This window comes from Aquarana catesbeiana, linkage group LG03 (assembly GCF_042186555.1).
Source record: "Aquarana catesbeiana isolate 2022-GZ linkage group LG03, ASM4218655v1, whole genome shotgun sequence".
In the NCBI taxonomy this organism is placed as follows: Eukaryota; Metazoa; Chordata; class Amphibia; order Anura; family Ranidae; genus Aquarana; species Aquarana catesbeiana.
Window position 1 is genome coordinate 181,880,857 of NC_133326.1, and position 72,089 is coordinate 181,952,945.

A 72,089-nucleotide genomic window follows, 5' to 3' on the forward strand; every position below is an offset into this window, starting at 1 on the left:
AGGCCCTTTTTCTCCCATCCATAGAAAATGTCCCTCATCAGGGAATGACTTGAGAGTAGTAGTGTACATACGCGGCCCTGGGCCTGGAGAGCATGTCTCAATTGGAGGGATTTGTAGAATTGTTGCCTGGGTGGATTAGATTCTATTTGAAGGTCCATGAATGATTTTAATACATTTTGGTTATATAGTTGGGAGACATTACAAATACCAGCTAATCTCCATATTTGGAAACTTTCCAGTTTGTATATTTCCACAAGATTAGGGTTGTACCATAGCAGGGTTTCTTCAAGAAATCCTGACACCCTCAAACTGTTCTTGACAGTAGTCCAAAGATTTTTTTAGGAGAGTAATAGTAGGTGCTGTTTGTGGTAGATGAGGTAAGCCCTCCTTCAAACATGCTAAAACGGAGTAGGTTTGCGTTCTAGTCCGCAGTAGGCCATCAATCGGGTCAGACTCACCAGTTGATCAAAGACCACTCAGGTGTTGTAGTTGAGAGGCATAGAAATAGAGCCTAGGATTAGGCACTGCTGCTCTTCCTTGATCTTTGCCATACTGCAGTGTGGAAAGACTGATCCTAGCTACCAGTTTTTTCCATATCAAAGATCTGAACAGGGTATCAACACGCATGAACCATCTGCGGGGTATCCACTGAGGGGAATTGTGCATAATGTATAACAGTTGGGGGCCCCAGACCATTTAAATTAGGTTTGTGACCAAGATTTGTATATGGCCTGCCTTACTATCTTTGTTAATCGATTGTTTACACCACTGCATTTAAATCAGAAAAAGTTTTATTGTGTCATTTGTAGTAAATTACATGTAACATAAAAAAAAATAAGAAAGGGTAAACAGTTAGTGGTAATTTACACCAAGTGTTACAGGTAATTTGGAATCTTTTGAATAGGGGTAGCAAGTTTTCCTCTAGATAGGTCAGCGGGTTTGCAGAAACCTGCACTCCCAGGTATTTAAACGAGGAGACAATTTTGAGGGACTCTGTATCAATCAGCAGCAAAATCAGTGGATCATCTAGAGGCAAAAGAACTGATTTGTTCCAATTGTTGGAGAATCCCGACAAGGAAGTGCCGAATCACCGCCATTGCGTTGGTGAGGGATATGCCCGCATCCCCCAAATAGAGAAGGGTGTCATCCGCATAGAGGGAGATCTTTTCAATGCCCGATACTCTGTTAAAGCCTACAATAGCCGGGGATGAGTGTATGGTACCTGCCAATGGATCCGGGGCTAATGCAAATAACAGGGGTGACAATGGGCGCCCCTGTCTCGTGCCCCTAAAAAGGGGAAAAGGGTCTGAGAGATCTTCATTTACGCGTATTCTAGCTGTAGGGGCCGCATACAACAACCTCACCCAGGCAATAAAGTTATCTCCCAGTCCATAGCGCTTCTCCCACAGGTAAGGCCACTCGACACTGTCGAAGGCCTCAGCTGCGTCTAATGATAGAATCGCTCTCTGGCCTGGGTTGTTGACAGGTAGCTGGAGGTTGAGAAATAATCATCTGATGTTAAGGGCTGTGGACCTAGAGGGAATGAACCCCGATTGATCTTTATGGATAACTTTGGCCAGTCTATTAGCCAGAACCCTGGCTAGTAAATTTCACATCCATTATTAGCAACGAGATGGCCCTATAGGAATCTGGGGAGTGGGCCTCCTTACCTGGTTTTAGCATTAGAATAATTATTGCTTCATTCATAGATTGGGACAAGCATCCGTTTTCTAAGGCATCTAGGAATACCTCTCTCAATTGGGGCATCAGCGTCTCAGAGTAGCGTTTGTATAACTCCGCTGGCAAGCCATCCGCTCCTGGAGACTTGCCAGGAGAGGAAAGTGCTAGTGCCTCAAGCATCTCATTAATCGTAAGATTCAGTTGCTCTGCATCCGCAGCTGAGAGCTGCGGGACATAGCTCTTGTCAGGAAAGGACCTTATTTCACCCAGAGTTGGCGAGACTTTAGAGGAGTACAGATCAGCATAGAAATCTCAAAACATGGACAGAATGTCTGCATGAGAGGAGACCAGGTGTCCTGATGGACTGGTGATCGTCTCTATATGTGAGGATCTCCTTTGAGATCTTATCATCAGAGCCAGCATATAGCCTGTACTTTCCCCTTCTTTGAAATATTTCTGTTGAAGAAAGAACCTTTTGTTTTCAGCTTTCGTTAGAACCATGTCCTTAGCTATATGTTGAGCCTTCTTCCAAGCCCTTTCGGTCTGTTCAGTGGGGGAATCGTCAAACGTCGATTCTGCCTTCTCAACTTCCCGAAGCACGGATTGTTCCCAGGACCCGGTCTTGGTCTTATTGGCAGCAATTGTTTTGATAAATTGGTCTCTTAAAAAAGGCCTTCAGTGCGTCCCAGAAAATACCAGGACTGGCCGTTGTTTTGTTAAGGTGTATAAATGTGGACAAGTTATGATGTATGGGATCAGGGCTAGGGAATATCGACAACCAAAACTGATTAATTTTCCAACAAACCCATTTGGCTACCCCTGAGGTAAGAATTTTAATACATAGCGGAGAATGGTCAGAGATAGTTCTAGCTTCGTATTGTGAGGATGATACCAATGGGAGCATTGCATCGTTGCCTAGACCAAGGTCGATTCTAGAAAGTTCCCCATAGGTGGTCAAGTGACATGAGTAGCACTTAACCTGCGGGTGTTTAAGCCTCCAGATAACCCTCAAGCCTAGCTCCGACAGAAGCTGAGCAAAGGAAGTCTGGACTCTTCTCGGGTTGTGTGGTGGAGCCGTCTAGAGTATTTATCCAGTTCTGCATCTAGGTAATTATTAAAATCACCTACAATGATTGCAGGTATGTTGGGGTGATGTGCCAGAAAGTTAGCTAAAAGTTTGACAACCTCTACTGAAAAAAGGAGGAGGAATATACACGTTCATGATAATTCAATGCAAACCATCTAGACTACATAATAAGAATATAAATCGACCATATGGGTCAATAAGTGAGGTTGAGCATGCAAAGGGCACATTCGTACCAACCAACACGCTGACTCAGGAGTAGGAGGAGAAGACAGAGTGAAACTGGGTGCCAAACACCTGTACAGAAAATGGGGATATCTGACTGGGGGACAGATGGGTCTCCTGAAGACACACTACGGAGGAACCCAGGCGTTTGAGCATGTGGGACACCACCAACCACTTCACTCTGTCTCCAAGACCCCGTACATTCCAGCTTGTTATCACATTACATTTAGCCATGGGGTGCTAACACAGAATCATACAGGGCATGGAGCAGTGGGCAAGACATATAGAGGCTCGAGTAATACCCAGGCAGCAACCCATGTGGACAATAAAACATTTGCTTAGATTTGTTCCAAAATCCATAAGACAGTCCTTGATCATGAGGGTAGCACCTGTAAATAAAGAGATTAGGCAGGTAGAGAGCGTAGGGACCAACAGGGTCCAACTTATCAAAAAGAAGAACTGTAATGTCCACGAGGGATTTGCAACTTGGGGGCTAAGTTCAGTAGCCGGCATTGAGGAGCCAACAGGCACCAGGCCGCGCGTTGTTTTCAGCGGCACTGTTAGTTCTGACGTGACTTGTGTAGATAGTCCTCTGCCCTTACCGGATCACTATACGCAAATTGAACAGAATCTCTTTAGAGGGAGTGTGGCTTAGTATATGGGGTGTAGGTAACAACAATCAGGTTGCTCTCCAGTGTCTGCTTAGCTCATCTCGTAGGGAGCGCTCCTCTCCATCCAACCACTGCATCACCAGTGTGGGTTTTTCAAAGAAATGCACTTCAGCTCTGGATACCACACGCAGGCGGACAGGATAAAGCATGGCATACTGCAGCTCAAGGGAGCGAAGTCTCTTCTTGACCTCGTTGAACTGGGCCCATTGCTTTTGCACCTCGGCCAAAAAATCAAGAAAATCTCTACAATCAGATCAACAATCTTGGAGTTATCCATTACTAGAGCATCGCACAATGATTTTGCTTTGGAAAGAATAGCATATCGGTCTTTATAATTGAGCAGTTTAAACAGGAAACCTTGAGGAGGATTACCTGGAGGCAGGGGTATGGTGGGGACGCGGTGTGCACGCTCTACTGCAAACATTGATGAAAATGACTCCTTCCCAAACTTGCTCAGCAGCCATTGCTCTATAAAATGTACTGGGTTTTTCCCCTCTATCTTTTCCAGAATACCGATAGCCCTGGTATTGTTCCTGCAAAAAATTTTCTAAATCGTTGAGTCTCGCAGCATGTTTGGCCACCAGCAGTTGCTGAGCGTGTGATTCTCTCTGCATGGGGGCTCATTAGTCTTCTATGATACTAATGCACCCTTCAATGGCTGAGGTGCGGTCTCTTTAATTTTTGCATTTTTTAAATTTTTGCATGTCCTGGCATAAGATGGACATTTCTGCTTTCACCCCCTTTACATGACGTAACCACAAAGAAGATATCTCTCAGTGTGGGTTCGGGTCCACCCGAGCCTTGGGACGTAGCCACATGTGGGGTCTGACTCACAGGGGTTGTACTCACAGTGACCCATGGCAGTAATGGCGCTGTTGGATCTTCAAGTGTCGTCGGCGTCAGTCTGTGAGCCGCTGTGGTCCTCAGGCACGTCTCCAGGCAGGTCTGATGTGTCCCGTGTGCCGGGCGGTGAGAACAGCTTCTGTGTTGCCTCCCTGTACTTCTCCTTGGCAGACTTTTGTGCTGGGTCGCCATCTTGGGCCGCATGGTTCGGTGCAAGGCAAGAGGCAGGGCCACATCTGGACATCTTCCTAGCGGGTGTAAGACACCACAGCTGCCGGGTGAGTGGTGTAGTAATCGCCGGAGGGCTAGACAGCTCCGAGATCGGTTGTTTTAAGGAGGTTAGCAGGAAAAATGCACGGAGTCTCGGCGGAGCTCGCAAGTCATGCGTCCGGCTATGCTGCCAAGCCTCGCCCCCACACCACTGCATTTAGGATGTCTGTATTCCCAAAAGCTATTTCTTCATGAGAGGCTCCCAAACAAAATTGCCTGATTATGTGTGCTCTTAGTTTTCTGTGAAATTGTTACATTAGATAAAAAATACCTAATGATCCTGCCAGTTGCTCTTCCTTATTCCTGGTGGCAGCGCTATGCATGCCAAGGTTTTCTTTGCAAGATTACAAACTTAGCAGCAAATCTGTCACATTTTTATATTTCAGTCTGTTAAAAAGGAAGTCAATGTTAAAGTGGAGTTCCACCCACTTTTACAACTCTTCAGCATCCCTCACTAAACTGTGCACTGTAAACAAATTGGATATTTTTAAATTTTTTTTCTCAGCACCTACTGTATATCTGCTGTATTCATTTTTCACTTCCTCCTCCCTGGCCGCGGCCCATCGCATCATTTCCTGTTTGCAATGCCTTCTGGGAAGGGGTGGCAACTTCCTCTGAAACTGCCGTTGCTATGGAAACCTGACCTGAGAACTATTACACTGCTTGTGCTGCACTGAGCATGTGTGAGATCTGCAAGGATGAGATCCAGGAAGAAATACAGTCTGGCTTCAAATGCCCACACTTAAGATGGCCACGGCCTGCTGTAAGTTTATAAAATAACAAACTACTGCTATAAACTAACAAAACAGACCTTAGTTTACAGACTAACTTTACTAGAATACATTAAGCTTGTGTATTATAGGGGTATTTTTATTTAAAAAGTATCATTTTGGCCGGAACACCACTTTAAGCTTGCAGTTGTAGTACATTTTCTATCTCCCTCAGAAATTGCAGCCTATTCCAATGAAGGCCCCACTCACAGACCAGAGCCGTGCAGTGAAGTGAAGAAGGAAACTATCAAACAGCTTGGATAAATAATCTAATATAAAGTTCTTTTTGCTGTTATAATTACTGCGATTTAAACTCTTGGTTACTGAGTCTTCCCAACCTATATGCCTAGAGGGACGAATTATGGTTTACATACTCTTTAATGCACTATTTAGCTCAGGAATATTTGTATTTAAGTGTAGTAATGAACCTTGAAGAAGCTGCTGGATTGTAATGGTCTTCTAGTCTTCCTACTGGTGATTTGCCTTATGCTGTACCCAGGCACTCACCAATGGCCTCAAACTTCACCTATCTTTGTTTTGCTATTTTATTGGCTCAGTTGTCCAGGGAAGAGCATGTCCAAGGCAAATCAGGTTACCTTGTATCTTGGGCTCCTCTCACAGGCCAGTTGTAGACTTTTAAGCCCAGAAGGGCAATTGAATAAGCAGAACACTTCTTCAACTTCAGCTTCCTTCCCAAGGGGCCTATATAGTATAAAGCTTGACTTCGCAGCAGCTATACCCTTCAGAGGCAGCAAGCCTAGGAGGCAGAGAGCCTTCCACCACTACACCCTGTTCAAGTGAAAGCCTGGGGAGGAAAAGGACTGGACCCTTCTAATAAGTAACCTCTCCAGGCAAAGACAGGGAGGGAGGGGCACACCATCACCTGTCTGGGCCTGGGAGACAAAGACTAGATGTTCTCTCTAAATATTTATGCTCTTTCTTGGCTCACATCATTGGCATAAATCCCTTTAGTGATTTGCCAGAGAAGAATAAATATTCATAAACCAATACATTATATCTTCTCACTCTGTCTAATAGAGAACACTCTGCAGAAGCAGACAGACAATGTCCTTGGGCTTACGAGAAACCTAACAAACATAGATAGCAATAACAAAACTGAGGTGATCTGGCCAGTAACACACTTACTGTTGCAATTTGCCCATAGATGGATTGAAATTCAGTTGGTTCAGCATGGCCATTCCTGCTCAACAGAAGTCTATATAATTAAAATGCAGTTCCAGGTATCTGCCTCAAAACAATTCTCTCATTAACCACTTAAGGACCGGAAGGAGTTGCCTCCTACCTGACCAGGCCATTTTTTGCAATACGGCACTGCGTCGCTTTAACTAATAATTGCTCAGTAATGCGAAGCTGTACCGAACAAAATTTATGCCCTTTTTTTCCCACAAATAGAGCTTTCTTTTGGTGGTATTTGATCACTTCTGCAGTTTTTATTTTTTGCGCTATAAACAAAAAAAGACTGACAATTTTGAAAAAAAAAATATTTTTTTACTTTTTGCTATAATAAATATTCCAAATTGAAAAAAAAAATTCTTCATCAGTTTAGGCCAATATGTATTCTTCTACATATTCTGGGTAAAAAAATCACAATAAGCGTACATTGATTGGTTTGCGCAAAAGTTATAGTGTCTACAAAATAGGGGATAGATTTATGGTATTTTTTTACTAGTAATGGCTGTGATCAGTGATTTTTAGCAGGATTGCGACATTGCGGCGGACAGATCTTTTGACACTTTTTTGGGACCACTGACATTTATACAGCGATCAGTGCTAAAAATAGCCACTAATTACTGTATAAATGTCACTGGTAGGGAAGGGGTTAACGCTAGGGGGCAATCAAGGAGTTGAGTATTCCCTAGTATTCCCTAGGGAGGTGTTTATAGCTGTGGGAGGGATGGGACTGCATGGAGGAGGAAAGAGATCGCTGTTCCTGATCACTAGGGATGAGCTTTGAGTTTGAGTCGAACTCATGTTTGGCGCGAACATCGGCTGTTTGCCAGTTCGCCGAACAGCGAACAATTTGGGGTGTTCGTGGCAAATTCGAAAGCCGCGGAACACCCTTTAAAAGTCTATGGGAGAAATCAAAAGTGCTAATTTTAAAGGCTTATATGCATGGTATTGTCATAAAAAGTGTTTGGGGACCTGGGTCCTGCCCCAGGGGACAAGGATCAATGTAAAAAAAAGTTTTAAAAACGGCCATTTTTTCAGGAGCAGTGATTTTAATAATGCTTAAAGTGAAACAATAAAAGTGTAATATTTCTTTAAATTTCGTACATGGGGGGTGTCTATAGTATGCCTGTAAAGGGGCGCATGTTTCCTGTGTTTAAAACAGTCTGAGAGCAAAATGACATTTTAAAGGAAAAAAAGTCATTTAAAACTACTCACGGCTATTAATGAATTGCCGGTCCGACAATACACATAAAAGTTCATTGATAAAAACGGCATGGGAATTCCCCACAGGAGAACCCCGAACCAAAATTTAAAAAAAAATGACGTGGGGGTCCCCCTAAATTCCATACCAGGCCCTTCAGGTCTGGTATGGATATTAAGGGGAACCCCAGCCAAAATGTTTTTAAAAAATGGCGTGGGGTCCCCCTCAAAATCTATACCAGACCCTTCAGGTCTGGTATGGATATTAAGGGGAACCCCGTGCCAAAATTAAAAAAAAATGGCGTGGGCCCCCCAAAAATCCATACCAGACCCTTATCCGAGCATGCAACCTGGCAGGCCGCAGGAAAAGAGGGGGGGATGGGAGAGTGCCCCCCCTGAACCGTACCAGGCCACATGCCCTCAACATTGGGAGGGTGCTTTGGAGTAGCCCCCCAAAACACATTGTCCCCATGTTGATGGGGACAAGGGCCTCATCCCCACAACCCTTGCCTGGTGGTTGTGGGGGTCTGCGGGCGGGGGGCTTACCGGAATCTGGAAGCCCCCTTTAACAAGGGGACCCCCAGATCCCGGCCCTCCCCCCTGTGTGAAATGGTAAGGGGGTACAAAAAAACTGTCAAAAATGTTAAAAATGACAAGAGACAGTTTTTGACAATTCTTTTATTTAAATGCTTCTTCTTTCTTCTATCTTCTTTCTTCTATTTTCTTTCTTCTATCTTCTATCTTCCTTCGGTTTCTTCCTCCATCTTCTTCTTCTGGTTCTTCTAGTTCTTCCTCCGGTGTTCTTGTCCGGCATCTTCCTCCGCGGCGTTGGCGTCTTCTTCCCTTCGGGCCGCTCCGCATCCATGATGGCATGGAGGGAGGCTCCCGCTGTGTGTGACGCTTCTCCTCTTGTGACGGTTCTTAAATAACAGGGGGCGGGGCCACCTGGTGACCCCGCCCCCTCTGACGCACGGGGACTTGACTGGGACTTCCCTGTGGCATTCCCTGTGACATCAAAGGGGGTGGGGTAACCTATTACCTAACCCTGCCCCCTTCTGACGTCACAGGGAATGCCACAGGGAAGTCCCGTCAAGTCCCTGTGCATCAGAGGGGGGCGGGGTCACCGGTGGCCCCGCCCCCGTTATTTAAAAACCATCAGAAGAGGAGAAGCGTCACACGGGAGCCTCCCTCCATGCCATCATGGATGCGGAGTGGCCCGAGGAGAAGAAGATAAGAAGACGCCGCGTAGGAAGATGCCGGATGAGAACACCGGAGGAAGAACCAGAAGAACCAGAAGAAGAAGAAGATGGAGGAAGAAACCGATAGAAGATAGAAGAAAGAAGATAGAAGATAGAAGATAGAAAAAAGAAGAAGCATTTAAATAAAGGAATTGTCAAAAACTGTCTTTTCTCATTTTTAACATTTTTGAAACTTTTTTTCTGAAATGGTAGGGATACTTTTGTACCCCCTTACCATTTCACACAGGGGGGAGGGCCGGGATCTGGGGTCCCTTTGTTAAAGGGGGCTTCCAGATTCCGATAAGCCCCTTGCCCACAGACCCCCACAACCACCAGGCAAGGGTTGTGGGGATGAGGCCCTTGTCCCCATCAACATGGGGACAAGGTGTTTTGGGGGGCTACCCCAAAGCACCCTCCCAATGTTGAGGGCATGTGGCCTGGTATGGTTCAGGAGGGGGGGTGCTCTCGTCCCCCCCTCTTTTCCTGCGGCCTGCCAGGTTGCGTGCTAGGATAAGGGTCTGGTATGGATTTTTGGGGGGACCCCACGCCATTTTTTTTAAATTTTGGCACGGGGTTCCCCTTAAAATCCATACCAGACCTGAAGGGTCTGGTATAGATTTTGAGAGGGACCCCACGCCATTTTTTTTTTTTTTAATTTTGGCCGGGGTTCCCCTTAATATCCATACCAGACCTGAAGGGCCTGGTATGGAATTTAGGGGGACCCCCACGTCATTTTTTTAAAAATTTTGGTTCGGGGTTCCCCTGTGGGGAATTCCCATGCCGTTTTTATCAATGAACTTTTATGTGTATTGTCGGACCGGCAATTCATTAATAGCCGCGAGTAGTTTTAAATGACTTTTTTTCCTTTGAAATGTCATTTTGCTGTCAGACTGTTCTAAACACGGGAAACATGCGCCCCTTTACAGGCATACTATAGACACCCCCCATGTACGAAATTTAAAGGGATATTACACTTTTATTGTTTCACTTTAAGCATTATTAAAATCACTGCTCCCGAAAAAACGGCCTTTTTTAAAACTTTTTTTTACATTGATCCATGTCCCCTGGGGCAGGACCTGGGTCCCCAAACACTTTTTATGACAATAACTTGCATATAAGCCTTTAAAATTAGCACTTTTGATTATTCATGTTCGTGTCCCATAGACTTTAACGGTATTCGCATGTTCGAACAAATGTTTTGCCTGTTCGCAAGTTCTGATGCGAACCGAACAGGGGGTGTTCGGCTCATCCCTACTGATCACTAGGAACAGCAGATCTCTCTGTACTTCCCTGACAGAACGGGGATCTCTCTGTTTACATTGACAGATCTCCGCTCTGTCTCTCTGTGGAGCAATCGCGGGTGTCCGGCAGACATCGCGACTGCCGGCCACGCGCATCGGCTCCAGCATCGCACCCCCTATTCCTCTTAAAGAGGCCAACGTACAATGACGGTGTTTCACGCAGGGGAGCCAACCTGCCGCAGTACAACTGCATCAGCTGGTCCGGAAGTAGTTAATAAGGATGTAATTCTTTGCAGCAAATCTTAACAATACATATATATATATATATATATATATATATATATATATATGTCTACACAAATATTACACTTAATTTTATATTTTTTGACAAAATATGCCTGCTTTTTCTTTTAGATATATTGCTCTATTCAAAAAAGGCTTAAGCTGGCCATACACCATACAATTTTCTTATTCAATTTTCTTTAGATTTACCTTCAACTATGTAATATAAGGGCCTGTCTGATTGGATACAAATTGAAAGTGTTTAGGTTTGACCTCGTATTATATGGTTTTGGTAAATCTAAAGGAAAGTTGTACAAGAAAACTGTATAATGTATGGCCAGCCTTAGTAGGTATACTTGAAATCACTTACATTTTTCAGTTTTAAATTTCAAATAAAAATAGAATCATTTTCCTTTCAATCTTCTTGCCCTCTACCTCAGCACTATCAGCTTGTCCAAGGTGTATAAAAGTTGTACTGAATTTATATTGTTTCTCTCTTCTGTATGGGAAAAAAAGCACTACTTGATCTATCTCAGAAAAAGTGTCCAGGCCAAAAAGGATTAAAAGCTTAGCAGCAAAACTGTCAAATTTTTCTATTTCAGTCTGTCAAAAAGAAAGTCAATTTTATGCTGGCAGTTGCAGTATTTCTAATATCAGCATCAGAAATTGCAGACTATTGCAATGAAGGCTTGACAATAGTAGTGCAATACTCTAACATTTTCCCATCTCCAGTCTCCAAAACAAGACACTCATTTTATACTTCCAGATGCAATGAGCTTGCTCCTAGCCACAGCAATTGTGGCTCATACAATAAAGGGTTCAAAGGTATGGTGCAAACTGTTTCATGTTTTCTTTTTATTTTCAATTGAATACAAAAAAGACACACTGTTTTAAATTTCCAGATGAAATATACTTAATCAGTTGCTCAGAAATTGGAGATTGATCATTTTAGGGGAGGGAGGAAGTCGCATGGTTGTGTGCTCAAAAGTAATCACTGAACACCAATGAAAGGGGAGTTATAATTACTGCCACTAATTACAATGGATGGGGAATATTTATTGGTGCCACTGACAACAGTAAAGGGGTGGGGGTTATTATTGATGCCACTGTCACTGACACCAACGAAGAGGGGTTACTATTTCTGTCACCGACACCAATAATAGCAAGGTTTTCTACTGCTACCACTGACACGATTGCTAAAAATTTTTATTGCTGCATTGATGCATATTGCGTTTTATGACCTGGCACATGGCAGGTCCACCATTTGAGGTGAGCGCATAAGTGAACGATGGTGGGAATCACTATATTGGAATTTCAATATAACACAAGAGGTGTAATAAAAAAGAAAAACTTTGGATGTGAAGAAAGAAGGCACTTTTTAAATTTAAGCTTATTATAAAGTGATTGTGAGTCATTTAAAGAAACATTCATTTGTTGTGTTTTTATATATTGTTTTTTATATTGATTTATATATACTTTCTCTTACTCTGGAACAATAATATAAATTTTTGTTTGTTTCACTTGATGGGTATCTTTATTTGAATATTGATCTGCACTGGAGCACAGATTGCTAGCAGGCGTTTTTGTGTGGAGGTAGGGAGTTGGTATGAGGTTTTCATTTTTATGTATTTTCTCATAATAGTTTGTGTGTAAAGAATTCACTGTTTGCAGCCACTATTAGGATTTACCAACACACATTTATTATTGTTGAAGTTTATTATTTTTGTTGGTTTTGGATTTTAGTTTTATAAGTTAGCTTGGGATTGACACTTTATTATTATATTTCCTAACATGAAAGATATGTACATTTATATGTATTCTGTAGCCTGGTTTTGACGACTATTGCTCTGTTTACAATTTTAAACACTTTTAGGCTAGAAGTGCTAATACACCCTTCTGAGTTGTAAGAAAATAGAGTCAGTGTGAATTATTTTTAACAGAGGACACAGAAACAGGATACCTCAAACAATATTCATTATCAATTGCCTATTGTGTCAACCATTTGGCTACACAGCTTATTTCTGTACCTGATCACAGTTTAGAGAGCCATTCTCTTTGGTACAAATAAAAACAGGGAACAGGAAGCTGATCAAAAGCAAGTTTCCTGGAAATGACTTAATAGGAAATACATTATAACATTTCTAAAGCAACAGACTCCATACAAACTTTGAAAATCAGTCCAGAGGCCTACTGAGACAATGCAGGATGTAAACCAGCTGTGTTTATTAACTTGTGCAAGAAAGGAAATGTTTACCTCATGGCACAGTTCAGTGCTAAATGTGCTGTGCTGTGTATTTATCCAAGAAACAACTGCTGAAGGAGAACTTTCGCTAACATAAGGTGTGACTGAAAATTAGGGAAACTACTCGTACAAGCTAACACTTACTGCTCCTAGGCAGATATAGCTTTGATTTAACATTCTTGTTTTCATTCAACAACTGCAACTTTATATACAGAGCGTTTACAGTATCTGTCTTTTTGGTTACTTCCTGCTATATAATTTCTAAAAACTGTAAACCTCCTCAAAAACCCATTCTTTTTTCGCTTAAGGCCTTTTTCACATAGGCTTTATGATCAGGTCCGCATGTCAGTTTTTCAGGCAGACCTGAGCTCCATGCAGCTCCATGGGCAGGTGGATAAAGTGTCTGTTTGCATCCACCTATCTCAGAGTACCTTCAGGTCTGGAAGAAAATGTAAAAGGAATGCATCCTTTTACATCTTTCTTGACCTAAACATGACGGATCAGACGTATCCTGATGTAAACAGATATAAATTTGTTTACATCCAGCTGCCCATATAACTATCACTCCACTGTCAAAATACAGACACAAACGGAATGAGTACTGATGTCACAAACTGACATTCATGCCAGTCAGCTCTGATTCAGCAGGGGTTTTGTTAATGGATTCCCTGCTGAACGGAGTGGATCAGCAGCAGGTGAAAGGACTCTAAAAGGTTGTCTACGGCTATGTTCACACCGATCTGACATGGAAGTCGCATGACTTCTGATCTGACTTTGCCCTGTGAATTCAGGTCTGGCTTCCATGTGACTTCAATGAACAGGATCCGATTTTGATCTGACTTTGAGATGATTGCGACTTGTACTTTGACTCAAAACAAATCCTTTGATTCTGGTATAGATAAAACCTCATGCCAAACTTATAGAATAAACGGCGTGGCCCCCCCAATCCATACCAGGCCCTTTGAGGGTCTTAAGCTTGAGGGGTAACCCCACACCAATTTCTTTTTTTAAAACAGTGTGGGATCCCCCCAAGACCATACCAGACCCTTCAGTCTGATATGGATTTTGAGGGTAAACCCCACGCAAAAGGAAAAAAAGTTCAGAGTCCATACCAGACCTTTATCTGAGCATGCAGCCTGGCAAGTCTGGAAAGGGGGGGCGATTGAGCACCCCCCCCCTTCTGATCCATACCAGGCCACATGCCTTCAACATGGGAGGGTGATGGGGGGAGTGTTGATGGGGACAAGGGCCTCTTCCTCACAAACCTGGCCGGTGGTTGTGGGGTCTACGGGCAGGATACCCCTTGTACCCCTACCCATTCACCAGAAAAAAGCAGTGTAGTTTTACAAAAAACAAGAGATGGTTTTTCACAAGTCCTTTATTAAAACCGTCAAAAACCGTCTCTTGTTTTTTGTAACGCTACACTGATTTTTTTTTGTGAATGGGTAGGGGTACAATGTATCCTAAACTCATTCACATGGGAGGGGGGAAAGCCCACAACCCCTGGTATTGAGGGCATGTCGCCTGGTATTGTTCAGGGGGGGTGCTTGTTTGCCCCCCCCTTTCCTGACCTGCCACGCTGCATGCCCGGATAAGGTTCTGGCATGGATTTGGGGGGACCCCATGCCATTTTTTTGGGCATGGGGTTTACAGACTATAATTTCCAACGATAATACCACTCTCATAATTATGCGTTTCTCTAATCAACACAAACAAATTGAGTGATTATTCAACGTCATTGGTCAATCTTAACAGATGACTTAAAAATCCAGAAATTTGTTCCAATTATTCCTTCTATTATCTTCAGAAGGGTCATGTCAATTAAAGAAAGACTAGTTACAAGTGAATTTAAAGGGGAATTGGTTAAAGAGCATTGTCCCACACAAGGGTCTTTTCCGTGCGGCCATTGCTCCCACTGTCCCCATCAGAACAGAAAAGACTTTTGTTTTGCTGAATGGAGAGGTGTTCTTACCTCTTCATTTCGCCAATTGTCAGACACGTGGCCTAGTATATATGATGCTCTGCCTTCTATATAGGCAAAACCAGACAGGGGTTTTGTTGCCGTATCACCTCTTTGATCACCGCTGGGGTTTTTCAGTTTTTGCGCTATAAACAAAAAAGACCAACATTTTTTACTTTCTGCTATAAAACAATTCCAATAAAAAAATGTAAAATATCTAATTTCTTCATCAGTTTAGGCCAATATATATTCTGCTACATATTTTTGGTAAAAAAAATCCCAGTAAGCATATGTTGATTGGTTTGTGCAAAAGTGATAGCCTCCACAAACTATAGGATATATTTATGGAATTTTTATTTATTTTTTACTAGTAATGGTGGTGATCAGTGACTTATACTGGGACTGCAATATTGCGGCGGCCAAATCGGACACTAACTGACACTTTTGAATATTACTGACTAACTGACACTTTTGACTATATCAGAAAATTACTGTACAAAAGTCTTATAACAATAGCAGCTAACACTACAATCCAACAGAAAATTGTGCAAAACCTAGCAAGTGACAAAAGTGCAGCGCTAAAAATATATAATAAATCCCACTTCACAGGGAAACCCTGTGAAGTGGGAATAAGTCCAGTGAGAAAATCTGCTTTCAGAGACTTGCAAGTGAATACCCTGTGTAGTAGCAAAGCACAGTTTGAAGCTGAACCTGCAGCAAGCTTGAGGGCTGTATTATGCTATAGTCAGTTTCTCCCTTCTTTGAGCATTCCCCGGAGTACAGTCCATTATATCTTCGATCCAGTGGGACGCCTAGGGGGTTGTTACCATCAGACCTATGACTAGGGGCAGTCCCGTGTCAGTCCAGCAGCTGTCCTTGGAATATAAAGGCCGTGGCTGGGTTACAGTCGATTGCTTCTTGCCTCCTGCCGTTCGGTAAGCAGGCAGTTCGTAAGGTGGTCGGGCACTTTTTATTGTTGTGAAGTCACTGTGGTGGTTACTTGATCAATTTATGGACTATTGATTTAGCATTTACGGACTGATTCACTGTTTATTTTTCACTCTTATTTTTAACAATTTGTATTATATTTTTTATTATTTCTTATTATATTCACTTGTGTTTTGAGCGCAGCTCCTTTTTATCCATTCACTTATTGCACTTTACACTTTATTATCTGTATATGGTATCACTACCATTTATACATATGTTTATTACTTCTTATATATTTTTAGTGCTGCACTTTTGTCACTTCCTAACTGACACTTTTAACACTCTTTGGGGACCAGTGACACTAATGCTGCGTACACTCGAGCAGACTTTCCGGCAGACTTGGTCCGGCGGACCGGACTCTGTCGTGCAGTTCGATCGTGTGTGGGCTCCAGCGGACTTTTTTTCCCCAAAAGTCCGACGGGCCTAGAAATAAAACATGTTTCAAATCTGTCCGACAGACTCGGCTTTCTAGCGTGCAAACCGTTCGTCTGTGTGCTAATCCGACGAACCAAAAATGACGCATGTTCTGAAGCAAGTACAAGACGGAAGCGTTCGGTCTCGTAAAACTAGCCTTCGTATTGAAGCTAGCACATTCCTCACGCTGCTAATTCAGTGATCTTTTAATACAGCGCATTATTTTTTTCTTTATAATGCTAGAAGAATGAAGTTGTTTTGCTGCTTATATTCACACAGAGTTCTCACAAACTTCTTTCTTCATTATTTATCTTCATGTCATGACTAATATTCTAGTTTTTAAAAGCCAGATCTGCATAAATAATGTTTACAATTCTTTTTTAGACTCATCTTTTAGAATTTTATATTTCAACAATATATATTTTCCAATTTCTTAAAAATTTTTTAAAAATCTTGTGATTTCCATTTTATATTTGTTTTGTATTTTCAAGTTACCACAATAATATTATTATCTTGTATTTTTTATGAACCTTAATGAGGTTGGTGTCCCTTGTTAATTTGTCAAAAGGCAAATTCATTTAGCACTACAAGTACAAAAGTGCACCTGAAATTGCACTCAAAGAGCACTTGGAAGTGCAGTCGCTGTGGATCCGAGGGGCACATGCAAGGAAACTAAAAAAAACAGTATTTTAGCTTGCACATGATTGGATGATAAAATCAGCAGAGCTTCTCCTCATTTTCGATCTTCCCCTCAGATTTACAGTGACTGCACTTCCAACAAGTGCACTTGCAGTGCAATTTCAAGTGCACTTTGCACTTGTAGTTTGCACTTGTATTGCGAAATGAATTTGCCTTTTGTAAATAACCCCCATAGTCTTTTAGACATGTACCTGCCTACTCACAAACAAACTGTCCTTTCGGAATAAAAACACATATAACATTTTTTTGTGTAAAGAAAATAGCCATTTATTCTGGTTAACAAAATAAAGAGGAAGGCAACACTGGAGACACTTTTGGAATTTGTGAATCCTTTTGTCCATCAGGGCACACATCAAGTCATTGGAAAACAAAATTGGGATCTTGCGGAGTCCATATAATAGGGAGCACAATCTGCGTCTTCTGTCAGACCAAACTCAAGTCGGGCAATCACTTTCGACTCTTCCGTAGAGCCTTCACTCCACGCTGCCCTGCAGCCTTCCCTCCACCCTTCTCTGTAGCCTTCCTTGGAGGCTGTGCCTCTGGTGGTGTACTTGTGGCAGAAGGAGGAGGAGTAGGGGCTTCATTATAAATATGACTTGTTTTAGTAAGCTGGCCCCACAACCCCTTCTGAAGGGCCTCAGAAAAAAGCCCCTCACAGAGGAAGCGTTGGTCCTTCTCCAGTTCCATCAACCTGGTGGCCAAATATGTACCATAGGCCCCTTCAGCATTGGGGGGTCACTGAAGATTTTGGTTGCTTCCTGAATGAGGGCAAGTGATTGCTCCTCTATTCTGGTCATCTTCCTAGGCCTATTGGTGGGAAGGCGGAGGGGAGGCACCTGGCATTCTGTGAGGCTCCTACTGGGCCCAGCCACCTCCTGCCTGCCACTGGGCACAGCCTCCCCCTTTCTACCACTGAGCACGGCCTCCTCCTGGCTGAACTCATCCTGTGTATAAAAAAAGGGACATAGTTGTATTTTTGGCTTCATCAATCACACAATTTTCAGCTCATGACTTGCAAATTTAATTTTAAACCAGTAGAAAAGGCTATCATTTTGACACCACCATTTTTTTAGCTGTTCACCAATATTTGAACATTTTTTCCACTACTGTCTAGTGATATGTGTCACAGACCTAGCCGGGACAGAGGCTGTTGGAGAGGACTGTATGCAAGCCTGTTGCCTTTTGATTATGGGCCCTAGCATTTGGGGGAATGGTGCTCTCTGTGAGCTGTATGCCTGGGGACCCTGGGGTTGGTGTTACGTTGGATTCAGCTCCATGTCCCCCCCAAAACACACAGACTTTGGAACCCGTTATATGCCATATTAGAATGATAAGACTGAATTATACTGTTGGGACACATCCTGTGAGGAGATGCTAATTTCATCAACTCCACTCACCTGTCTGATGTCAGCTATAATGTGTTTAATGTAAATAAGTTTAGTCTAGGTTCTAAGGGTATTCAACTCATTGTTGTTTGTTCTAATTAACCCTGTGTTGATGTTTATGGTAATGTGTGTAAATTGAATGAGCTGATCACATTGTCCTCTATACAATGTAGGAGACGGGACGACTCCTATTGGAGCTCATGTTAATTAGGTTAGCTTTGAGTCATCCTGGTGTATAAATGTGTGGGAGATCTCAAATAAAGGGTAGTTCTGATGTACTCCAAGACTGGTGTTGTCTAGTTCTTGGGGTTCCTATAGCCAGATCCATTGGACTCGTGTTTCAGAACTTAGGAAGCGGTATATGACGGAAGCACTCAAGCGGAGTGTGGGGCGTTCCGTGACATTTGGTGGCAAGCAGCGGGAAAGCTTCCTGAAGTCTGGGACATCCAAACTTCCATCTGGATCCAAGGTCCAGATAGCAGAAGAGGAGAGGTACAGATACCAGCCGCCATGGATGAGGAATTCAGAAGGAGGTTGCGAGAGATGCAGATACAGCACAGAGGACCAGTATCGGAGCAGGTCCTGCTGGGATGGTGTGATTCGATTCGCTGCAAACTCTGGAAGGAAGCGCTAGCCCGTGAGCAGCGACACCAGGGAAAAGTTCTCCCCTCCATCGAGGAAAGGTACTGGTCGCAGTACGGACTGCGGGTGCGGTTTTTGGGAGAAAAACCACACAAGAAGCAGACAGCTGAATTAAGCAGGCTGGTCTGGGCAGAGATGAAGCTGGATGAGAGCTACAGAGCCCTCCGGTGGCATGTATCTCAAGCATGTCCCTGGATAGCGGATGACAGCCCAACGGAAGGCTTAAGCTACGGCGGCTTGGGACTGTTGTTTGTGAAGCTGACAGGGGACCCTAACTTTGGGAGTGATTTGGAGCGGCGGGTGGACGAAATCATGGATTTCAGAGAAGGGCTACTGAACATTTCGGAAGTGCACTGGGCACAGGAAGATTTGGAGTTTCTGGCCGTTCAGGAATGGGAGCTAGAGATCGCCTACAGACGGCTGCTAGACATTGCTCAGTGCCAGGGCTGGGCTCCCTTTGCCTGGGACTATCAGGAAATACCAGCTGACAACCCTGAAATCCTGGCTGAAGAGTCGGCAATGTGGCAGAGCGATAGTGTGCTTTGCCAACCTGCCCCCACAGCTATGGAGGCGGAGGTCTTATGGCGGATGCAGCAAGTGCTGACTGACCTTGATGATCCTGTTTCTGCATGGGATGATCTTGGATGGAGGAATGTGCCTGTCCAGCAGCATGCCAGAGAATCTGCAGTGGAAAATCCGGAGATTGCCGTCCCCAAACCTGAAGTGCTGACAACAGGGCAGAGCTCTGCTAACCTCTGCCCAGAAATGATGGCATCTTTTGGGTTCCATGGACAGGAGATGGTGAACCTCTATCCCCAGACATCAGTTGCAGAGACATGGGATTTGATAGACTTTTCTGCTGAGGAAAAACAACCTGATGAGCCTCCAGCAGAAGAGCTGCTATCAGGGCCAAAGTTCACTGTGTTCTGCCCAGCACCAACAGTGGCTTCTGCCTTCTTGAGAGAAGAGGTAGTCGGCCTTTCTCCCACAACACTGACAGGGACATGTGATTTTCTGCCAGCAGCATCTATGGAGTTAAAACAAACTTCTCCAGCTGAAGATCTGGTAACTGAACAGAGGGTCCAAGACCTCTGTCCCACACTTTTACCAATTCCAGAGACTGGGGATTTAATAGACGTTTCTGTAGAGGAGGAACCACCTGGAAAACCCCCAGCAGAAGTGCTGGCAACCGGACAGAGGGTCCAAGACCTCTGCCCCACACCTGCAGCAATTGTGGAGGCTCAGGGTGAGAAGATGGCAATCACTTCCCAGCAGCAGATACAGGGGGAGAAGGGAGAGGAGGTGTGTGTTGTCCCTCCCCAACAGTTGGCCAGGGTGGAGGAAGTGGGCTTTCCTCCCCAGCAAAGATCCGTGTACCTGGGAGACAGTACCATCGACATGTCATCCCAGCAGCCAGATGAGGGAATGGAAAAGGAAGCAGCCGGCTCACCTCCCCAATGGCAGCTACACAGTTTGGGAGTGGAGGAAGCCAGCCTCCTGCCCCAACAGTTAGCCAGAGCAGAGGATGCGGAGTCCCCAGCAGAAGTGCTGGCAACAGGGCAGAGTGCTACCAACCTCTGCCCAGCACCGGCAACAACTACAGAGTTCCAGGGAGGCGGGGCAGTCGGCCTCCCTCTCCAACAGTTAGCCGGAACAGATGGTGTGGGGTTTCCAGCAGAAGGGCTGGCAACAGGGCCGAGGACTGCTGGACTCTGCCCTCAACTAACAGAGGATGGATTTCCTGTGAAGGTGGATGGGACTTCAGTCTCCACCTGTATACTCCAGGGATGGTGGGCAGTCGGCCCCAATCCCCAACAGCATCACAGAGTGAGCCCAGACACCCTGTCTTCTCTCCAGCGGCAGAAAGGATTCCAGGGAGTAGGGCCAGTCCAGGCCTCTCCCCAGCGGCAGATATGTTCTCTGAGAGAGGCAGAGGTTGGCTGGGTGAGTAATACTCTGTTTGGAACAATTTGTATGGGGTACTGTGTGGGTACAGGCAGTAGAGGACTGGAACTATGGACTAACTTCGGAGTCAACCCGTCTGGGGTCTCCTCCTGTGTTAGTCTCCTGCCGAAAGGGGAGAAATGTCACAGACCTAGCCGGGACAGAGGCTGTTGGAGAGGACTGTATGCAAGCCTGTTGCCTTTTGATTATGGGCCCTAGCATTTGGGGGAATGGTGCTCTCTGTGAGCTGTATGCCTGGGGACCCTGGGGTTGGTGTTACGTTGGATTCAGCTCCATGTCCCCCCCAAAACACACAGACTCTGGAACCCGTTATATGCCATATTAGAATGATAAGACTGAATTATACTGTTGGGACACATCCTGTGAGGAGATGCTAATTTCATCAACTCCACTCACCTGTCTGATGTCAGCTATAATGTGTTTAATGTAAATAAGTTTAGTCTAGGTTCTAAGGGTATTCAACTCATTGTTGTTTGTTCTAATTAACCCTGTGTTGATGTTTATGGTAATGTGTGTAAATTGAATGAGCTGATCACATTGTCCTCTATACAATGTAGGAGACGGGACGACTCCTATTGGAGCTCATGTTAATTAGGTTAGCTTTGAGTCATCCTGGTGTATAAATGTGTGGGAGATCTCAAATAAAGGGTAGTTCTGATGTACTCCAAGACTGGTGTTGTCTAGTTCTTGGGGTTCCTATAGCCAGATCCATTGGACTCGTGTTTCAGAACTTAGGAAGCGGTATATGACGGAAGCACTCAAGCGGAGTGTGGGGCGTTCCGTGACAATATGTATACATAATAATGTTTGTGATGAAAATTTGTAAGCAAATCAAACATTTTAGTTTACATCATGTCTGCCTGGGGGACTCAAGTCTTTACAAACTCCAGAAGTATCCCCAGTGTTGCCTGCCTTGCTTGCTTATTGAAATACAAGGGGTGTTTGACCTCCCACAGGTTTCGGTTAGCTTCATATAGGTCAATAAAATGACTAAAAAAATCTTCCTCCGTAAAGGGATTCATTTTTTCTGAAAGACAATACACAAGAGAAAAACAGTAATGTCAGTCCAAACTCCCAGTATTATCTTTATCTCAATATAGGGTGCACACACACACACACACACGTTTAAATCTTACCTTCGTTTATAACGCTCGCTACTTCCGTTCGGACATACGTAGGCCAGCGCACTAGCTTTATATACACTGCGCATGTGTCATGCTCCGCCTGCGTCGCCTGACGTTCTTTATGACGATGTTTCCCCACCCCTTCTCTGTTCGTTGCGCAGTAGGAGTATATAGTTAATGATGGCAGAGACATTCTCAGGAACTAGCGCGGAGGAAAGCCCGGAGCCCCAAACATCCAGATCCAGGAGGAGATATAAGGCCACCAACATGGCCTTTGAAGAAATGGTGGAGATGGTGGCTATATTGAGGAGGGAGGACTATGATGGCAAAAATGGTCCGTACACCAGACCCAATTTGCGGAAGGACCAAATAATGTACTCAGTTGTAACCTCTCTGGAGCAGCAATTTGGGGTACGATGGGATAAAGAACAATTGAGAAAGCGTTGGTCTGACCTAAAAACGAGGGGGCCAGAACAATATTGCAGAATCAAGAAGGTGCTTAAAAAAGTAAGTACTTGTCGTGTGTTCTTATTGAGATACTTAACTTGCATGCTGATCCATATATGCTTTTCCTTTATACTGTTGAACGATGCGATCATTCGTAAATATCGTTCTTTTGAAAATACATATGATTCTAACTAAATGTTGTTCGTTTGCCAAGAAATACGATGGTACAGGGCTCTACCTACATTTTGGTCTTGATAATTTGTCTTATTAAAAGAAGTTTAGGATATTGTTGTGCAGATGTGTTTGAAACTGGAATGCTTTGAAAAAATGATTCAGTGTAATGTAAGGACAGAACGCAGCAGATGTTTCTACATCTGGACTCAGGAGCACTACTGTACTGTGGGACACCAGAGAAAATTTTTTTGGGTAATCCACACAGGGGCTCCAGGTGATACTTGAGGTGTCTCCATCTGTGAAACTTGGCCAAAAAAGGTAAGTAATGCAGTTTGGTTAAAAGGGAATTTTAATCATGTCTTAAAATTGGATCTTTTCACAAACAGACAATTGTACACCACTTCAAAGCAAGGTTTCATATTCCTATTTCTGTACTCTAATATCAGTGTGCTAAGTATACTTTTTTTTCATTCTCATAGAGGAGAAAAGACTCAGACAACAGTCAGAGGATCCCAGGACCCCCCAAACTCACCAGCCTGATTGGGTAGTTAGCCCAAACCGAAGCCCAAGCCCACCCAAGGATCTTGAAGAAGGAGAGGTGGAGGAAGTGGGCGAGATTTGCACCCCACCAGGTGAGTGTCTGACACCCCAGCTTAAGGTAATCTATTTATGCCTGCATATTTCTAAATACATATTTTTCCTCAAATTTTAGGTGATGTTCTTCATTTCAGTTTGAAATGTGAACATTGTTATATTTTTCTAGTTGTAAAATATTAAAAGACAAATTTTGCAGATGCACATGGTGTGTCAACATGTGCTATCTGCCATCAGGGGATCTCAATGTACACGTTTTGTGTTTGCAAATCCTTCCTCATAATGCTAGTTTGTGAGAGGAAGGGATTTCACCCACAAAACACGTCCATTGATCCCCCATGATGGGAGATAGCAAATGTTGACATTACCCATTTTGACTCCCAATTTGTGTGCATCTGCAAAATTTGGCTTTTACATGGGTTACATCACCAGCACATTTTATTACATGTTGAACTTTGTAAGTTCCAGAGTTGTGTCTTTTTTTTGTGTGTGAAAAAACCCTGTTTTACCAAAAAAAATGTATAAAATAAAAATATTTAACAAATTATGCAGAAAATACCCCCAAAAAATTAGACTATAGTTACCCAAAAAAATAAATTAAAAAAAATATGAGTAAAAAAGTAAAAACAAGAAAAAAAAATTGGATATAGTTACTCAAAAAAATAAAAATAATTATATTGAGTAAAAAAGTAAAAACAAGAAAAAAAAATAAAAATTGGAATGACGTTTTTAAAAAATGCACATGTTTGAATGTGCGCACATTAAAAATTTTAAACAACAACAATGTGTATGGCTTCTTCTTTCAACACTCAGTACCAGTTTAGGAATTCATTTTGTGTTTACACTGACAAAGGGCCTTATTTACTAAAGGGAAATGCACTTGGCACTACAAGTGCACTAGGAGAACCTAGGAGACAGCCAAAAATAAAAGCAAACAAGAATAAAAACAAGAGATTTTATCGTAAATAATTTTTTTTTATTTGTTTAAAGTTTAAATATGTTCTGGCATTGCAATGGCCCCCCTACCATTAAAATGATTGACATATCTGTCCCGCACTTGACGGGCGGTTTGGGGGGCCAAGCCAGTACGGCCAGTATCCAGGCCTGCGAGTACAGATGCTGCACTAAGTCTGGCCTCAGACCCCACAGAAGTTATATAGGTTTGTGAATGTCTTTTTAAAAAATTATGTAGTACACAACAAGACATGATGATATGATTTATTTTATAGTCCGCCATATTGATGGCTGAGAGAAACAAACGAAACCGGCTGGCCATAATCCCAAAGGCATTCTCCATAACTCTTCTCGTCTGGCCAGCCGGTAGTTAAGTACCCTCCTCTCCGGGGTGAGGGTCCTTTGGGGGAACGGCCTCATGAGGTGCTCGCCAAGACCGAAGGCTTCATCTGCGATGAATACAGAGGGGAGTCCCTCAACGTTCTCGGCATCAGGTGGCAATCCCAGGCCACCAGTCTGGAGACGCTGGCACAACTCGGTCTGGCCGAAGACTCCTCCATCCGACATCCAGCCGTTTTCCCCCACGTCCACGTACATAAAATCATATTGTGCCGATACCCCTGCCATCAATACTACACTATTAAACCCCTTTTAAGTGAAGTAGTAAAACCCCGAATGGGGTGGTGGCACAATATGAACATGTTTCCCATTGATCGCCCCTACAAAGTTGGGAAAGTCCCAACGGTCAGCGAACTGGGAGGCCACTGTCTGCCATTCCTGTGGCGTGGAAGGAAACTGTGGAGTCAAAAAATAAAAAAAATAAGTACTTTTAAACATAACTTTGCAAGCAGATTACACAAAAACATTCTTGCACAACAGCAGTATAACATTTTTTAGAAGTAGTATTTTTAAAATTCAAAAATATAAGGCCCACTTATAAGATTCCTCACCCCCTCTGTTGGCCCATTGATCAAATTGTATGGGGGGTGGGGGTGGGGGAGGGTTCTAATTTAGTTGAAGAACACACATTACATTTGTAGACATTTGAGGGGGTGGGGGAGGGTTCTAATTTAGTTGAAGAACACACATTACATTTGTAGACATTTGAGGGGGTAGGGGAGGGTTCTAATTTATTTGAAGAACACACATTACATTTGTAGACATTTGAGGGGGTAGGGGAGGGTTCTAATTTAGTTGAAGAACACACATTACATTTGTAGACATTTGAGAGGGTGGGGGAGGGTTCTAATTTAGTTGAAGAACACACATTACATTTGTAGACATTTAAGGGGGTGGGGGAGGGTTCTAATTTAGTTGAAGAACACACATTATATTTGGAGACATTTGAGGGGTTGGGGGAGGGTTCTAATTTAGTTGAAGAACACACATTACATTTTAAACATTTGAGGGGGTGGGGGAGGGTTCTAATTTAGTTGAAGAACACACATTACATTTGGAGACATTTTAGGGGGTGGGGGGTGGGGGGGGGTAAAGCAGTACAATGGAGCTGACAATATACATTGTTAAAGGGACTAGGCTATAGGTGTAAAAAAAGGATTTTAAAAAATAAAAACATGCTTGCATGAAGATAAAGGGGACATTCACAGCATATTCCAATCATGGTAATTAGGTAAGGGAACCAGCAGTCACACATGTCACTATGAATTCTTTTTAAATTTATAGCGCCACACTTTTTTACACTTATATTTCTAACTACCTGGATCTAGAGGTGTGTTGGCAGCTGTTTCTTCATGTTACGCAGCGCTGTTTTATTCATATAGTTTTTTAGAGTACACAACAGTGACTGACAGTCCTGAAAACTGAGCAATCAGTAGTCTTTGATCGCTCAATTCTCAGTGTAGAGCCAGCTAGGGAAAGCTGCAGCATCTGACTGATGCTGCAGCCATCTAGGTGAATATAAATGTTTGTTTTTTCATTCCCACACTTCTCTTTTAACCCCTTCCTGCCGAGCGTACACAGATGTGCGGCCTCGGCTTTTGGGGGTTTTTGGATGATGTCCACAGCTGCAGGCATCATCCTGGTACTGTTTTTTAGAGCCGGTGATTGGCTTTCCAGGGATAACAACCAATGCAGCTTAAAGCCGCTCGACTGTTATATCGGAGGAGCGGAAGGAGACGCCCCCCCCCTCTCGTCGCCTCCCGCCGCTCCTACCAGGCCTCCCTTCCCATGGGGAGGCCCGATCAGCAATCCGCCACCCCCGGCAGCTAGTGACAGTCTGGAATGAAGCCGTAAGTGGCTTCGTTCCAGTCTCCTATTGTAAACACGTAAGCGATGTCATGACGTCACTTCCCGTTTACTCGGCTGCCAATGTCGCCGGTTTAAAAAAAATATACAGTATTCAGAATCACCGAAAACGGCGATCTGAATGCTTTGAAGTGCAAAGGAGGGATCGGGGGTCTTCTAGACCCCCAATCCCTCCATGAAGAGTACCTGTCACCACCTATTACTGTCACAAGGGATGTTTACATCCCTTTTGACAGCAATAAAAGTGATTAATTTTTTTTTTAAACACAATTTATTAATATAAAAATAAATAAAATAAATAAGAAAAAAAATTTTAAAGCGCCCCCGTCGCCGCGAGCTCGCGCAGCATAGAAAACGCATATGGAAGTCGCGCCCGTATATGTAAATGGTGTTCAAATCACACATGTGAGGTATCACCATGATCGTCAGAGCGAGAGCAATAAATCTAGCACTAGACCTCCTCTATAACTCTAACCTGGTAACCGTAAAAAAAAATTTAAAGCGTCGCCTATGGAGATTTTTAGGTAGCGTAGTTTGTCGCCATTCCACAAGTGCGTGCAATTATAAAGCATGACGTAAGTGGCTTCGTTCCAGTCTCCTAATTGTAAACACGTAAGCGACGTCATGACGTCACTTCCCGTTTACTCGGCTGCCAATGGCGCCGGTTTAAAAAAAATATACAGTATTCAGAATCACCGAAAACGGTGATCTGAATGCTTTGAAGTGCAAAGGAGGGATCGGAGGTCTTCTAGACCCCCGATTCCTCCATGAAGAGTACCTGTCACCACCTATTACTGTCACAAGGGATGTTTACATCCCTTGTGACAGCAATAAAAGTGATTAATTTTTTTTTAAACACAATTTATTAATATAAAAATAAATAAAATAAATATGAAAAACATTTTTAAAGCTCCCCCGTCGCCGCGAGCTCGCGCAGCATAGAAAATGCATATGGAAGTCGTGCCCGTATATGTAAACGGTGTTCAAATCACACATGTGAGGTATCACCATGATCGTCAGAGCGAGAGCAATAATTCTAGAACTAGACCTCCTCTATAACTCTAACCTGGTAACCGTAAAAAAAAATTTAAAGCGTCGCCTATGGAGATTTTTAGGTACCGTAGTTTGTCGCCATTCCAGTGCGTGCAATTATAAAGCATGACATGTTTGGTATCTATTTACTCGGCGTAACATCATCTTTTTCATACTATACAAAAAATTGGGCTAACTTTACTGTTTTTTTTTTTTAAATTCATGAAAGCGTCCCTTGTCCCAAAAAGCTGTGTTTAAAACACCGCTGCACAAATACCGTGTGACATAAAATATTGCAACAATCGCCATTTTATTCTCTAGATTCTCTGCTAAACAAATATATATAATGTTTGGGGGCTCTAAGTAATTTTCTAGCAAAAAATATGGATTTTAACTTGTAAACACCAAATGTCAAAAATAGGCTTAGTCATGAAAGGGTTGTCGCTAAGTTGCCATTTTTTGTATAATTCCGAACTGTCATTTGAAGAGTACAAAGAAAAATCCTCTAATAATCTTAGTATATGCATTATGCAGTACACATAGGTGTGCGCAGCCTATTGCATTAGGGTGTGCACCCCAAAGTTCAAACACACATGAACGCCACCTGCTGTCACAGGAAGGGGGCTCTGGTGGTGGGAAACAGTTGATTGGGAGCATGTTACAGTACACCCTGAATGCAGGTGTAACTTGTTCCTAAAGTTGAACCTAGACTTTAATATAATGGGGGCATTTACACTGGCCACTGGCACCCCCAACCACCCACCTGGTGCTGTTCCTGGATAATGTTAATGCACATGGGGTGATTAGGGTGTGCCCAGGCACACCCTGTGCGCACGCCTAAGGCAGCAGAATTTAGCCAATCAAGCATTCAAAGGATCAAGGATTCAAGAGTCAGATTTTATAACCATAACCAATAGGATTTTTTTAGGGCATTTGGCATGCAGTGAGGAAGCCTCCCCACTACCTGTTTTAAGCCTTGTAAACACTTGTGGTTGGGGGTGTTAAATACAAATGGTTGAACTGCATTTCTTCCACCCTCAGCCGCTCATCCTTAAGCATAACCCCCCCCCCATCCACCAATGCAATCCATTCAACTGAATGGAGCCATGCCGCAATGCAGGGGGTTAAAACAGGTGACATAAAGCCTTATTCACTGTCTCTCAAAAACTCTCTGAAAAGCGCCACAGATCTCTCTTCAGAGGTCCAAGCTTGTGTAAACGAGCCCTAAAAGCCCACACCACAGTGCATTGCACATGGTTGCGGGGCAGTTGTAGTGTGGCCCCATTCAGGTAGCATTCAGCACACAGTATCTGAGTACAACAGGAGGGGATACTTTTTACACACATGTGTACACCCCAATTCGCCTCCTTTTTAGCTTAAGGGGGAACAGTTGGAAGGGGTGGGAAAAACACAGCTCAATAGTGTGTCTTTATGGCCCCCAACTGCAAGTGTAAATGAGGCATTTATGTGTTATAAGAGTAACTTTAACCACCCCCATATTGTGTTCACATCTGAATGTGTTGGTCATCTACTGCAGAGCTATTGTTTGCTTAGATATTTTGTTTTGATTCTATAGCATCACTTATTTTACAAAAGCTGAAGTGTACAGCAAGGTAGACAGAAGAATAATCTTCCTAAAAAAAAAAAAAAAAAAAAAAAGAAGAATAATCTTCCTAGAAAACATGTCATGGCAGGATGAGAAAAATAACTAACATTAAAACACAAAGGTCTATGCAGGTGGCCTCCAGCACAAGTAGCATCTTACGGTTTTTACATTTATATAAAAATTGCTCCTGCTTTTGGAAAAATAACATGCAGAACAACATTGTTTGCAGAAGCATTCCTACTTCCGTGTCCTCCAAGCGGACAGAAAATGTCATCTGTCTTTACTTTTAAAGGACAGCTTTAAAAATGTAGAAATACACGCTCTTATTTATTTATTAAATTATTTTTTTAAATATTTTTAGTGCATCATAGAAGCAAATGTTTACTATAAAACTCATTTCTTTACACTGTGGCTGGCTTTGGATTGTTTGGATTACGTTTCTTTTGTGTGCAATCATTTTCATGTACAGTAGATGGCAGCATATTTCTTTTACTGAAACAATCAGACTAGTTTACTCAAATCCCTAAATCTGATAAAAATGCCTATATTCACAGCTAAAATCATTGCTGAAACATCTGCAGAATGTGAAAAAAAAATGTTTTGCAAATTATTGAAAAGCTTCTGCTAGAAAAAAAAAAGTTAAAAAAATAAATGCCTGCTGCTGGTATACATAATTAGTTACACTTTTTTTTTACATTTGAATGTAGTACATTAATTTGGGATCTGTGAAGTGGTTAACTGAGATATCTTACTTTGTAACACTGCATTGCAGAGAAAAGAGAGCAATGTGGCAAAATCATGCACTTCCTATAGGTCTGCATAAAAAAGAAAAAACATCCTGAGCGCAATTAAACATTTACACTGAAGTAATCAAAGGGAGTAAGGAATGTGTATCAAAATAACCCCTTATTTTATTCAACCACTAACATTGAGATTGTCTTAAAGTTTTTATTTATTTTCCTTTCTAGATATTGGTATTCTCAAGTCATCTATTAATTTTATTTTGAAAGAACTGTACGTCTACTTATATCTATGTCTTTTACATCTAAAAGTGGTTCCAAAGGCTGAATATTTTTTTACCTTCATGTATTCTATACATGTACTTTCTGTGTGTAGTGCCCCTCCAGCCCTGCCAATTCTTGCTTGAGCCCCCTCCAATCCAGCGATGTTCCCAATGGCCTTGGCTTGATGGGGATTCTCCCTCCTCATTGGGTGAGACAGCAGCGGGAGCCCATTGGCTTCCACTGCTGTCAATCACAGCCAGTGAGCCAATGAAGAAAGAGCAGGGGGCTGAGCCACGGCTTTATGTACCTTATGAACGCATAGAGCAGCGACTTGGGAGCGAGCACCCAGCGGTGCCCCCAGGGCAAGCGACTTTCTCTGGGGGCACTGCTCAAGAGTGAAGAGTTAGAAATGCTGGTGGGGACCCGAAAATGCTGGTGGGGACCCGAAAACAAGAGGACTGGGGCTACTGTGTTTAAAACCACTGCACAGAGCAGGTAGGTATGACATGTTTGTTATTTTAAAAAAATAATAAAATCTTTAGTATTACTTTAAATCTATTATTTATCTTTCATTGTAAGTAATTTAGCAGCTGATAAATTTAGTAGAAAACACCTGTTGTAATTCCAGAGGTGGTGAGCGGTCAGTGCACTGGTTTATAGTGTCCTAGCACCCGAGAAAACATATAGTTGAAAAAAGTCTGGCTGCCCGATCTTCCACAATGAAGGAGTTTATTAATCCAGGTGTAGTACAAAATAATACAGGGCTTAATTGTTTGGGTGTGTAGCCTTAACTTTAGCCATCAACTATGGCTATGATTAAGGCTATACGCCAAAACGTGTAAGCCCTGTATTATTTTGTACTACACCTGAATTAATAAACTCATTCTTTGCAGAAGATTGAGCTGCCGAGTTTCTTTCACTTATACCTTGTGAGAAAGCTTGAGAAAGAGGAACTGTCTCCAAAACATGTTGCCATGACAGCAACCTGTGTCTGACTTGGTATTCTCTTTCTGGCAATGGGAAGTCATGCGTTGTCCAGCGGTCAAAGGGAATCTCTAGTTGGCCATTCCCAGGATCTTGGTCAGATCATCTATAAAATACAGCCTTAGGAACTTTATGGACCTGGGCCACAGATAAGAAACTGTCACCTGTCATCTTTTTTACTGTGAGTGCTTTATTTGCTTTCTGCTTCATTTTAAAATTACTACACTAGCAGTGTGTTTTTTCTCTCTTTAGATTTATGTACTTAAACAATAAGTGTTTGTTTACACCAGCTTGCAGCATTTTATTATTTTATTAAGTGTCACAAAATGAAAGTTAATACACTGCAGTGTGACAGCAAGCAGTGACGTGTGCTGGGGAAAATGCTTTCTCTGCATGCTCCCCCTGATCCTGAACCTGGGGCTCTCATAGAATCTAATTCTTAAAGTGTACCTAAAGCCTAAGCTTTTTTTTTTGGTTAGTTTTGGGTAGAATAGGGAATAGTTCAAACTTTTGTCAGTTCCCGTCCTGGTGAAACAACAGGAACTAAATTTTATAAAGCATCTAAGGCATCCCAAAAGCCTTTATCTTTATTCTGTAAAATTGGGGTGATTAAACTCAAGCGGTAGGTGTGTTTACAATGAGTTGCGCCAGTCTAAAACTGTATTTTAAAGGCATGGCAGCCCGCTTTTATTGAAAAGCAAGTCAAAGTTTATACAAATATCTCTTCCCACGCAGGGGGTTCTCACCATCAATGCAAAGACATAACATTCAGCATCCTGGCTCTCTTGTGGTAGCTTTACTGCTCTGAGTACCTCTGTAGGGTCTTCCTGACCATCAAACACCCAGGGTTATGCACAGACGTTGAACTTTAGCTCTGCGTCTTTCCTTGCAGCTCCCTAGTTGCGCTTGTCCCTCCTGGACTCTCTCTACCGCTTCCTGGCTGCTCCCGTCCCACATGGACCTTCCTCTGTCCCAACCTGACCTTGATGCACTGCAGCATCTCACACGGCTCCCCCCAGACACACTGACCTCATTCAGGATGGTGGGGCCCTGAGCTCTAACTCTGGCTCTATTATGAAGCCAGTACCCACCTGAATAATCAGTGTGCTTGCTTCTCTCAAAATCTGGCGTAAACCACCAATCTACCAAGTAGCATGTGGTCACCCTGCTACAATTCATTCAAGTTCGCTAATAAAGAGTGCTACTTAAATTTCAAACTTTCTGCACCACGGGCTGCTCTTTGCAAGTAGTTACTTTAAATTAGTGATTTATGTGAATCTCTGCTTACTTCCATCATCCAACCAAGCAAAGATACTACTTTTTTTTTAATTCCCATGCATGTGATTGGGTTTCCTTTACAAAGTGGATTTTCACCACATTCACTAAGCTAAGGGAAATTTTCTTTGGAAATTGAACTGCATATTTACCTTTACTAAGTCAACCCAAAGTTGTATTTTGTGTTTAACAGTGCAATATCTACTGTCGGAATTGGCCTTCCCCCCTTCCTCAGGGGTGGTAGGCCCACAAGGTGATCTTTTCAATCATTTGTTATTTCTTTTGGTTTCTGTCTTATCGACACCTTCTGGTGCATCCCCCCAATTTCCTACCCCCTAGACCCATTCCCCTTTTCCCCCTCCCCAACTAGGCACTGAAGCATTCCCATCCCGAATCCTCATGTTTGAGCAATATTGTGGTATGATCTCTGTATGGGATTTACACTTAATAAATAATATCATTTTATATTAGGGTCCTGGTTACCATTCATAAATGTTACCACAGCTTTTTGAAACCAACCAGATGCACATATGTCTTTACTGTATGTACTGTTATACATAGCTGTACTTTGTTTAAACCCAATTAAAAATTATTGAAACAGTTTTCAAAAACAGTGCAATATCTACAAAGCCTTGCAGAAATACTTAGGAGGAGCCTGTTTCATTATATTTCATTGTGTGATATCATTTATGATGACTACAAAATATTTGTGCTAACAAATTTGCATCATTGAAACTGTAACATATTTTTCATTTACAACATCTGCCTCTACCGCTATAGGCCATCTGCACGTAGCTCAGAGCTGATGCAGGTGCAAAGGCAAACTGCTATGCAGGATGCAGAATGGGTGGCAGCACCTATCTAATAGGACCTCAAGCTTGTGATAATTTTGTTAATGTGTATGTAAAGCCAAAACTTTTTTTTGTTTTCTGATGGATTGTGAGACCCTGCCAGGTTTTTAGTGATGTCTGCGATGCTGATGTGGAGATTCACCCTCTCTATTTTTTCTCACAACCATTGTAGCTTGTAAAGAAAATTATGGGAAATCTAACATTTTACAGCTGACCCAGGCAAAGAAAATTTTTAATTGGGGATACCGACATCAAATAATCTGTCATAGAAGGAAATATACCTGGCATATTTTACTCTATTGCATTGCAGGTCAGTGACCAGGCCTTAACCTTATAGCTCTCTTACAACTTGTGTCTATCTGCCCCATATTGGCTCTATATCCACTGTAGCATGTACACTTTGCAGAGCAGAGTTGGGACTGGCCAGAGAGGTATTACTGTGATACAGTTGGCCAGCTGTATTGCAATGTATGTGCAATTAAAAATCCCTGTTTTGTTTATTGCAAAGTTTGCTTGAAAAGTTGTGCAGAAGGTTCATCCAGAATTTTTAGGGGTCTTAACCATACCGTATAATTAATTTTAGAAAAAAAATGGGCCTTGCATACACTTTAAAAAATTCAGAATGAGGCACACTACAGTGATACTATAATTATTAGATCCATAATACCTGTGTTGCAGTGTATTTGGATGGAAATATGTTCAAGAATACATTTCTTAAATTATTTTACTTTCAGAGGCTAAGCCATTTAGCTTTGTGTGGGATTTAGTCATTCAATTAAAGTTTATGTACCTATTTTGAAAGGATAACATGCATACAGTATCAAGCCTCCGACAAAGATATGTTAGGCTACATGTGTTTTTGGATTCTATGGGGTTGATTCACTGGAGCATCTCTTTTATGTTTGCATACCATATGAGGGAATACCCAAGGGGCAATCAGTGGCCATTAGTCCTGACCATCAGCAGTGGAGGAACCGGAGGGATTTCCTATGAGAACCCAGGGCAGGGCACCCTATTACAGGCTTAATTTGACTTCTCTTTAATTAGTGAGTCACATGCCATTTGGTAAGTGTGTAATCTATACATTTGGTGGTGGCCTATTTTTCACTTCACAAAGTGGACCTTATTTGTGTTTTTTTTTTGCTTTGGATTTAAAAAAAAATAGCCCAAAAAGAAACACAGAAAGTGAAATTTGTATTGGCATTGTTGGTTAATGTAGAGGCGACCTCTTACATAGTTGGTCAGTGAAGAAATGACCCTTACAGTGGTGGTCTTTGTAGAAATGACCCCTTACAGTATGCTGGTGGACAGCATGGGCAGGAAATGTATCTGCTGCTGCTCTTTTATCAAGGAACCCCTAGCAAACTATGGAGGGACCCTAAAGTTCCACAGAACACTGATTGAGAAAGGATGCTTTAGGGTGTTAGTAAACCAACAATATCCGATAGGACATTTACTGGGTGTCTGATATGTTTGTAAGAGTTGCTGAAGTAAGGCAAACTAGAACACAAATAACACTCAGCATTGATTGTTTAAATAGTCCAGGAATGTACTGCCCTGCATTTTTACCTGTTTTGCTAAAGACTTTTCTCCATGAATTCCTCTTCACCTAAACATGACATTTCGTAAAATAAATTCTCAAGGTAACTTACCACCAGCAGTTCAATTATTTTTTTTTGCTATTGAAAGCTGGTTTAAAGTGTGTGAAATTGACAAAAAATGCTTACTCTATGGCCAAATCCTTGAAAAATTATAATGTTAAAACTGCTCAACAGATCCAGTCTAGGATTTTTTTTTACCTTGCCTCCACAGAGAAAGAAACATTACAGCATTCAAATGCTGGGTAGGTGCGGAGTTGCATTGCTGTATTTTCATCTGCCATAGCTTTTTTTCCACTTTATAAAAAGGTTACTTAGTGTTCTCAAGAGGATTTGTTAACCTTCAGTGCTAACCAATATGGAATCAGTTGCCGAAAGCTAGTAAATATCATGCATATTACATTCAGTGTCAGTGCTTTGAGACGGAACTTCACATCCTTTCCTGGCAGAATGTTCAGTTTTTTATATAAATCTCTTAAAGCCTAGTTCTGTGTAAACTGTTGTGGTCTTGCTAAGATATACATTGGATGCTGCAGATTTATTTATTTAATCTTGTGCCTTTTTTGTAGCAAATAATCAGCTAGCATTTACCTCTTCTCAGATGGTTTCCTGAAATTCAGTCATATTTTAAAGCTCTGCTGACACTACCCATACAAAACAGATTTTTGTTATGATTGATACCTATAATATAGATATCTATCCCAGCATACAACATTTGCATTTATTTAAACTATTCATAAAGATACTGAGATGATAATAACTGTTTACTTAATCCATGAATAGGAACGACTTCTGTTAGCATATTAAATCAAATAATATATATCAAGGCATGGTAAGATATGGAAAGACAGCTCTGCTTCAATCATGAAATATTTTAAGTTAATATCACAGAATAGTGTTTTTTTCTGCATGATTTGAAATGCATCAACATTTCCAGAAGATTAAATAAAATTTGAAGATGTTCTCTGCTATCAGAAAAGTAATGGGTTTTACTGTTAGTAAGAGTTTTATGCTGTATACTACTAAATTATAATTCAGTCAGTCTCGCTGTAAAAGGGATCTGGCTTGGCAGGGGGAAAGGTTATATGTGTATAAATTATATAAGGAATTTAGTGTTTGGTATTGATTGTGGGTCAATAAGGTCTTATAAATACAGTTGATTTTTGTTGGCTGACTATCACCAATAAATTTTATTGCATCTACAAAATTATTGTGTCATTTTACAAAAAGCCCAGTTAACACCACTATCACACTACATTGTAATTTAGCTGCAAAATTGATGTAGTGTGCTTTGATATCATGCAAAATGCAGTATATATTGTGGGCCTTAACCAAGCTCAAAAAGTTTGTAACTGCTTTATTTTTAATAAAAAAAAATCAGAACAACAGCCTCCTACTTTGTAAAGCAACTTCAGCACCTTATCCCTATAGCTGTTTTTTTTTTGGACATTTAGAACCCCAACAGAAGATATGAGGAAATGGATTATGAACCAATCACCTGCTGACTGCAGAAGAAGAAAGGTACGTCTCTATGGTGCTGCCAGAATAGTACTAAACATACAGATGATCACCCACAAGAATGCTGGAAGTGTGGCCATTTCCCAGGAGATTTGTCCCACATCTTCTGGTCTTGTGCCACAGTCACAGGATTTTGGGAGGAAGTGCTGGTATTAGTTAACACACTGACGTCCACTACCTTAAGACCTACTATGACAATATGCTTGCTTGGTTTGGTTGAACACTTGGTCCCCACAGTAGCAGAAAGAACCATGCTTAGCCTTCTGCTCTTCTATGCCAGGAAAGCCTTTGCTTTGCATTGGAAAAAATATTGGGTCTATCCCTTTTTGGAAACAACTAATAAACACTAATCTACCACTTTATAAGACACCTATGTCTTGTGGGGGATGCCACAAGAAATATATATATATAATATATATAATAAGTGTGGACCAAATGGTTGGTGGAGCCCACAACAGCCTCCCCACTCCCCTCTGGTTGAAGTTCACAATGATTTTTTTTTGTTCTGTGTAAGCTCCTTTAAACATGGAGAAATCCCCCTTCATGAGACTTATGATCGGATATGACTGAATATATGCGACCCCTGTATGTACTAGTGTTGATAGTAAGCTGCACCATTTGTTTTATGGTGATTTCCTTGCACACCGGTTCTTTTGCTATGTATCACAATTATTTTATCCCTGCACAGGTTATCACTTGTGTGTTGTTTTATTTACTTGTTTATTGTCTTGCTGAAAAGCTTTAATAAACAGATTTGCAAAAAAACATACAGATGATAATTTCAATTGGAACTTTACCCATAACAACTTGATAAACAATTATGTTCTTTAGCAAGGAACATACATTCAATAATTATAATAATGCACCGAATTCAGTTTATGCTGTAAATTGCCTCCATTGCTGCTCCTGTTTCTTCTTGCTGGAGGCTGCCATTTTGTTGAAGCCCAGAGCAGTCACTTCCTTATTGAGAATTCTACCCCTCTCCCTAGTCTCAAAAATTTTGGGAGAGATTTACTATACTGGAGTGCTCAGAATCTGGTGCAGCTGTTCATAGTAGCCAATCAGCTTCTAACTTCAGCTCCTTCACTTAAGCTTTGGCGATAAAACCTTGAAGCTGATTGGTTGCTATGCAGAGCTGCTCCAGATTTTGCATGATACAGTTTAAATAAATAAAGAACAACCTGATATATACTTGTACTTATACTTATGCTAAAAGGTTGGTCTTCCATGGGAAATACTATTAGAAAAACCACAAGCAGGTGTGAGCTAGACCCACGTACCAAACCCACCATGACCTCAAACTTAGCTTTTATTTGACAGCTGTATAAAAACTGATAATATGAGAAATGATCGGAAGTCAGAAAAAAAATGCCAGATGTGTGACCTTATAGGGCAATGTAGACCTTTGGTGCATGGGTCTAGCGCACCTCTGCTGGTGTTTTTCTAATGATACAGTTTTAGTAAATAACCCCCTATATGTCAGTTTCTGCAATCAAAATGTGTGCATTTCCAGCCTTGATTGTATGTCTTGGCTCAGCTAAAAGAGGAAGACTGCAGTAGCTGACAGTGCTGAGGTTTACAGCTGCCAATGCGATTCGAGGGAGAAAGGTGAAAATTAGGGATGAGCCGAACACCCCTCTCTTCGGTTCTCACCAGAACATGCGAACAGGAAAAAAGTTCGTTCCAACACGCGAACACCGTTAAAGTCTATGGGACACGAACATGAATAATCAAAAGTGCTAATTTTAAAGGCTTATATGCAAGTTATTGTCATAAAAAGTGTTTGGGGACCTGGGTCCTGCCCCAGGGGACATGGATAAATGCGATAAAAAAGATTTAAAAACTGACGTTTTTTCAGGAGCAGTGATTTTAATAATGCTTAAAGTCAAACAATAAAAGTGTAATATCCCTTTAAATTATCCCTTTAAATTATCCCTTTTTGTCTATAGTATGCCTGTAAAGGGGCGCATGTTTCCCATGTTTAGAACAGTCTGACAGCAAAATGACATTTCAAAGGAAAAAAGTCATTTAAAACTACTCGCGGCTATTGCATTGCCGGTCAGACAATACACATAAGAGTTCATTGATAAAAACGGCATGGGAATTCCCCACAGGGGAACCCTGAACCAAAATAAAAAAAAAAAAATGACGTGGGGGTCCCCCTAAATTCCATACCAGGCCCTTCAGGTCTGGTATGGATATTAAGGGGAACCCCGGCCAAAATTTAAAAAACAAAATGACGTGGGGGTCCCCCTAAATTCCATACCAGACCCTTCATGTCTGGTATGGATTTAAAGGGGAACCCCGTGCCAAAATGTAAAAAAAAAACGGCGTGGGGTCCCCCCAAAAATCCATACCAGACCCTTATCCGAGCACGCAACCTGGCAGGCCGCAGGAAAAGAGGGGGGATGAAAGAGCGCCCCCGCTCCTGAACCGTACCAGGCCACATGCCCTCAACATTGGGAGGGTGCTTTGGGGTAGCCCCCCAAAACACCTTGTCCCCATGTTGATGAGGGAAGAGAAGAGAAGAAGATAAAGAGAAGAGCGGGAGCCTCCCCCCATGCCATGGGTGTGGAGCGGCCCGAGGAGAAGAAGATAGAAGACGCCGCGGAGGAGATGCTGGACGAGAACACTGGAGGAAGAGCCAGAAGAGCCAGAAGAACCAGAAGAAGAAGATAAAGGAAGATAGAAGAAAGAAGAAGCATTTAAATAAAGGAATTGTCAAAAACTTTCTCTTGTCATTTTTAACATTTTTGACAGTTTTTTATTAAATGGTAGGGGTACAAGTACCCCCTTACCATTTCACACGGGGGGGCCGGGATCTGAGGGTCCCCTTGTTAAAGGGGGCTTCCAGAGTCCGATAAGCCCCCCGCCCGCAGACCCCCACAACCACCGGCCAGGGTTGTGGGGATGAGGCCCTTGTCCTCATCAACATGGGGACAAGGTGTTTTGGGGGGCTACCCCAAAGCACCCTCCCAATGCTGAGGGCATGTGGCCTGGTACGGTTCAGGAGGGGGGGCGCTCTCTCGTCCCCCCTCTTTTCCTGCAGCCTGCCAGGTTGCGTGCTCGGATAAGGGTCTGGTATGGATTTTTTGGGGGACCCCACGCCATTTTTTTTTTGTTATTTTGGTGTGGGGTTCCCCTTAAAATCCATACCAGACCTGAAGGGTCTGGTATGGAATTTAGGGGGACCCCCAGGTCATTTTTTTTTTAAATTTTGGCCGGGGTTCCCCTTAATATCCATACCAGACCTGAAGGGCCTGGTATGGAATGGAATTTAGGGGGACCCCCACGTAATTTTTTTAAAATTTTGGTTCAGGGTTCCCCTGTGAGGAATTCCCATGCTGTTTTTATCAATGAACTTTTATGTGTATTATTTTAAATGACTTTTTTCCTTTGAAATGTCATTTTGCTGTCAGACTGTTCTAAACATGGGAAACATGCACCCCTTTACAGGCATACTATAGACATCCCCCAGCTACAAAATTTAAAGGGATATTATACTTTTATTGTTTGACTTTAAGCATTATTAAAATCACTGCTCCTGAAAAAACGGCCATTTTTAAAACTTTTTTTTGCATTGATCCATGTCCCCTGGGGCAGGACCAGGTTCCCAAACACTTTTTATGACAATAACTTGCATATAAGCCTTTAAAATTAGCACTTTTGATTTCTCCCATAGACTTTTAAAAGGTGTTCTGCGGCATTTGAATTTGCTGCGAACACCCCAAATTGTTTGCTGTTCGGCGAACTTGCGAACAGCCGATGTTCGAGTCGAACATGAGTTCGACTCGAACTCAAAGCTTATCCCTAGTGAAAATATCAGAGAGATAAAAAAAAAGACGCTATCCTTGCAAGTTTAACTCTTTTGTGTCTTTCTCCGGCAGCAGAGTTTGCCCTATCACCTATTTTCCATTCGCCCTCCTTTATTTGACCTCCATCAGCACAGTCTGTGTTATTCCGATTGTTTCTTCCCTTAGTAAATCTTTGGGCTGTCAGATGATTGTCATCTAGGGACACATTGATTATCGACACAGTGCGGAGCATAGAGAGAACCTTTGCAGAGCAGGATGAAAAAATGCCTTACCAGATTTTAAACAATATAGGCACTTATGTTTAAAGGGTAACTCTACTTTCATGGGGAAAAAAAATCGCAAATAAAGAAAAAATAATATAGCACATATAAATTGCGACACTAATAATATTGTAATTGAATGTTATTAAAAATTACCTTTTCTTTTCAATCTGCAGTCAATGTAATTTTCTGAGAACACATTGCAATATGGCTACCTGGAGCTGTCCTGTACACAGAGTGTGTACTGACCACTCCCCAGAAACATCATTTCCTGCTTGTGTGATTGGCTCACCAATTTTTCCAGAAGTCTGCCTAAGATACAAATCAGATTTCAGGCATCCCCTGCAACAAAAATTTCATTTTTTGAGAGATACTTTCAATAGGAGCACATCTAAAGGGATGCAGGCCCAGCAGATTTCCTCAATAGTGCCCTTTAGCTCCATACCTGACAGTAAATTATGAAACCACTCCCATTAGACCCACTCAGTACAGAGGCACAGACACATTGATTTCTTCAGAATAACAAAAGGTAGGAATCTGCAACAAAGTTTGTTATAATCCTTGCAATGTACATAGATCACCCAGAGGGGAATGTTTTTTTCTCAACAAAAGTGGAGTTACGCTTTAATGTTTTACATAGCTATACCAGCAAAACGGCCAGCATGAAGTGATCTATCAAGACTTGATTTTCTGACTAAAGTTCCACATTAAAAAAGTAATTAAAAAAAATAATCACAAAGCTACCTCTTTCATTATTCATACTCCTACGTTGTTTTCAGTTTTCATTTGTCTTTCTCCAGGTGTCCTCTGCTATAGAGCATCTCATGCTACAATGACTAACCCAATATTAAATCAGCATAATAACTGACTATGGGGATAGTGTATAAAGATTTCTGATTCCATCTTGTTCATTTTCCCACTTCATTGGAAATAAAAAAATAAAAAATAAAACACTGTATCACATGGTCTATTTCTTCTAGAAATATTGCTTTAGTCAATTTATTTTGTAAACCAAAATAAGAATTAATATTAAAAATCAAAGATCACAGAGGATGGCAGCCTTATTAAAGATGTTGTTAAGATTCTGAAGATGTTCCAGTTTGAATTGCTGGTGGTTCTAGGGCTAGAATATGGATAGGCAATAGGAAACAACCTTATTGAGTCTCTGTCTGTAGATTTAAAAGGGTGTTAACAGGTGCTGTATCTTACTAGGTGAAAACATATAGGGATCAGGGCATATAGTCATAGCCATAGAGGTTTGGTAGCATCAAAGTGGCAGCAATATTTCTGTCAGTGTTAACCGGACAACACTTCATGGAAATCCTGGATACATTTGGGATGTACTGTACTTTGGAACTAATACAAAATCGGATTTGGTGGGGGATAAATGTACAGCTGCTTATGAAAAGTTACCATTTAAATGGCTTCTTTAGCCTTGAACTGGGTGTTCCACCACCGCCTTGAGAAGACTAATGCATATAAACCAATTTTAAGACTTTACAGGCCATCAAAAACTGCTTTTAAGGGAGTTTATTTTTTTTTTTTGCATCTAATCGTCCCCACTCCATTTTAGCTTGTGTTCATGTACACATGGTCATTTACAGGCATTTAACCACTTCAGACCCGGAAGGTTTTACCCCCTTCCTGATCAGAGCACTTTTTACAATTTGGCACTGCGTTGCTTTAACTGGTAATTGCGCAGTCATGCAATGCTGTACCCAAACAAAATTTGCGTCCTTTTTTTCCCACAAATAGAGCTTTCTTTTGGTGTTATTTGATCAAATCTGCGTTTTTTTTTTTTTTTTTTTACACTATACACAAAAAAATAGCGACAATTTTGAAACGAAAACAATATTTTTTACTTTTTGCTATTATAAATATCCCCAAAAATGTTTTTAATTTCAATATTTCTTTATTAGTTATTTACATGGTACTGATACAGAAACGGTAGACATATGCATACATGACATAGCTTTAACTTTGTATATCATATAAAGGGTTGCAACGCCATTATATATTACTGCATATTCACATATCTACTAGGAACTTGATTGGTCCTTACATGGTATCAGTATACAGCTCCAATTGTTCCCCTTCTGTACACAAGGAATTGGAGATGCATAGAGGAGAAAGCCATAAGAAAAAACATATAAATTTTGTAACAAACGTGCATTCTGGCATTTTACGCATGTAAACGTATAACAAACTATTCATCACATTTAAGGTAGACAAAATAATTGTATCCTTATTAGTCGATGGAGTTTCTTCCCCCCCCCTAGTGAATAACTCATACCAATCTGACCATGGTTTCCAGCTTTGGCTAATCTCACAGAACTTGCCTTGCGTGGAAGCGAACAGCAACTCATATGTGGCATGCGTGTTAGTAGTCTATATTACTTCTTGGATAGAGGGAGCTGCTGGATCTTTCCAGTGTCGTGCTAGCACTAGTCTTGCACTTAGTAGGACATGGGTGGCTACTATTCTGACTTCTTTTGGGAGGGATTCTGTGGTTAATGACAGGAGTGCCATACCTGGTGACAAAGTTGTTTTGATTTTTAAGAATTTTGTAAGCAATTAAAACACTGCCGTCCAGTATTTAGTTATGGCTGGGCACGACCATAAAATATGGTAGAGTGTCCCAACCTCCCCACAGTTCCTCCAGCATAGTGCAGAAGAGTGTGGGATAAATTTTGCAATTCTGAATGGGGTCAGGTACCACCAAGTAAGATTTTTTGGGTTAGTTTCCATAGATTCATGCTTTTGGTTACCACATATGTTTCTCTAAGGGCCTTTTGCCATTGGTCAGAGGTATAACTAGCCCCTATCTCCCTTTCCCATGCTATAATGTTGGATGTTTTAGTAAACACTTCTTTGTTGTTAAGCATTTTGTAGAACAAGGATATACCTTTAGTTTTAGATATAGGGTTAGAGTAGAATTGAACTATATTCCAAGGTAAAGACATTGTAGTGTTCGAGTTCGAGCGAAGGAAGTGGTAAATTTGTAGGTAAGTATAATATTCATAGGAAGTTTATAACTGCATCCCAGGCCTGTAGGGATGCTAAAACCATGGGGGATAAGGCCGTGTGCTGCAGGTTAGTAAATCTGCTTGCAATAAGAAGATGATACAGGTCATGTCTTTGAAATTGGGAGCTTTCTATTTCCGTCCATCTGTTTTTTTTTATGAAGGGAACCATGCTTTCAGTTGGGCTAATATTGTGGCAGTGTAGTAATCTTTCAGTATTGTCATTCCTACTCCACCCGCATTTCTGGACATAGCCATTTTAGAGAAGGCGCACCTTGCTTTCTTGCCTTGCCATAAGTATTTGTTGAGTAATGACTGGGCTGTTGTAAAAAAAGGAATTGGGTACTGGTATCGGGAGAGTTCTGAATAAGTATATGAAGTGGGGTAAGATACTCATTTTAAAAGCTGCTAATCTGCCTGACCATGTGAGTTCTACTTTAGCTAGGTCATGGAGCTTCGATTTTAATTTGTCTGCAAATGGGGCATAATTAAATTTGTATAGGTCTTCTGTTTTTGGTGTTGGGGTGATACCTAGGTATTTAATACCTGTACTATTCCATGAATACGGGTATGTGTTTGTGAGTTTCTTTTGCAGTATCTGAGGGACATTCAATCCTAAAATGTAGGATTTGGATTCATTCACTTTGTAGTAAGAGAGACGATTAAACATTTGCAATGTTTGGTGTACCGAAGCCAGGGATTTTTCTACATCCGTGAGCATTAAGATAACATCATCAGCGAACAGGCTGATGATGTGTGATGAATTATGAGTTATAAACCCTGTTATTTGGGTGTGGCTATGAATGTGACACACCAGGGGCTCCATCAGCAAATTAAATATCAATGGAGATAAGGGGCATCCCTGACGCGTCCCATTCGTGATATTAAATGGAGTTGAGAGGGCTCCTGAAGTATATACCTGGGCTGAAGGGCTAGTGTATAGGGCCATGATGGCTAAAAATATGTGGCCTGTGAATCCAAAAGCATTTAGTACTTTAGCCAGATAACCCCAGTGAATTCGATCGAACGCCTTCTCCGCTCCAAAGCTAGGAGCAGAGAAGGCGTTCCCCCCATTTTTGCGCTATGGATAATGTTGATAAGGCATCTAGTGGCATCCGAGGTCTGACGCCCTATAATAAACCCAGATTGGTCAGGGTGTATAAGGTCAGGGAAGATGTCTGTTAATCTTAGGGCGATAAGTTTTGCGTATAATTTCAGATAATTATTAAGGAGTGAAATAGGCCTAAAGTTTTGTGGGGTGGATGAGTCTTTCCCTGGCTTGGATAATGTTATAATTAACGCCTTAAGCATTTATGAGGGGAAAGAGGAAGAGGCAGCAGCATCGTTATACAAGCGGACCAAATGAGGTGCAAGGGTCTGCTGGAAAGATTTATTGTATTCCCCTATGAACCCGTCAGGGCCCAGGGATTTATTGGGCGGTAGTGAGGCGATAGCTGCGTTCACCTCCGGAAGACTGAAGGGTGAGTTCAGCTGTTGTAGGTGGTCTATTGTAAGCTGGGGTAGGAATAGTTTGGATAGAAATTTTGTTATCATTTCAGGATCAGGTTGGTGAGTGAAAGGGTCCTTCTCTAGATTGTATAGGGATCCATAGTAGTCACTGAAAGCATCCGCTATGTCTTTAGGGTGGTAATGTTTATCTTTAGAGACAGGATGTATTATATAAGGGATTCTAGTTTTAAATCTACAGCCTCTCAGGCGTTGGGCTTAGGTCTTTTCCACTTTATTGCCATGGGCATAGTAAATCATTTTCAATCGTCTGGAAGTCTTCTCGAAGTTCTCCAGAAGACACATTCTGAGGTCATATCTGATCTGTGATAATCTATGGGAGACAGATGGTGAAGGGTCCTGTTTATTTAAGATTTCTAATTCGCGGATGCTGTCAGTAAGTTCTTTTATGTGTTTTTGCTTCTGCCTCTTTACCCCTGCACCCGACTTGATAAAAATGCCTCTCATGAACGCTTTGTGTGCGTTCCATAGTCATTCACAGAGTTCACATTGTCATCAAAATATTAGTTTAGATGACTTTCTAGGACTTTCCTGGTGTCATCTCTCTATAAGAGAAGTGGATTGGCTCTCCATATCGGGTTAGCACCAGAGGATAAGGAGTCTTTTATGGTGAGGGGCACTGACGCGTGGTCTGACCAGGTTATTGTGTTAATCGTCGTTTTTGTTGTTCTTCATAGGAGACCTTGGCCCACAAGAAAAAGATCTATGCGGTAGTAAGATTGGTGGGGTGTAGAAAAAAAGGTATGGTCTCTTTCCCCCGCATGTTGGCAGCGCCATGCATCATACAGGTGATGTTGATGAATTATATTAAATAGAGAAGGGCCTGTACGAGTAGATGTGGAGGTTGAGTCCATGGCTTTGCCTGGAGCAGGGTTAAAATCTCCACAAATCAATAAGGTCCCTCTTTTGTGCATCTCTAGCTTCTTTAGCAATTTTTTTAAGGAGTTTAATTTGATGAGAGTTAGGGGTGTAGATATTGGCAATCGTATATGTGGAGGAGTTGATATCGCAGACTAAGATTAGGTATCTGCCCCTAATGTCTTTGATTTCCTTGTGGAGCTGATCGCTGTGAGGACTCCCCTTTTCTTTGACTCTGCATTAGAAGTGAAGACATATGGGTAGCTCTTATGTGAGCATTTAGGCTGAGCTTCGGCACAAAAGTGCGTTTCCTGTGCACACAGGATATCACTCTTAACTTACAGGGCTTCAGACCACAGTGATTTGCGCTTAGCTGGGTGGTTGAGGCCTTTTGTATTAATAGATAAAAAAGTCACCCCCATGTGGACGGATTTGAGATAAGATAAAGCTGCTCTTTTTAAAGTGAGTTGATTTTTGAGGGAAGTGTTCCCCCCAGTGGCCAAAGTGAGAATTAATCTTATTGTAAAAAGAGTGCATAGTGGTTTTAATAGTAGTACTCACATTATGAAGCTCCACCGTGGATGGGTGTATGCAGATTTTGTTTGTACTTTGGTGTTGAGCCTTGGGTTTGGTTCTGCACTCCAGCTGGCGTGGTTGATCCTATGTACTGTCCTGTATGCGGCACTTAAGGTATTTCGGTTCATTAGTTGGAACATACTGTGATGAATAGGAAAAACAAACGTTAAAAAAAAGAAACGTAACAAAAAATGTCAGAGTGCATAACTGGAATTCAAGTTCCTGAGAAAAACAAAACATTGTAAACTAAGTGGGCTAACTGCCCAGTCTGTGGTGGTCTTCTCCTGGAACTTAAAGATCCTGGGTATGCCTACCAGGTTCATGCGTGTTTATGGAATTTTTTGCAGTGACCATTCTCCATTCCATTTCCACTGGTGGTACTTTTTTAGGAAGATTGGGATTGTCGTCTGGTTCAGGGACAAATCTCCACTCCCTCAGCAAGGATAGGCCCTTCTCCAACGACATCACTATGTGTGTTTTCTCATCTTTAGTGATGGTGATGTTCGTCGGGTACCCCCATCTATAATTTATCTGGTGGTTCCTAAGTGCTTTCGTTATAGTAGCCAAGCTTTTTCTTTTTTTTTATCGTATACTGTGACAGGTCCGCATATAATTGCAGATGTTGGTATTGAGGTGGGATGTACTCCTTGGTACGCATTGCCGCCATCAGTTGTTCCTTGACGTGATAGAAATGTAATTGCATAATTACATTCCTCTGTGTCTTATCAGGAAGGTAGGATGGTTTGAGGAGGCGATGTATCCTGTCTATAGTGACGTCAAGCTTTGTTAGGTCAGGAATGATTTCTGTGAATAAAGTAGTAGCATAGGCCCTCAGATACCCCTGTTGGACGGATTCTGGAATACCTCTGATTTTCAGACTATGTTGTCTGCTTCTGTCCTCCATATCCACCATTTTGGCCCTGAAATTCTCCATTTCATCCTCCTGCTCATCATGAGCATCCACTAAATCATTAATAGTGAGCGCAAATTCCCCCATTTCACCTTCAATATGGTCCACCCTTGATTCTACCGCCTGTATGCCTTTAGTGAAGTTCTGCATACAGGACATCATGTCCGCCTGTATTGTGCTCCGCAACGAGAGCAGCATGTCCTTCAAAACAGTGTCCATAACAGGCTAGTTTGTAGTAGGGAATTTCTCTATCCTGTCAGGCAGCTCCCTAGTGTCCTCCCTGGAGTCTCCCTCATGTCCGGCCACCGGACTTCATCCTGGGCCATCCATCCTAAATCTGGCTTTAGCAGGGCTGGCAGATGGCGGTGTGTTAGGGTAGGATTGGTTGCTCACAGGGGAACTGCTATTTTTGCTGCTAGAGGTGGATGGGGGCCATGGAGAGTGTGTGCTGTGTATTGGGGTAGAGGATGAGCCGGCGCCATCTTGCCTACCTCCTTGCTGCCGATGGGTGAAGTATTCAGTCAGTTTTTGCGGCTTCCGAGTTTCCTTTCTTTTCCTGGACATAGCGATCCGGGTGTGGAGGGTGTCAGTTGCCTTGTTGGGGTGTTTATTGGGCTCCCTGGGAGGTTGATTCATGCCGCTGTGTGTACCAGTATGCAAGAGCTCCACTCTCTAGCAGCCATCACGGTCCGTGGTTAGCCACACCCCTCCCCAAAAATGTTTTTAAAAAACAAAATTCTTCATCAGTTTAGGCCAATATATATTCTTCTACATATTTTTGGTAAAAAAAAATTGCAATAAGTGTATATTGATTGGTTTGCCCTAAAGTTATAGTGTCTACAAACTATGGGAAAGATTTATGCCATTTTTATGGCATTTTTATTATTTTTATTTTTTTCTAGTAATGGTGGTGATCTGCAATTTTTAGCAGTATTGCGACGAACAGATCGGACACTTTTAAAAAAATTTTTGGGACCATTGACATTTATACAGTGATCAGTGCTATAAAATGCAATACAATTACTGTGTAAATGACACTGGTAGGCAAGGGGTTAACACTAGGGGGCGAGCAAGGGGTTAAATGTGTGTTCTCTCAGTGTGTTCTAACTGTATGGGGAAAGGACTGAGTAGGAGAGGAGACATATTGTGGTCCTACTTACTAGGAACAAATGACATGTCTCCTCTCCTCTGACAGCACAGGGATTTGTGTGTCTACACACACAAATCCCCATGATGGCGCTCATGCACACAATCACGTGTGGCCGGCAGTGATCGCGACCGCCGGCCACGTGCATCAGGTTCCCTGCCGTGCAGAACTCTGGGGGGCGCACGCGCGCGCCCTCTGGTGGCTCCCAAAGGAACCCGTACGGGGTTTTGCGCATGGGAGCCATTCTGCCCCATAAATACACGTGAGCCGGTCGGGAACTGGTTAAAGTTACACAAAAAAAAAATCACATGCATGTTCAGGAAAGGAGTGCTTTGACAGAAAAAATTAGAACGCACCTATGCAGGCTTAAAGCTAGGTGCTTGTAGCACTTAAAGGGGTTGTAAAGTGTAAATTTTTTTTACCTTAAAGCATTCCTTGCATTAAGGTAAAAAATGCATCGCCCCCTCAGCCCCCCTTTACTTACCTGAGACCTCATTCAAACCAGCGCCGTGCACGTCTGCAGATATTTCTTTCCCTCACTTCTGGGTCTCGCTGGCTTTGCTGGGGCACCAGGAGCCATTGGCTCCCAGTGAGGTCAATTAAAGCCAGTGATGAGGAAGCGGGGGGCGGGCCGAATCCTGCTGTCTGTGTCAATGGACGCAGCAGAGGGACTCGGGTGCGAGCACACATGAGTGCCCCCATGGAATGCGACCCAAAAAAGAGGAGGTTCCCACCCGCTCTGCGCGATTCCATTGCACAGAGTAGGTAAGTACAGTATAGCCATGTTTGTTGTTTATTTTTATTTTTTTTAATTACCTTTACAACCCCTTTAAGTGTTCATTCATTTCAATGGCCAGGATAAATTAATATTGTGGCCAATGGAATGAATGAGCATCCACATGCTTAACACGCCTAAACATGTTTGCAAAACACGGCTTTAGGCGTGGTTTTTATGCTGTTTTTCTCCTGCCAGTAGAAAAGATGATCAGAAAAGCTGGCAAAATGCCCAGTGTGCATAAGACCTAAAAATTATTTGAGGATAACATTTTGTATGTACTTTAGCTTCTGTATCCGATTAGTGGAGGACAGTAGTGCCTTGCTACTGTAGCTTATAATATATTCCTATCACACAAACAAGTTTTATTTCCTATTTACATAGTAAAGTACATTTTTATATGTCATAATACTGAAAACTCATGCAATTGCTGCTTTATTTCCAGTAATACTTTTTAGTACACTAGACAACAGCTCTCCCGTCCTAACATTAAAATGCTGTAATTGTTCATTTCAAGCTTTATTGGCCTTTAAAAGTGAGTTTTAGAACTGGGTTATGAGCTTCCTTCCCATATGAGATAAATAGCAATGAACTCTGAAAAACATCAGTATGTATACTATATTAGTGTATTTTATATTCTGAGATTATTTTAACATAGCAATCCAGCTTCAGGCTGCTGGGAATCCTTGCCTACATCTTGTTCCCTGTTCATATTCCTACCTTTTATGGAAGCACAAAGAGAATGTACAGAAGAGATGCTCAAGACCTCCAGCTTCTGAAAGTGACTTGTCTCAGGGTGTCCTGTGTCTTCAGTGACTTCAGATAAGTCTTTCATCTTCTCAGATCTCATTCAGATATGGAAGTGTTAAATGAAAGACATGTCATCTGCAATATGCAGAAGTCTATCAAAGAATAGGAGTGTCTGCCTTTCTATGGTTTCTCTTTAACACTACAGGATTTCCATTAAGTCATTTGCACTATATTTGGCTGTCTATAAGGCCTATGGAACTGTGCTGCTTTGAGGAACAAAGTCCATACTGTGATAATAGTCACATTTTGTTGACTTAAATAGTCTTACACATTTGAATTGAAAAAAATATATATATATTGTGGCTTAAAAAATGTTTTTACACTTTGTATGCTATTGATTACACATGACACATGCAATCATAATTACCCTACTGATCTTTACTAGGACAGTACAATAAGGAGGCAATCCCAAGAAATAGGACTTACTACTTACACTTTATTTGTTATTTAACTTTTTTTGATAATCTTTGGACACTGGTTAATTTTCAGCACTAGATCTAAATCCGAGGGAAGGTTCAGATGCAAAGAGAAATCACTCAACTGTAGCCCAGGTCATACACAGCCAAAATCTTTAAGAGTTCTCAACAAAGGAACTTACATTCAGAAGTGCTGTACACAGAAGACAAGCGTGCAGCACTTTCCAGTTAAAACAAACAATTGGAGGCTTTTTACAAAAGCGTATCACTATTCTCCTGTACCTAAGACAGCATTGATTCTAAGCATGGTTCTGTCCACAATGTCACCAGGGTTGCCAACCATCTATTTCTTTCCTTTATAAAATTTCCTTGCTTCTGTCCATAGTGCCTGTTGACAGGAGCAAGGTGTCAGAAGTATTGTTTGAATAATCAGCTTTATGAACTGTGCATGATCCTGCGACCTATGATGAAGGATCATGCTCAGTAATATGGCAGAGGGGAAGTATATTTTAAAATGCTGGACTGGCAATTCCTGCAGCATTTTGGAATCACCAGAAGAGTAGGAACAGATACAAATGGAGTGTGTTTTTTAAGTCACCACAGCAATTTAAGCCGCCCAATAAGTCAGAATCTGCTCTCCAGTTACCATTAAAATCCTTTCCTAATATGAGCTAGAAAAAAACAAACTGAGTCACCCATTTAACCCATTGCTAGGAATGCTCACTATACATTGGTTTAAATTAAAGCGGACGTAAACCCATCCATTTACCAGTTTCAAAAAACTGTTTCATTTCTGGCACATGCCAGAAATGTAACACTCCCATTGGTTGTGCTCTCAACCAAATTGTCAAACCAATGGCTGATGTCATAACTGATTACATGTGCAGCATCATGGCAGTTGTATTTTAAACAGAGGCAAAGATGGCAGCTTCCTTGGCTGAAAATGATAGGGGGGGGGGGTTACTTACACTTTAAGCAATACAGTTTATTATCTGTTTACAGCTTGCAGGAAGTTTACCCTCCTGCCCCTTACACTGATCCCCTGCCTCTTATACATGCCATACTGCTCCACTGTTTCTTAACCACTTCAGCCCCGGAAGAATTTACCCCCTTCCTGAAAGAGCACTTTTTGCGATTCGGCACTGCGTTGCTTTAACTGACAATTGCGCGGTCGTGCGCCGTTGTACCCAAACAAAATTGACGTCCTTTTTTCCGCACAAATAGAGCTTTCTTTTGGTGGTGTTTGATCACCTCTGCGGTTTTTATTTTTTGCGCTATAAATGAAAGAGCGACAATTTTGAAAAAAATTCAATATTTTTTACTTTTTGCTATAATAAATATCCCCCAAAAATATATAAAAAAATATTTTTTTCCTGTTTAGGCCGATATGTATTCTTCTACTTATTTTTGGTAAAAAAATCGCAATAAGCGCATATTGATTGGTTTGCGCAAAAGTTATAGCGTCTAAAAGTAGGGGATAGATTTATAGCATTTTTATTATTATTTTTTTTTTACTAGTAATGGCGGCGATCTGCGATTTTTATTGTGACTGCTACATTATGGCGGACACATCGGACAATTTTGACACATTTTTGGAACCATTGGCATTAATACAGTGATCAGTGTGATTAAAAATTATTATTATTATTATTATTATTCAGGATTTATATAGCGCCAACAGTTTACGCAGCGCTTTACAATATAAAAGGGAGACAATACAGTTATAATATAATACAATACAATACAATAGGATTAAGAGGGCCCTGCTCAGAAGAGCTTACAATCTAATAGGATGCACTGATTACTGTAAAAATGTCACTGGCAGTGAAGGGGTTAACACTAGGGGGCGGTGAAGGGGTTAACTGTATTCCCTGGGAGGTGATTCTAACTGAAGGGGGAGGGACTAACTACAGGAAGTGACAGATCGTGGTTCCTAGCTAATAGGAACACACAATCTGTCACTCCTGTCAGAACAGAACAGGGAAGTGTGTGTTTACACACACACTCGTCCCTGTTCTGTGTCTCCTGGTCACGATCGCTCGTGGCAGGCGATCATCACGACCATCAGCCACGAGCATCTGCAACCCCACTGTGCAGCGGGCGCGTGCGTGCCTGCTATCCGGACCCCGCGAGACCACGTACAGTAACGTGGTTTCGTGCAGGGGAGCCAGCCTGCCGCAGTAAAACTGCGGCGGCTGGTCCGGAAGCGGTTAAATGTGTCACACTCTTGCCCTGATCCTTATAGTATTCTGTGCTATAACATTACGATAAGCCTACAGTCACACTGATTTTAATATGGTTTATTAAGGAGAACTACATAAATTATTGGTCCAGATTTTTGCTTTAGAGATATATTTAATAGAACTGAGCCTTGTAAAAAAGACGAGAGAGAAGGAGGCAGCTGACCTTGCATTTCAGGAGAGTGTAAAAAAGGTGTAGCAGATTAGAATCTGCTATGGTAAAAAGGGAGGATGCAGAAGGTTTCAATCTACTATGGTATAGGGCAGTGATGGGGAACCTTGGCACCCCAGATGTTTTGGAACTACATTTCCCATGATGCTCAACTACACTGCTAAATGCATGAGCATCATGGGAAATGAGGTTCCAAAACATCTGGGGTGTCAAGGTTCGCCATCACTGGTATAGGGGGAGGGCTACAGAACATGGAAGAGTTTACAATGTACCACAGTAAAAGGAATTAATAATACAGGTCAAAAGGACAATAACATTTGAGGTGAAAATATTTTTTTGTCCAATATGTTTTTGTCTTCTGTTTGTAAAAAATATAAATTTAGTTTGGCAACCCTGCATTTTACTGTGATAATTTCACTCTCAGCCTCGCGCTGGGCAGAGATTTTCCATCTCGCGTTATAACATTCTAAGAGCCAGCAGATTGCATGTAATTATCACTGGGGTGGGTGTGCACTGTAGTTAACCCTTTACACACACAAACAATGTTTTAACTGAGACATGCATCATTCACAGCATCTGCTATAACAATGCTGACATTTAATAAATGTCTGTGACACTCACTGGCACACCAGACAGGCAGGTAACAGAGTTTAAGGTATGTTAGTGTTCTTCAAATAGGTAAGGATTTTTTAATTTATCTTTTAGAGCATTTAGAGAATCAGCTATTACAAAACAGACAATAACAACAGTAAAAATAAATAGGATTGAATGTGAAAAATACTTGCAATTTTTTCCTGAAATTTGGTTCATGTGCACAGTCCAGATTGCAGCAAAGTAGTCCAATCTAGTACCACATAGTGTTTTTCAAAACATTTTTGGCATTCATTAAAAAGTTTCTAAAATACAGAATGCGGTATTTTTCCGAAATATGCAGTATTTATCTCATGAAACTATGCAGTATTTTATCTCATGCAATATCCAACGGGATGGATGCAGAGGAGAAGAATTAGAACCCCTGCCAGTTTTTATTGCTAATAAGGTAAAATGGTTTAAGCCGTAGAAATATGTCAACTCACTAAGTCAGTGCGGTCCCTGCAGCATATGTATTAATACAAAGAAAATAGTATCAAAAATCACACACATATAAAAAATACCCTTCTTCCACCAATAAAAAATATAAGATGGTCGTGTTAAGAAAAAAAATTTTTTTTTTTTTTTTTTTTTAGTTTTGGACAGAGTGGAGAGGTTGTAGAACACCTACAGTATTAGGTTTTTACTTCTGTCTGTACTCCCATTAGGGAGATTCACCCTCTGTATTTGTCCTGTTTACCATAATCATTGAAGCGGAAATAAAAGAAAATCCCAAATTTTGGGTTGACCCTAGAAAAGTAATAGAGGGGAAATTTTCCTTTCCAATAGGGATGCTAGTTCTGATGACCTGGGGGTCCCCAAGGGATTCCCTCTCACTTCCTGTTTTAGCAATGGTATAGAAAGTGAAGTTAAATCTCCCCAATGGGACACAGATAGCAAAAAAAACCTGACAGAGGTTCTAACCCTCCATTACTCTATCCAAAATGGAAAATAACATTTTGCGTTTAGTTACACTTTCATGCAGCCTTTCTCAACCTTTTAAACACAAAGAAACCCTTGGAATATTTTTCCAGTCTCCGGAAATCCCTGCTAAAAATTACTATCTACAACTCATGATACATTTGATGGTCAGTGGGAAGATATCTCTAAAAATAATTGTAAAAAAATAAAGTATCCTCACTACATATGACATACTGTATGTTCTAACAAGGGATTAGACCATTGTGATATGCATGTACATTGTATTACGTTTGGAGTGATTGATAGTTTTTGTGCAGCAAATTAGAAATATATGATTGTATATTCACAAAAAAAGTCTCTAAACAATCTGTCAAAATGACAGGAGAAAATAAGTTAATTTAACTACATGTAATGTATGGATTTAGTAAAGGCACATAGACTGAGCACTTTGCAAGTGAAGCTGCTCTAGAGCTTAGTAAAAGAGGGAGAGCTCTGCTGACTTCCATCATCCAATCATGTGCGAGCAAAAATGCTGTTTTTTTAATGCTGTTTTTTTTTCTTGCATGTGATTGGGTATTCTTTGTAAAGTTAAGCTTTACATCATGTACTAAGCTCTGAAGCAACTCGCAAATTGCTCAGTCTATTTGCCTTAAAGTAGAACTATAGGAAAAATGTTTCTTTCATTTTGGATAGATTAATGGAGGGTTATAGCCCCTGTTAGTTTTTATTTATTTTTATTTTTTTACCATCTGTGTCCCCATTGGAAGATTTTCCCTCTAATACTTTTCTGGGGACAACCCAACATTTGGGATTTTTTTCACTTCCATTGATAATTGGTAAACAGGACAAATAGAGACTAGCTCTTTGTTTAGAAAGTTTGGAGAACCCTGGTGTAAGCAAACAGCCATATTCCCATTTATGGAATATGGTTCATAAATGGGCCAGGGTCAGTACAGGCAGCAGTCAGAGACATGGTCAGTAACAGTCAAAGCATTGACCCAGGCAGCAGGCAGGAACACAGTGCATAAACAGGCCAGGGTCAGTACAGACAGCAAGCAGAGATGTGGTTAGTAAATAGCCAAAGCATTGGTCCAGGCAGCAGGCAGGACCATGGTCCATACATAGGTCAGGGTCCATACAGGCAGCAGGCAGAAATGTGGAGAGGAAAAAGCCAAAGCATTGGCAGTAGACAGAAACATCAGGTTTCAAAGTCTCTGGTCTCCAGACCCTGATCCGTTAATCCTAGAAAAACAAAAAGCTTATTTTTATCTACCCTAAACAATACTCTTCAATCCCACTACTACAGTAACAGGGCCTCATACTGTCACAACAAGCAAAAGATCAGTGCAGGTAGCAGGGAAAAAAACATGGTCAATTAACAGGACAATGTCAGTTCATGTGGAAGGCAGACACATGGTCAATAAACAGGCCATGGTCAGTATGCAGGCAAATGGTCAGTACAGGCAGCAGGCAGAAGCTTGGTTGAGATAAAACAGGCAAATGATCATTAAACATGACATCAGATACAGGGAAATAGGTGATAGTCAAATACATGAGCAATATCTGCACCATACCTTCACTAATATCCTAGTGAGGTATGGTAGTGTCAGATGCAGTCTTCTATACAGAGGCAAAGTTGTGAGAGACTTTGGGGACAATAGTATCAGATGTCGCATCTTATTTTATTAGCAGTGCATACACTGCATTTTTGGGGGGGGTTTCAACCTGTTTCTGTAGGAGGGATAACATTGGGAGGTGTCATTCATGCAGCCTGCTCATTCTATCAGAATGAAGATGTTCGATTGCACGGTCTCCCTGATAACTCAGGGCTATTACAATCTATTCTTGATACTTTAGGTAGGATCCAAGTCTTTCTGTGGACTTTGTAGGAATTGTACAGGACTAATTGGAACAGATTTATGGACGCTTTTTGGTACCAATGTATGAATCTTCTGTTGGCTAGATAGAGATGTATCATCTGGTCATTATAATCTACACCTCCCATCAGGCCCAGACTGGGACAAAAAATAGGCCCGGGCATTTTGGAATGAGCAGCCCATGACATGTTAACCGGCCCCTTCCCCACTCTCCACCCTAATGGCTCCCCCGGGAGAGGGGAGGGGGGAACCCGGCAGAGGTGTGGGGGGCGAGGGGGACAGGGAAAGAGCACGGGGGGCAGAGAGCACAGGGAAGAACCTTGAGAATATGGGGTGGGGCGAGAGCACAGGGGAGGCGGAGAGCATGGGGGGGCAAAGAGCACAGGGGAGAGGCAGAGAACACAGGGAGGAGGAGGAGAGCACAAAGGGGCTGCAGAGCTTGGGGGGCTGGAGAGCCTAGGGGGTGGGGGGTTAGAGAGCAAAGGGGAAAGCAAAAACGTGGAGTGGGGCGGAGAGCACAGGGTGGGCAGGAGAGCATGAGGAGGGAGGAGAGCACGGGGGTGGACAGCCATAGTGGGAGGTGGAGATAGCTAGGGGCGCTGGAGTGCACTGGGGAAAGGTGGAGTACACGGGGAGCAGCGGAGAGCATGGGGGCAAGGTGGAGAACACAGGGGAGGCGGAGATCAGGGGGGTTGGTATGCACTGGGGGAGGGGCGGAGGGCACTGGGGGGCAGAGGAGAGCATGGAGGAGGTGGAGAGCACAGGGGGGGCTGGAGAGCACTGGGGGGGCTGGAGAGCACTGGGGGGCAGAGAGCACTGGGGGAGAGACGGAGGACACGGGGGCAGCGGAGAGCATGGGGGAGGTGGATAGCACAGGGGAGAGGCAGAGAGCACTGGGGGGCTGGAGAGCACTGGGGGGTGGAGAGCACGGGGGCTGGAGAGGACTGGGAGGGCTAGAGAGCACTGGAAGGGGGGCTGGAGAGCATTGGGGGAGAGGCTAGAGAGCACTGGAAGGGGGGCTGGAGAGCACTGGGGGAGAGGCAGAAGGCAAAGGCACAGGGGGGCAGTGGAGAGCATGGGGGAGGTAGAGATCACAGTGGGGTGGCAGAGAGCACTGCATGGGGGGCTGGAGAGCACAGGGTGGGGTGGAGAGCATGGGGGGAGGTGGAGAGCATTGGGGGGCTAGAGAGCACTGGGGGGGCTTGAGAGCACTGTGGGGCTAGAGAGCACTGGGTGGGGGGGGCTGGAGAACACTGGGAGGGGGGCTGGAGAGCACTGGGAGGGGGCTAGAGAGCACTGGGAGCGGGGCTGGAGAGCACTCGGAGGGGGGCTAGAGAGCACTGGGAGGGGGGCTAGAGGGGGACAGCACTGGGGGACAGCAGAAATAAGCAGGATAGGAGGAGCGGTGGGGTGGCTGCATATAGAAGAATCATTCTCTCCATCTTCCTGCCGCAGTCTCTGAAAGCCTGTGAGAGGGAGAGGAGCAGAAGCCGGAATTCAGAGACTGCAGGAGGAAGATGGAGAGAATGATTCTTCTATATGCAGCCACCCCACTGCCACTCCTATCGAGGTTACAGGGGGGGGGGGGGGGGCGCACTCACGTTCTCGCTGATCCAACATTTACTGGAACAGCCAAGTTTTTACTGGCATTTCCAAAAGTTACAACATTACAGCTTTAAGTACACATCTCAGTATTTAGCCTACAAACAAGTCCAATAAGCAATTAGCAATGTGATTTAAGGGAGATATTAGGGCAAACAATTTCTTATTATTTTTTTATATAGTAAGTAAATTGCTCAGGGACAGGACAGAATAGGCGGCACACGCACATGAAACTGATTCTCTCAGTGACACTGACAGCAGTGTGCAGCAGCACAAATGATGATGACACCTCACTGACACAACACATCCCCTATTGAGTCACAGTGACAGTCTCTCTCCACACCAGGTGGTCTCTTTAGTCCACTCCAGTCCTAACAGCACTGACAGTTCCGCTCCCGGATTGTCTTGCTCCCATCCCGCAGACCGACACATGCGGCTCCAACAGCTCTACTCAGCTTCCTTGTACCATGACATCACATGACATGCTCAGGCACTGCCTCCATCAGACCCACTCCCCGCCGGCGCCACCCGAAGACACTCCACATTTCATTACCCCAGTACCCCAATCAGTGATGCGTTGCTTCCAAGGGACACAGCTATTATAAATTGTGCCTATGCACACCTCCAGAGTGGGAGGACGTACGGGTATTCCTTCCAAGAACAATACTTGTCTTGCTTGCTTGTATATGTACAGTGGCCAGGCAAGAAGCTGTTAAATATGTCAGTGCATGTCATGATGCATATCAATGTGCACTGCAATACACAGTAAGAGTTGTGGGAATGCATATTGGGGAAAATGCACATAAAACAAAGGTGCGAGCGGGATCTTTAAAAATGAACTCGATATTACAGATACAAATCAATGCAGCTCAGTAATAACAAATACAAAATTCCATGTATTATTGAAATTCAAGCAATGTAGGTACCTTAATTTGACTTGGTATCAGCCTCTTGCAGTCCCTTTATAGCATGGTTGGAGTATAAGAGGAAGAAGCAGCACAAGGAGCCAATCAATTCATATGCTGATTAGAAGCATGATGATAGGAAAAGAAAGTGACAGTGAGATGTACTCCACTGCCCAGTCACAGGCTGGGGTGGGTCGAGGACAACCTGGACTCAGAAGAAGTAGGTTAAATGATGCTGGCCATCAGATTGAGGATATAGCAGCAGAAAAAAAGTACTGCATGGTAAATCTCTGATTGAAGCTGAATATTGCAAGAAAAGCTGGTCTTGTTGTTTTATAATTTGATAGACTATTAATGTTATCCTGTTATTTTTGGCTGGAGTTCTGCTTTAAAGTCTAGTGTGATATTGGGAAATTCAGCTTAATGGTAGAAGCATTTGTAGTGCATCCACACATTAAACTGTGGTTTTAAGGCTTTCAGGTCCACTTTTATTAAACAAAGCTAAAGAACAGTTAAAAACAGAACAGTTGACCATGCAGGGGTTTTAACCAGCTAGACAGGAACAGAATATGCCAAGTCACCCTTTTCAATGGTGTCCCTGCTTAGGACTCAAATTTGGCTACTTGCTCAGACCATATTACCCAGCTCCTGGATCTCTATGCTCTCCTGGCTCACTCAGCCTGTAGTTACAGCATTCTGCTGCATAGGCCCACTCCTGCTCTCTCAATAGGGGTACTCCTGGCACCCCAGGATCTCTCACTCCTCTCTCACTCCCTGGATTTGCCTAGTCACCTCAGCTCTATCAGTTCTCTAGACTTGCTTAGCTGTCCAGACTCTCTCAGTCCCCTGGACTCATCTAGTCACCTCAGCTCTCCCAGTCCTCCAGACCCTCTTAGCTGTCCTGACTTCCTCAGTCCTGTGGGTAAGGAATCTCTCCTCCAACGTGAAGTGCTGTTTCCTGAGTGGAGCACCTCTCCTAATGGGAGTACATTTGTCTCCTGGATAAAGCACACACCTGTCTCCTGACAGGAACACTGACCTATGGCAAGGGCTTGCTTATAACGAGTGTGTACATCTGCACCCTCGCATAGCCTGCAGGTCCTCACTCAAGACTCTTTGAAGGCTTCAGACTCTTGCCCCTTTCCTGGGATTACAAAACCCATAGAAAACTGAAACCCCTGTCTTCTCCTCTCTGACTCAATACTCCAGAGCTCTGCTTTAGTGTGAACCTTGTGTTGCTTTTCCTTATACTTACACGGCGGCAGGTCCTAGCATTGTCAAACTAGGTATAAAAATCCTTACACAAGTGACAGGTTCTAAAAGTTTACTTCAGCTGTTACCACTTCCTTTCAATGATCTTACTGAACAATGTTTTCTATGGCTCAATCCTAGTAATATAATTAACAAGAAAAGCTGATAATTAAAATTTTTGCAACATTGATTTTTTAATCTACCGGGACATCTTTTGGACAGATAATAATGCCAGTGATGTATGCTTTACTGCAGTTGTTGGGCACTCCAGAGTGTAAGGAACCAAAATATTTAGACATTTATGATGCTGAATTCTGCTGAAATAAGCTCCAGAAAAGTCCTTTTATTAAGATGTCTATATCATGGATATAAAATATGATTAAAGAAACACTTAAACAGCTTAGCAATTAATATGTAATTATGAATACTTTATCTCTCAATTACCTGAATACACAGCATTTGTTGGCATTTTACACTTTTAATTAAGCTGCCAAATGTTCTTGTGTTTTAGTCCATACCTTTCAATTATATAATTAGTTCATTGTATATTTGGTAATGCAGTTAATTTGCAATTATTATTTCAGCCACCGCAGTGATAGGATACATGCAGTTAATGAACTAAAACTACTTAAAGTGGATTTGCACTTCAGACAAGGCCCACTTATTGAATGTGGTCCACCCTACGCAGAGAGAGGGGAGGACACAGAGGCAAAGAGGGGGGTGGCAGAGAGAAAGAGGGGACAGAGAGAGAGGGAGGACACAGAGATAATGAGAGAGGGCAGAGAGAGAAAGAGAGAGAGGGCACAGAGAGAGAGAGGGAGGACACAAAGATAAAGAGTGAGGGGACAGAGAGAGAAAGAGAGAGGGGAAAGAGAGAAAGGGAGGACACAGGGATAAAGAGAGAGGGGAAAGAGAGAGAGGGAGGACACAGGGATAAAGAGAGAGAGGGCAGAGAGAGAGGACATAGAGAGAAAGAGAGGGAGGGGACAGAGAGAGAGGGAGGACACAGAGATAATGAGAGAGGGCAGAGACAGAGAGAGGACACAGAGAGAAAGAGAGAGAGGGCACAGAGAGTGAGAGGGAGGACACAAAGATAAAGAGTGAGGGGACAGAGAGAGAAAGAGAGAGGGGAAAGAGAGAGAGGGAGGACACAGGGATAAAGAGAGAGGGGGCAGAGAGAGAGAGGGGGGGAGAACACAGGGATAGAGGGAGAGAGGTGACAGAGAGAGAGAGAGAGAGAGAGAGAGAGTGACATAGAGAGAGAGGGGAGGACACAGAGAAAGAGAGAGGGGACAGAGAGAGAGAGAGAGAGAGGACACAGAGAGAGAGCGAGGACACAGAGATAAAGAGAGAGGGGGCTGAGAGAGAGGACACAGATAGGAAGAGAGAGGGGACAGAGAGAGAGGACACTGAGAGAAAGAGAGAGAGGACACAGAGAGAGAGTGGACAAAGAGAGAGAGGAAGGACACAGAGATAAAGAGAGAGGGGACAGAGAGAGAGGACACAGAGAGAAAGAGAGAGAGGACAGAGAGAGAGAGTGGACAAAGAGAGAGAGAGAGGGAGGACACAGAGAGAGAGTGGACAAAGAGAGAGAGAGAAAGGGAGGACACAGAAAGAAAGAGAGGGGACAGAGAGAGGGGGTAACGGGGGGGTGCAGAGAAAGTGATAGTGGGGACAAAGAGAGGGGACAGAGAGAGAGAGGCAGAGCACAGAGATGGGGTAACAGAGATGGGGGGCACAGAGACAAAGAGAGGGGGGCAGAGAGAGAGACAGAGGGAGAACACAGGGAGGGGGATATCAGAGATAGGAGGGTTAAAGATAAAAAGAGAGAGGAAATGAGGGGGGCAGAGAGAGAGAGAGCGAGCAGGTGTGCATGCTCCACTTGGCTCTGTACACCTCCATTGACTTTAGAGCCCTTGCACACTGGGGCGGTTTGCGGGCGCTATTGCGCTAATAATAGCGCCTGCAAACCGCCCCGAAAGTGCCGCTGCTGTCATCCCAGTGTGAAAGCCCCGAGGGCTTGCACACTGGAGCGATGCGCTGGCAGGACGGTAAAAAAAGTCCTGCCAGCAGCATCTTCTGAGCGGTGAAGGAGCGGTGTGTATACCGCTCCTTTACCGCTCCTGCCCATTGAAATCAATGGGACGGCGCGGCTATACCGCCGGCAATGCGCCTCTGCAGAGGCGCTTTGCGATGGTATTTAACCCTTTCTCGGCCGCTAGCGGGAGGTAAAACCGCCCCGCTAGCGGCCGCATACCGACGGTAAAACGCCGCTAATAATAGCGGCGTTTTACCGCCGACGCCGCCCCCCGCCCCAGTGTGCAAGGGCTCTTATACATTCCCTTCGGCTCTGTATGGACCCTTTGGCTCTGTACACTCCAATCGGCTTGCCAGCTGCATAAATAATACTGTAAAAAAATGGTGGCTGTAGCAGCGATCAGACCCCAGACACCCTGCCCCAGATGCATGGAATTCAGCCTGACAGGTTATCCTGACACCACAAAATCTCAGGAAATGCCCCCCCCCTCCAATGCACAGAAGGTGACTGAAAGCCTCAGCTGTGCATGCTTCCCTATGCAACTGTGTAGAAGGGGATGTGTTCTTTCCTTTCACTCAGGTCTCAGGTTACACTCAGCTCCCTGCTCTATGCTGTACAGTGTGTGACATTAGACCCCTTCCCCTGTCTGCTGCAACTAAGAAATAAACTTTGATCTGTGTGTTTTAGAAGGATGTAGAGAAGAGATCAACAGGTACAACTTATGCAGATGAATATGTTATATCTCTGTTTATCACCTGAGGCTAGTCACTTCAATGGGTATATGTAAGGGTTTTCAACCACTTTAAACATTTGCAGCTGCAGCACCCTCTGAAGATGGCTCTGATCTTGCGAAAGGAGCTGCAGACTGCTGTGTTGAATATCTAATTGGTAACCATACCAATCAAAATCTGGGCTTTTTTTTTTAAACCTTTCACTGCACCCGCTACAGTGGTGCTGCAAAGAACAAAAACAAACCTTCAGCTGCTAGTGACAGGTAATGTCTCCTTGCAGAGAACCTGTCACTACTATACTGAATCCTCGTCCCCACATCACATCAGCCTTTCTTGATAGTACCAATTAGGAAAAAAGTAAATAAATATTAAAAAAATAAATAAATAAATAAATAAAAATTAAACAAAAAAAACATTATCTTTGATAGATGCACATACCTACTTACATATTACATATCCATCTGTACACCAGAGGAAAAAGAAAAAATTAAAAGCAGTAGTTTCAGTTTAATTCTGAATTGATGGGGGTTTTTAACGCATCACTGGTTTACCTGTTTACAATTTTGGTTATCCTAATTTTTATATTATAAAATTATAATATATATATATATATATATATATATATATATATATATATATATATATATATATATATATATATATATATATATTGTGCAGGACACTAGGGATGGGTTCTGGATGAGTGATATATCTCCCCAGTATTTGGGTTATGGTATTTTTAAAGGACAGTAGAGGGTTAATGTACCTTTTTTTTATTATTACAGTAACTCCTGGGAGCATGTGTGGAGTAGTATGAGCTGAGAATTAGACAGGAGACTGGGAAAAGCTGTTATGAGCCGCAGAACTGCTGAGCCTCTTAAGGACTGAGTCTCTGCTAGAAAAAAAAGTTCTGGGACTGTGGTACCCCTACTGTGGTTGCAAGCCTGTAGCCAGTGACTGTACTATTATTATGCTGAAGTTTGGCAGACTTTGTTTTAATGTTGTTGAGATGAAAAAGTAAGCTATTTTTTATGCTGCTGGAAACCCTTGCTTTTTTTTTGGGGGGGGGGGGGGGCAGCTGCTTTGAGGCCTGGGGTAGGAGAGGGGCTTCATTAGAGGGGCAGTAACAGAAAACAAAACTGTGAAGCTTCCAGTATTGAAGGTGTGAAGTCAGACCTTCTAGTCACAGATCACCATCTGAGCAAAAGGAAGCATTTGCTTATCTGTCTTAAGTTGGACATACACTGATTGAAATTAAGCTAGTTCAGCAGGGATCGGCCTAATTTTGATTAGTATAATAAACAATACCTCCACACTAAAATATATAGAAGCCCAAAAAAACAAAAAAAATATGGTTTAAGCTGCCAACACATTGTGGTGTGTTAACACTACAATAGAATAAATATAAAGTGGGGGAGCTACTAAATATTATGCTAAAGTGTGTGTGCTTAAATTCAAATATAGCAATGAATAACATAGAAACATCAATAGTGAACAAAATCAATAATGAAAATAGTAAAAAATAGTGTAATATAGTGCCAATAGACAGTTCTGTGCAACCATAAATATTTATGTCAGTCCGTAATTAGTGAAAAGTTTCTCCATATGAACTTGTAGACCAACTTTCTTCTGATAGGTTAGATCTCTTCTCCTCCACCAAAATCATACATATGCACCCAGTGAGGCCATCCACCAATGTGCACTCACCAGATAAAATTGACCCCTTTCATTAAACAAAAGGTCACCTTGCATTTTATCGCCGTCCCACCGTATACGCCTCTCTTTTCACAAAGGCCCAGGTACAGACAGTCCCCGAGTTACGAACGACTCCTACTTACGAACGGCCTCAAATGCTTGTGCTCCACGCTGGTCCTGGATACCTTTTGAACACCTCCGGACACATCCCACACTGCCGTACTACGCCTCAGATAACATAACAAGCGCCCTGAACATCCCACATCCATGCACAGGCAGCAGTTACACTTACGAATGCAGTGTTCCGACCGGAAGTTACACTTACAAATGCAGTGTTGTGACTTATGAACAACTTCAACTTACGAACAAACCTACACTTCCTATTGTGTTCGTAACTCGGGGACTTCCTGTAATTTGTATAGTATCTATCTGCTCCACCATACACTCTCTTCACAAAGGTATTACAACTCCCCCCGGTTTGGTTCGCGGCAGAACATGCGAACGGGCAAAAAATTTGTGCGAACACATGAACACCGTTAAAGTCTATGGGACACGAACGTGAAAAATCAAAAGTGCTAATTTTAAAGGCTAATATGCAAGTTATTGTCATAAAAAGTGTTTGGGGACCCACGTCCTGCCCCAGGGGACATGTATCAATGCAAAATTTATTTTTTAAAACGGCAGTTTTTTTGGGAGAAGTGATTTTAATAATGCTTAAAGTGAAACAATAAAAGTGAAATATTCCTTAAAATATCATTCGGGAGGGTGACAATAGTATGCCGGTAAAGTGGCGCATTTTTCCTGTGTTTGGAACAGTCCCTACACAAAATGACATTTCTAAAGGAATAAAAGTCATTCAAAACTGCTTGCGGCTGTAATGTAATGTTGGGTCCCAGCAATATAGATGAAAATCATTGAGAAAAGCGGCATGGTCCCCCCCCCCCCAGCCCATTACCAGGCCCTTTGGGTCTGGTATGGATATTAAGGGGAACCCGCACCGAAAGTTAAAAAAAAAGGTGTGGGGCCCCCAGGCCCTATATACTCTGAACAGCAGTATACAGGCAGTCCCCGGGTTACAAACAAGATAGGGACTGTAGGTGTGTTCTTAAGTTTAATCTGTTTGTAATTTGGAACAGGTACATTTTTTTAAGTGTATCTCCAGCCAAAAAAATCTATTTTTAAGCTTTTTGGAAGGGTTATCACCCCTGTAACATTTGTTTTGCTGTCTGTACCCCTGTTCAGAAGATTTCACCTCACTTTCTGTCCCAATGACAATTGGATTTGGAAATTTTGGGTTATTAGGGAAACAAGGATTGGTGATAAAGCATCAGTGGGGGGACACCTTTTTCCCATATTAACTCTTACATGAGAGAATTTCCCTTCCTAGGGGTAGATTTCCTCTCACTTCCTGTTGTCTCCCTCCGTTTGTAAGTAGGAGTCGTTTGTAAGTCGGATGTTTGAAAATAGGGGACCGCCTGTATATACTATACGGCCTGCCCTATGCACTCTGTGGAAAATTGGGCCTTAGGTGTTGGTGGTACCACAACACTGTAAGCCCTCACAGTTATTCTTGGTGGGCCCTGGAACAGGCCCTGCTGTGAAATATTATATCAAGAACTGTAATTACATGCCCCTGTTAAACAGGGGCAGAAAAATTGGGCCTTAGGCGGTGGCACAACATTGTAAAGCCTCACAGATACTCTTGTTGAGCGCAGGAACGGGCCCTGCTGTGAAATATTAGAGCAAAAATTGTAATTACATGCCCCTGTTAAACAGGGGCAGAAAAATCAGGCTTTAGGCGGTGGTGGCACAACACTGTAAGCCCTCACAGATACTCTTGTTGAGCACAGGAACGAGCCCTGCTATTAAATATTTGATCAAAAATTGTAATTACACGCCCCTGTTAAACAGGGGCAGAAAAATTCGGCCTTAGGCAGTGGTGGTGGTGCCCTGAACCAAAAATATTCTTAGAAGCTATCATCATGAAGATTGAGGAGGAATAGGATAGTCACTCAGCATAATAGGATCGTCACTCAGCATATTCGTCACTCAGTCAGTCTTCAAGTGATCCTGCATCCATAGAAAAATCAATCGGTTACATCAGCATCAGGTGCTTGGTAGCTGGTGATCCAAGACTGATTCATTTTTATGAATGTGAGCCGATCAACAGGGTCTGTGGACAGGCGCACTCTGTTGTATGTTACAAAGCCTCCAGTAGCACTGAATGTGCGTTCAGAAAGAACGCTGGATGCAGGACAGGCCAGTTGCTCAATTGCATATTGAGCAAGCTCTGGCCAGTGGTCCATCCTCAAGACCCAGTAACCCAGTGGATGTTCTGTTGGAAAGGTCTCCAAGTCTGATCTTGCCCCTAGATATTTTTGCACCATGTAATTCAGATGCTGGCGATGGTTGCTGGAACTGATCAGACCTTGGTGCTGAGGACTGAATAATTGTCTGAAGGCATCGGTCAGCTGGCCACCTTCTCCACCTCTCTTTCTGTGACTGAATGAAGCCTCAGCAACACGTTGTCCAGCACCAGGAAGTTGTAACCTCCCAGGCTCTGGAAACACATTGCACAAACCTTTCTGCAAGGCCTCCCGAAGATGTTTCATCCTCTGCTCCCTCTGTGAAGGCTGGATAAGTTCTGCAACCTTACCCTTGTAATGTGATCAAGAAGGGTTGCCAGCCAGTAATGATCCCTCTCCTTGATACCTCGAATCCTAGGGTCCTTTCGCAGGCTTTGCAGGATCAGGGAGGCCATACAGCGTAAGTTTGCAGGGGCATTCGATCCTGAGTCCTAAGGATCACATGATCCTCAGCCACCTCCTCCCAGCCACGTACAACTCCATGGGTTTCTGAGAACTGAAAACAATTCCTTGAAGACTGCTGCTGATGCTGAGTGTTATTCTCCACATCCATGCTGACACCTCCTCCTCTTCTTCCTGTGTGATCGGCGAGCCCGCAGGAATACTATCTGGATAAAGGGGGCCTTGAGAGGTAAGGAAGTCCTCCTCTTCCTCCCGCTGTTCTGCCTCAAGTGCCCTGTCCATTATTCCACGAAGCGTGTGCTCCAACAGGAAGACAAGAGGGACAGTATCACTGATGCATGTACTGTCACTGCTCACCATTCTCATTGCCTCCTCAAATGGTGACAGGACAGTGCATGCATCCTTGATCAGTAGCCACTGGCGTGGCAACAAAAAATCCAAGCTCCCCTGACCCTGTCCTGGTGCCATACTCACACAGGTACTCATTGATGGCCCTCTGCTGCATGTGCAGCCGCTGCAGCATTGCCAACTTTGAGTTCCACCTGGTGGGCATGTCACAAATGAGGCGGTTCTTGGGCAGGTTGCATTCCCTTTGAGGGTCAGCCAGCCGAGCACTGGCATTATATGACCGGCGGAAATGACCACACACTTTCCTGGCCTGCCTCAGGAGATCCTGTAAGCCCGGGTACCTGCTCAAGATCTGCTACACTGCCAAATTCAAGAAGTGAGCCAAACAGGGAACATGGGTCAAGTGTCCCTGTCGGAGGGCGGAGAGGAGGTTGGTGCCATTGTCGCATACAACCATTCCTGGCTGAAGCCGGCATGGCGTCAACCACCTCTGAGCCTACCCCTGCAGAGCTGCCAGAATCTCTGCCCCAGTGTGGCTCCTGTCCCCTAAGCAGACCAACTCAAGCACCGCATGGCATCGAGTGCTTGCGTAGCCTCTTGAACGCCTACGGAGCACCGCTGGTTCAGAGGACAAATCTGCAGAGGAAGAGGCCATAGAGGAAGAAGAAGAGGAGGGGGTGGAGGAGAGAGCTGTGGCAGAATCACCACTAGCATTTTGGAGGCGTGGTGACGGAACAAGCTCCAACAATACTGAACCCTGTCCTGCATCCTTCCCAGCTGCCAGCAGAGTTACCCAGTGTGCCATGAAAGAAAGGTAACGTCCCTGTCCATGCCTGCTGGACCATGAGTCAGCGGTAATATACACCTTACTGCTGACCACCCTGTCCAACAAGGCCAAGACATTGCCTTCCACATGCTGGTAGAGAGCCGGAATGGCCTTCCGTGAAATGGCATTTGGGAACCTGCCATTGAGGTACTGCACATTCCACAAATTCACGAAAGGGGGCATAGTCTACCAGCTGAAAAGGCAGCAGTTACAGTGCTAGCAATTTGGCCAAGCTAGCATTCAGATGCTGAGCATGTGGATGGCTGGGACCAAATTTCTTTTGACAGTTTAACAACTGGGGTAGGGAAATTTGCCTGCTAAAATCGGATGTTGGTGTCCATGACCAGCACTGTTGTCTGTGGACACAGAGCCTGCTTGCCCTCTTTTAGTGGCCTGTGAGCATCTGCCTCTCCTTGGTGGCCTTCCAGACATGCTGTAAATTTTGTTTAGCAAAACCACACTACACCGTATTGTGTACTGTGTACACCACCAGAAAAGTAGTAGCAAGTGCACTAGGGGTGCACATACTGTGTACACCAACAGAAGTGTAATAACAACTATGGGTGTACTGTTTTGTGTACTGTGTACACCACCAGAAAAGTAGTAGCGACTGCACTATGGGTGCACGGTATTGTGTACACCACCAGAAGTCTAATAGCAACTATGGGTGCACTGTATGTATTGTGTACTGTGTACACCACTAGAAAAGTAGTAGCAACTGCACTATGGGTGCACGGTACTGTGTACACCAACAGAAGTGTAATAACAACTATGGGATCACTGTATGTATTGTGTACTGTGTACACCACCAGAAAAGTAGTAGCAACTGCACTATGGGTGCATGGTACTGTGTACACCAACAGACGTGTAATAACAACTATGGGTGCACTATATGTATTGTGTACACCACCAAAAAAGTAGTAGCAACTGCACTAGGGGTGCACGGTACTGTGTACACCAACAGAAGTGTAATAACAACTATGAGTGTACTGTATTGTGTACACCACCAGAAAAGTAGTAGCAACTGCACTATGGGTGCACGGTACTGTGTACTGTGTGCACCGCCTAAAGTATATTAGAAAACACACACCAGGAATGGCCTGCACTCAGCTATAGGCTTGGCTACACTGGATGCAGTGTATATATATATATATATATATATATATATATATATATATATACACAAGACAGACTGTATATATATTAAATACACTGCAGCTAACTGAATAACCTGCCTGCCTGAAGTATATTAGAAAAAGTACACCAGGAATGGCCTGCAGCCAGATATAGCTAAACTAGATGCAGTGTATATATATATATATATATATACACTGGCTGTATATATTGTGACAGCAGGCAGGTAAAATCACCTGGTTGCATCCAGGATGGTAAATATGTATGCCCTAGGTTCAGGCTTTATGCTGATTTATACCACTAGGGGCAGTGCTGGGAGTCCTGCAGGAGAAGAGTTAATGAGCCCAGCTGAAGTAGGTGGGCTCATTAAGACCTATACAAAAAAAACCCAGTATGCTTAGGGAGATGCTCCATCATGGAACCAGTTCTGTGTGTGTAGACTGGGGAGTGTGGTATCTGTCCAGTGCAGTGAGTTAATGCCTGCGTGGCAAACTTCTAAAATAGAGATAGGGACTGGGGCAGCACAAGGCTGCACCCAGTTGTTAGATAGGGAATCTACGTGTGTAGTAAGCGGTCAAACTGACCAGGATTTCTTTTCATGTTTCTTTTTGTTTTGCTGTTATATTTTTTCACTGCATATAGCATAAATAAACCACACCTTTGTTTTTTTTCACCTGCAACGCTGTCTGCTGTGCCTGATTTTGTGTGGTGAACCCATCCAGGGGGTCACACACACCCGTTGCCGAGCTAACCCCCTCACAATATATATTAAATACACTGCAGCTAACTGAATAACCTGCCTTCCTGAAGTATGTTAGAAAAAGTACACCAGAAATGGCCTGCAGTCAGATATAGCTAAACTGGATGCAGTGTGTGTGTGTATATATATATATATATATATATATATATATATATATATATGACTGTGTGTGTGTGTATATATATATATATATATATAATTAAATGCACTGCAGCAAACTGAATAACCTGCCTGCCTGTTCTAAATTACACTCTCTCTCTCCGTCCATGCCAACACACTACACGGGGCCACCTTATATAGTGTGGAGCAAGGACTTAGTCCCACTGAGCCATGATTGGCCAAAGGCACCCTGCCTTTGGCCAATTATGGCTCTCTTAGCTGAGGGCCCTGGGATTGGCCAAAGCATGCAGGTCATGGTGCATGCTTTGGCCAATCATCATACAGCAATGCACTGCGCTCCCACAGTGCATTATGGGGCGTTAGGCGGCGCTCAAATTTGGCGCGAATGCCCCATAATGTTCGTTTTTCGACGAACGGGCGAACACCCAATGATTTGTTTGTTTGTTCGACCCGAACATAAAGGTCATCCCTAATTACAACATGAAGACCCAAATTAAAAAAGCGCTATATAGTGCAGTAATTTTATTCATTCAAAACACAGAATAGACATAAAAAGATTTCTCACATTCTGAAGTGCTCTATCCTGACGCGAGGATTAACCAGCCTGTATCTATTAATAGGAGTGCATAAAAATTATTGCGGCGCTGAAAAGTTCAAAATGAAATTGAAAAGTGGGAGGAATCCAATCACCAAATATATTGTGCAGATGTAGAAAGAGTCACTCGTCACCACGTGGTAATGTAGTCTGCTTACCAGAAGGTGTTAAGGATTAGGCATAGATGATAAATTCTCAATAGCATCCAGCAAATCCAGTCCACTGGAACCCCTCATCAGACCACAACATCCGTGGGATTTCCTTCACATATAAACATCTCCCAATGGTCACTTCAAAATTAGGCATTCAGGCATGTAGTCATCATATATCCTAGAAAAGAAAATGAAGGACCCATAGTGAAGCCCGTAATGATAGATAAAAAAACTTTTATTGTAGTAACTTACAGTTGAAGCTTAAAACAGCGTACGGATGTCAGCCGTACGTCTTCAGAGGCATGCCTCTGAAGACATCTGTTATGATGAAACATGTCAGGCAGGCTGACATCCGTACGCTGATTGCTGCAGCCGTTTGTTCCTATCATTGATGCATTCTGTTTTAAGCTTCAACTGTAAGTTACTACAATAAAAGTTTTTTTATCTATCATTACGGGCTTCACTATGGGTCCTTCATTTTCTTTTCTCAGATATATGATAACTACATGCCTGAATGCCTAATTTAGAAGTGACCATTGGGAGATGTTTATATGTGAAGGAAATCCCACGGATGTTGTGGTCCGATGAGGGGTTCCAGTGGGCTGGATTTGCTGGATGCTATTGAGAATTTATCATCTATGCCTAATCCTTAACACCTTCTGGTAAGCAGACTACATTACCACGTGGTGACGAGTGACTCTTTCTACATCTGCACAATATATTTGGTGATTGGATTCCTCCCACTCTTCAATTTCATTTTGATCTTTTCAGCGCCGCAATAATTTTTAT